The sequence below is a fragment of the Strix uralensis genome, chromosome 23 (assembly GCF_047716275.1).
Source record: "Strix uralensis isolate ZFMK-TIS-50842 chromosome 23, bStrUra1, whole genome shotgun sequence".
Taxonomy (NCBI): domain Eukaryota; kingdom Metazoa; phylum Chordata; class Aves; order Strigiformes; family Strigidae; genus Strix; species Strix uralensis.
This window is the reverse complement of record NC_133994.1, coordinates 9647117-9719205: the sequence shown is the minus strand read 5'-3', so window position 1 is coordinate 9719205 and position 72089 is coordinate 9647117. Positions and strand designations below refer to the sequence as shown.

At 43.8% G+C, this 72089-nt stretch overlaps 1 protein-coding gene and 1 long non-coding RNA gene across 4 annotated transcripts; one reads left to right on the top strand and one right to left on the bottom strand.

Moving 5' to 3' along the window:
* Positions 1-46168: 46168 nt before the first annotated feature.
* Positions 46169-53336, top strand: LOC141953775 (uncharacterized). The gene is made up of 3 exons (XR_012632004.1): positions 46169-46406; positions 49873-50198; positions 53211-53336. It is a non-coding gene; the product is annotated as an uncharacterized LOC141953775 (long non-coding RNA).
* On the bottom strand, positions 53147-70640 carry LACTBL1 (lactamase beta like 1). 3 transcript variants are annotated; one of them, XM_074892591.1, is made up of 8 exons: positions 70630-70640; positions 69621-69708; positions 65874-66018; positions 64309-64418; positions 61397-61554; positions 59519-59766; positions 56534-56639; positions 53147-54750 (listed from the first exon to the last, which is right to left on the bottom strand). In XM_074892591.1, exons 2-8 carry the CDS (start codon positions 69639-69641, stop codon positions 53772-53774), a joined length of 1767 nt encoding a protein of 588 aa, XP_074748692.1. In that variant the 5' UTR covers positions 69642-69708; positions 70630-70640; the 3' UTR covers positions 53147-53771. The 3 variants fall into 3 exon arrangements, with proteins under 3 accessions (XP_074748692.1, XP_074748693.1, XP_074748694.1); XM_074892592.1 differs by lacking the exons at positions 69621-69708; positions 70630-70640 and adding an exon at positions 68885-69034; XM_074892593.1 differs by lacking the exons at positions 64309-64418; positions 65874-66018; positions 69621-69708; positions 70630-70640 and adding an exon at positions 63255-64155.
* Positions 70641-72089: the final 1449 nt, after the last annotated feature.

Genomic DNA, 72089 nt, shown 5'->3' with positions numbered 1-72089 from the left:
TTTGTTCTGTCCGCAAGGAGGTCTGAGTGCAAGCAGCCAGAGTGGGACTGTGGTTCGGAGGGCTCATGTGCCAGCAACTGGAGATGTGTAGGTATGCTAGTGTGTGATTGTTAGCGAGTATCCAGCCAGACCAGCTGACAAGCAAGTTAAAAGGCTTGGGAGCCAGAAGTCTGTCTGTATCTCCAGGCGAGACACCTGGAAGACTGGCTACCAGAGACACCAGGGGTGTTCAGGCCAACTGCTGGAGAGATCATGAAGTCTCAGGGGGGTCAATGGAGAGATCATGAGGTCTGCGGGGGTCAATGGAGAGATCATGAGGTCTGGGGGGGTCAATGGAGAGATCATGAGGTCTCGGGGGGTCAATGGAGAGATCATGAGGTCTGGGGGTGTCAATGGAGAGATCATGAGGTCTGGGGGGGTCAATGGAGAGATCATGAGGTCTCAGGGGGTCAATGGAGAGATCATGAGGTCTGGGGGTGTCAATGGAGAGATCATGAGGTCTGGGGGGGTCAATGGAGAGATCATGAGGTCTCGGGGGGGTCAATGGAGAGATCTGTCTACATGTGCACGTGTGCCCATGCACAGGAGACAACAAGGGAGAGCAAGGATCCAGGAGCAGCTACTGAACTGATGTGCAGCTACTGTGAATACAGGCTCAGTCTTGCTACTGGCAACATCAGAGAGACAACATCAGAAAAGGGTCATAGCAGTTAAATTAGATAGGGACTGGAACATCTCCAAGGAGGCACCCAGCATGTGTTATTTGTGAGTACAGGATATCAGGAGATAGCTGGGTTTGAAAAGAGACTGGACAAATTAATGCTTAAACATAGTCATGACAGTGTTTGTTTATTAAGCACCAGCATGCTTGGGTTTAAATAAAATCCAGAACATAGGAGCCCCGTCTCAAAGAATTTATGGCAGGAATAATGTTTGTTCAGTGTAAAATAGGGGCAATTGCAGATCCTGTTTTCTAAGGCTGGCTGATCAAAAGTCAATAAGTCAAAACTGGCAAACGACCAGGTACAACAAAACACTCATTTGTGGTGAAGCTTTATGGGAGGATGTGGGCAAAGCCTGCTACATCCAGTCAGGTGGTGTTCAAGTTATTGGGGCCTTTCTACAGCCATTTGCTTTCTCAGTCTTTCATATTCTCCTCAATAAAAATAACAAATCCATTCTGTTAACACTCTGGCAATCAGGGCTGAGGAATATTAACATTTATTGCCTGATAAAGCTCTGCACATAACTCTGACATCATCTTTGAAACATGCACCAGCCCTGTGGTCTGGGTGTACCAGAAGATGCCTCCAGAAAGGTCTGCTGCTGTGTGCTAAGCCACAGCAGTCAGCAATCCATCCCTCCTCATGGTGCTCCTCTGTGTTTACAATTCTAGAAGGGGCTATTCCTCCACCTAGATCACACCATTTCAGTGTCTCTCCAGGACACAAGTCAGAGGCTGATCAGAAAAGCACAGCAACCCTCCAACTAGCAAGGTACCACACATGAGCCTTGAGATAAGCAAGTCCATGGGCTGCATGACAGATTTGTCTGGGGCGAAGGAAAGCATAAGGTGTAAGCGAGGTTAAAGATCAGCAGAACCAGATAACCAGAGACATAGATCCACTGGTCTGACTCTGGAGATCACCTGTAGCAGTGTGCAGCTGTACCACTGACCTTAATTAGTTGGTCTAGTGCATTAAGAATTAAAGGGGAGAAATAGAGAAATTAAAGTACCAGCAGGATTCAAGCTGCCTCCCTGGAGCTGAAGAAGATATGCCCATGTGAAACCAGAATAGTTCACATGACTATTGATCCACACAGATTTATAGTGACCTACAGATCTATTGATCTGCGCACAGCTACAGATTTACATTTTCCTTCCAAAGCAGAAGTGATCCTTTCTGAGTCATTCCTGGCAGATGCACGTCTAACTAACTCTTAAGGGCCCTCCTCAGAAAAGTCCAAAGCTTCAATATATCTGTCATTCAAATCTTTTCTCTTTGAATCAACCCTTTGCTGCAGTTTAAACCCACTATTCCAGTTCTGTTCATGGAAATGGAGAGCAGACCAACCTTGTTCTCTTTTGTCAACTGCTTACAAATGCAAGGGCTATTTTCATCTTCACCCCATCTTATCTGTTTTCTGCTTATTTTTTCTATTCTCGCTTACTGGTCTGTCCCTCCAAGGACACTTGTGATCCTCTCTAGAGTCATGCTAGTTGTCCCACATTTTGTCTGAAGAGCAGTTCTCTAAAGGCGTTAACCCACACACTCTGCGGGTCGTGGTTCTTCACATCCCAGGCTGTGCTTGCTGTTTGCACTACGTAGTGACCTGGCTGGCTCCTGTCCAGCTGGTGTCCCACTGAGTACATCAGTCTTAGTTGTCTACGTGCTGTGAATGTGAGCAATCAGAGAAAATCTGAAGATGCGAAACAACAGTCCACACATTTCAATGAAGCTAAAGCACACTGTAAGCTAAGGGAGCAATAGGCAGTGTGTGCAGGGTTGAAGAGTGCACATATCCTTTAGGAGGAGCTGCTATTTTGGCATGTTTTGAAAAGAGCTGGAAAGATGAAGCAATGACTATGAGAACGGCAGTAATCTCGTTTTGCCAATTTGCTTCCCATCCTGTCTTTATTTCTCTCATTAACCACACGAGGGCAACCTTATCCTGCTATTTGTAGGAAATGGGCTCTTAAATTCTCTGACAAAGGTTAAAGAGAATCTCAACAGCTATTTCCTAGCAGACACAGCAAAGGAAAACATTCCTCTTGGACTGGAAATGTATTAAAGGACAGAAGTTGGAAAGAAAATACTAACAAAGGCTGTTTATTACCCTTTTCCTTGCATTAAAAATTTATTGGTAGGACAATGGCTTGCCCTGACTTTAGCAGCGAGCAATAAGAAGCCCATGTCAGGCCTCATAACTAAGGCAAGTTAGGGTAATGTAATAAACATAACAGGACAAAAATCTTAAGATGGCTGATGAGAGTGGGAAGGCTGAAATCACAGGCCTAAAAGTTGGTTTAACTTTTCTACTTCTGTACCTCAGATGTTGATAGTTTAGCATGAAACCTTGAGACCAGATACCTTTGAGTGTAACAGATGCTTCCAAGAGATTTTACTCCATGTATCATACGCTAACTTAATGTATCGTATGCTAACAGGCTTCCATTTTTACCTTTTTTATTTGACCGTCCTGTCTCACATACATTTCGGTCCCAAATCACATGATTGAAGTTCAGTAAGAGTATACCTGTTTCTGTCAGTATTATCATGATGATCAATTCCCATAAGCATCTGTGAAGGAGTTTCTTTTTTAATTTATTTCTCCATTCCTTTTCTCATCATGTATTAGCACTTGTCAGTGCTTCACCAGTGCTGTAATTCCCCAGATACTGGAACTCATAGAACCACAAAATGATGTAGAGAAGACCACAGAAGGTCCCTGTGTACTCTAGTCTCCTGATCAAAGCAGGCCCAGTTAGAGCAGGTTGTCCAGCTGAGTACTGATTATCTCCAAGGGTGGAAATCCTGCCACCTCTCCATGTCTCTGTCCCAGTATTTGACCATGCTCACAGCATAAAATATTTTCCTTAAATCGAGTTGAAATTTCCATCTTCCAGATTGTGCCTGTTATCCCAGCCTTGGGTGCTGTGCACCCTGAGGAGTTTGTCTCTGTGTTCTCCACAGTGATCCAGAGGGTGGAGCTGCTTCTCCAGGCTGAACAAACCCGGTTCCCTCAGCCTCTCCCCATCATGTGCTCTAACTCGCAGTCACCTTGGCGGTCCTCAGCTGGGCTTGCTCCAGTTGGTTAATGCCTTCCTTATATTGAGAAGACTCCAGCTGGACTTGGTATTCAGGTATCATCTCACAAGTGCCAAACAGAGGAAGAGGATCCTTTTCCTCACCCTGCCAGCAGTTCTGCTGCCAATACAGCTCCCTTTCTTCGCTGTAAGGGCACACTGCTGGCTTGACTTCAGCTTGCTGTCAGCCAGGACCCCAAGCTCCTTTCTGCAAAACTACTTCCTAGCTAGTCAGCTGCCTGCCTGACTTGCCATTTAGCATTATTCTGTACCAGATGCAGTGCTTTGCATTTGCCTTTATTGAACTTCATGAGGTTCCTGTCAACCCATTTTTCCAGTCTGTTTCAATCCCACCAAATAGTAGCTCTTAACTCCAGTGTATTGACAGCTCCCCCTGCCCACTTTGGTATAGCCTACAAATTTACTGTGAGTGCACTCTGTCCCATCATCCAGAATATTATAAGAGGCATTGAATGGTATTGGCCTCAATATTGGCCCCTGAGGGACACCACTGGTGACTGGCTGTCAGTTGGATTTTGTATCACTCATCAACATCTTTTAAGTTTGACAGACCATGAATTTCCAACCTACCTTATAGTCCTTCCATGAAGTTCATATATCATTAATTTAGCTATAAGGGTATTATGGGAGACCATGTCAAAGGCCTTGCTAAACTTAAGGTATGCAATGTTCACTGCTCTCCCCTTGTCCATAGAACCAGTCATCTCACCATAGAAGGCAACTGGGTCATTCAGGCATGATCTGCCCTTAATAAGTCCCTGCTGGCTCTTCCTAGTCACCTTCTTTTCCTTCATACGGCTAGAAATAGCTTCCATGGGGATTTGTTCCATGACCTTCCCAGGGACAGAGGTGAAGCTGACTGTCTTGTAGATCCCCAAACTCCCCTTTTCTTTTCCTCTGGAAGATGAGTGAGATGTTTGGGGATTTTTTCCCAGACATCAGGAATCTCCTTCTTCACCATGATCTCCCAGGGATGATAGAAAACAGTCTTGCAATAATTTTATCCGGTTCTCTCTGCGCCTTTGGGTGCATCCCTTCCCACCCCATCGACCAGTGTGCATCCAACAGGCAGAAGAGGTCCCTAACTGTATCTTCCTCTGCTGTAGGAAATGCTGTACTCCCACAGATTCTGCCAGCAGTGCTTCAGGGCAGACTTTCACAGGGAAAATGGAGGGAGGCATGAAAACATTGAGTACCTCAGTATTTTCTATGTCCTTTGACACTATGAAATAAAAATATTTCATATGCAGACACATTTTCTTTACAGAAGCCAATGAATGATGAAGCACAATGATTTCTTACCCAGAAGAAGGTATCAGCGGAGCCTAAATCTGCTGAGACCTGAGTACAAAGGAGCCCAAGTTCAGATCTGGTATGTATCAAGAAACCATACAGTTCAGCTGTTGTACTCGTTTCATTCCAGCAAGTCCTTCATGGGAGGCAGACCTCTTTACAAAAGAAGGTAGAATAAAAGGGGTAAACAATCCTAATGTGCCACAGAGATTTAACAAGTGAAAACTTCCAGTAAATGCAGCCTGTAATAGCCCATTGCCAGCAAGCAAATGTAGTCGGTGGCTTCTTTCATCCTATAAGCCTCACCAAGGTCCAACTGAACAAATCTTTTCAGGTGTAAGGACAGAGGTGAGCAATATATGCTTCTCACCATGAATGCTGAATGCAGAGAAGCAGCAGAATTCATCTTCTGCAAAAGGATTTATTTAACATGTTTCAGTCAAAAGTAAATACTACCTGTGTGAATAAAGTAAGGTTGGTGGCACTGGGGATTGACAGTCAGGACTCAGTCCCAGCTACTGCCGGGAAAGAAGCTCAGAGAGGCAGACTGGTGATTTTAAAGTAGGTAACCTGGATACTGTTAGCAGTGCATCTAAAGCAGAAGCTCAGCACAGGCTCCTGAGACCATCAAAGTGCAAGGGAAACACTCAGCTCAGAAGCTTATGTTGCAGTTACAACAACTGCCAGCAGTCCTTGAGCATCTGGTTCAATACATTCATATCTTTAACTGTTGTTAAGTGATCTCTGTGCAATGATATAAATTGAGAGGCTCTAACTAATATTACGACAAAAAATATTGTTACCCCACTCCATTGCTAGAGCAGCAGAAAGGCTCTGCTCATACATGAAGAGGAGGTAGGCTCAGGATATTCTTTCTGTAGGACACAACTTGTATGAGAGAGCCCACAGAGAAAAAAGGATCTGAATTGTCAGAGAATGTAGTCTCAAGAATATTAAAGAAATATTCTGCCAGGTCCCTGGTCCCAGAGACAAAATCAGTTCAGTGAGGAATGACCCACCCCACCTCTGATCTGGAGTCCCTTCAACATTGTGGAAAACACACTGAACCCTAATTTTGATAGGATAAGGAACAGAAACACCACTAGAGGAGGAAGAAATCTTCAACTGGGCAGTGGTTAGAGCTAAAAAGGATTTCACCAGTACTCCTTAGACTCCTGAGCAGAAAGTAACTGGGCCTACTACATGTCTTACTTTTCTTTATCCTTCCCTTATCTGAGCTCCTCTGCATCGCAATGCTGCTCTGAATTCAATCAGATAGTCCAGGGGACTGCTTCCCAAGTATTCTTTATGTCTTCAGAAGTGGCAGACATGAATATAACTCTGCATTTGGAGATTAAATCTTGAACTATGTGGCTAGTAATACATTTTAAATGTCTCAGGAGGAGAAAACAGAGGAAGAAGTGATCTCAAAAGAAGCAGGAGATGAAAACATTGATACCAGTCAAGTCCCCAGTGCTGAGATCTCATTTTTGAGTGGTACTTTGGGCAGGCACAAACTCACTTTGCCACAACCTAGGCCAGCTGGAAACTGTGAATAGAGAAGATCAAACTAATCTATTCTGCCTCCCAGAAAAGTGAATTAGCTCAGACTCTGTGTCTTGCTCAGCATGTTCATGAGATTTTTAATCTGCTTTATGCACGGGCACAGTTTGCTCCCATCTGTTGTAGAGGCAGGCACAGCAAGTGGGCATCTGAGGGCAAACTGGCATGTAGAGATACCAGGAGGAAGGAGCACCTGCCATCTTGTGTGCCACAGGGATGTCTGGAGGAGGAAGACTTTGTGCTCTCATTGTAGTTTTTTGGTTTTTACTGCTGCCTTATTATTTCCTTCAATATGAATTTAAAAAAGATTTAATCCAAAATCCTTTGGGAAAGGTCAGTTTTACAGTATCAGCTTCCCTGAGAGTAACTAACTTGCAGCCACACAGGGCTGGAACATGTACCTCTGTTGATGTAAAATTCAGAACCACCTGCAAGCTCCCCAGTGCTTCAAAGAGCAAAGGTGGTAACTGCTTGGGCGGGTACTGGGAGGATGGTGAACTGGGCTTCTCAGGCACATCTTGTAACATACAACAGACTGAGAAGAAAGAAATTAAACAGCCCATCACCTGTTGATTCACCAAATATCCGTTCTACTAGACACTTGTAATGTGCAATAATGCAATGCAGAAAATAGACTGGGAATTAAGTAAGTAAATAAGCTAGGGTCTTCTCCCTGGGGAAGGAGATTGCCCACTAAAAGCTGCAAAGTTGAAGTAGATATATATGAAGTTTTTGCATACAGTTATTTGGAACCTGCTGGGCTCCTGTGTTTTCCCTTTTTCTTTAAGGCTGCATAGAAATAAAAGTAGTAACATGAAATGCTGCCTATGGATACACATCTCCAAACACAAACAGAAAACACAATCCTCGATCTAAAGCCAGAATATGAGGCATGATACATCGTGCAAGTAGAGCTTTGGTTAATGCTTCCTCTGGAGTTTCTCATGTAGGGCTTTCCCACGCACAGTCTATCCAGTGCCTAGCAAGGCATAGGCTCTTCATAAGACTTGTCTTATGCAGACAAGGAAATTTTCAATGTCTCCTTAGCACAGACATTTCTGTTGTCTGAAAGGGTGAATTTACTCTGAAACTTCCCCACAGACTTGATTCACATATAAATTCTATCTTTTCTGCTTCCCTTTGATTTTGAGATAATTTATAGGAGCTCATTAGTGAGACCTTTTCCTGGTGAAATGAACCAGAATAGTCAAAATGTTAGTCGGAGAAAGGCAGATGAAGAGATTGCTTCTGTTGGTCTGACCTTCCACCTGGCCTGCCACATAACACAAAGATGAAGAAGCAGCATTTCCCAGTCACTCCCCTCTCCAGCAAAAACTTATGCCCTAAGCGAGGTGCTGCAAAAGACATGCTTAATTCTGATTTAAACTAGCAGCATTCCTTGATCCATGATCAGTTGTTCCAGTGTGAAATATTGTAAGAATACAAAAATATCTCTCAGTGTCCTAAGTACAGTGAGTTTTCTTCCTTTGTTCACATTCTTTATAGAATAAATATGTTTAGATTAATTTTTGGCCATTCACCAAACATTTACCTTTTTTTTTCCTGCTGCTTCGAAGAAATCTCACCTATTAGAAACACCTCCTAGTGAAGACTATTGACATCGTAATATTCTCATGAGTAAATGACAGATTCTTAAGGTAAGGTGATCAAACTTCAACTAATTCTTAGAACTCTTTCCCCACAACCCACCTTTCTTTTTGTTTTGATAGATGAACACCGTCAATAAGCCTAATAAATGGGATAAAACAGAACTGGACAACTATAGAGAGAGGAACCTTGATGCTCCAGAGATACAACATGTCAGCTGATACAGGGATGACTGATGAAGAAAGAAGATATTTCCACCTTTGACTTCAGAATTAATCTGTTGCAACATATGACACTGTGCTCTAGCTAGAAGATAAGCTTTAGAGCAACCTTGCTGACTTTTAAATGAAAAATAATGAAATTATGAGAGCAAGGTTGTGCAGTCCTGGGACATATTAACACAGTGGTGGTGAATTGGTGGACTTTGAATTTTTCCAAGATGGGCTGAGGCAAAGCCATGACTTCCCTGATCTAATGTTGGTGATTGTCCTGCTCCAAGCATCAGGTTGGACCAGAGACTCCAGAGGTCCCTTTCTATTTGCAGCACTGGAATTCTGCAAAATTATTAAAGAAATTACTCATCATCCTGGAGCAGAGAAGACCAAGGGGGAAAGAGGGAGGAAAAGTAATGAGCAGTATGGAGAAGGTTGATAGGATTTAATGCCTCAGTGTCACTTCTAATACAGGAACTAGGGAGCACCACATAAACTCCGGGGTTGGATGGTCAGAACACACACAAAAGGATTTGTCTCTTCCTGCAAGGGATAATTAAGCTGTGGACCTCCTTGACACATGCAGTAACAGATGGTAAACATTTACAGGAGGTTAAAAAGAGAATGAGAAAGCTCATGGAAGATCAGTCCATGGAGGGCCACTGAGCAAAATGCACAATCTATTGTCAGAATTATCACAGGAACAACACTGTACATTTGCCCTATTCTTTCACTTTTCTTTATGCATCAGATGGCTTTCCAAATGTCTTGACCAAAACCATCCCCACTTCCACAATAGTTTTCAACATCCTGGTTGCTACCTTCTTTCTCCAGATGGGTTACATTTTAGTGGCACTCTTTGGAAGAATCCCATAGGAAAGACTGTGTTTTTGAAGCTGAAGATGTTATTTTAATGTATTGATGTTTGATCACCCCCCTCCACTGTGGAAGAGTTGTTTTGTGTTTCTGAGAGGCAGTGCAGAATCACCACCAGTGAAGAAGCTGCCAGTGAATGAAGTGCAGACCTGTTCCCATGACACTCACACAACCATATTTCTATCAGCTGAGACATCTGCTGCTATCATTATCTTCTTATTGCATGGGAACTGATAACATAGAAAGAAAGCTAGGGGAATAACAAAGCAGATCATAAAACAAGCTCACTCTCCAAAGTCCGTGGTCCAAGGACAGGAGTTTCTGGCCATGAGTGCAGTTCTTGTTCAGGTGAAGTTACAAGAACATACTTTGGAACATACATATATATGATTACACTGAAAGCAAAACAAAAGCTTTAGATCCATAAGTGATGCAGGCACAAAAAAAAAAAAAACCCCAAAACCAACCCAGGCACTAAGCTGGTAACTAAAAGTCACCATCTAATGACCTAGAACATGGGAATTTCCCCCAAGTTAAGTTTTGCAGAGAATAAACCAAAACTGTGAGAGCCAAGGAAGGCTCTTCTAAGAAACATATCTTTTAAAACCTATTTTGAAAATATTTTTCCTCAACTGGAAAAGAAAGGCTAGAGAATAAAACACCCACCTGTAAATATCTTATAGCTTTCCTTATGCAACTGAGGAGTCTGATTTCTTCAGGACACACAATTAAATTAATGTTTTATTTCTGTATCAGTCTGGCAGGCTGGAGATGTATTTTTCTCCTGGTCACATGATCCCATATCCAGCTCTCATAATATACTTGTACCTTAATTCCTGTTTAGATTCTGTGGCATTTCAGTGGGCACTAAAGAGATAGGAAACAGAGGCTTAATTCAATTAAATAAATAGAATGGACCCCACTGACTGTTAAAGTTGTATCCATGCTTCTATCCATCAGTCCTGAATTCAAACTCTCCAGTTTTCTGGAAGATGAAGACATGAAGTCAGCAGTTGCTTTTTACACCTTGGAAAACTGAACTGCAATGAAGGAAAAAAGCCAAAAAACTTCAGAGATGAGTACATTTCATTCTACCTGGTCTCTGAGAACAATAAACAAAAGATTGATTAGTGCTGATTATCATACTTGTGCTTGTGGTGTTGAGAACTGTTATGGAGATACGTACGTTATTTTATTTAGTCATGCTGTATATATGTTTGATAACATCTGGCATCAGATGGCAAGAGGATTACCCCAGTGCAATGAATGTCACAGCAGAAGCACCTCAGAAGATCTCTTGCTCCATCATGTGACACCTGTGTGTGTTCAGCTGCTAAAATTACCTGTCTCTGATAACTGCTCAAGGAGAGCTACTCTTTCTAATCTGCTGTTCCAACCATGCTAATGAACATGGCTGGGAGTAAACAATAATAGACCATCCTTCCCCAAAGTGAAATTAAATATTTTTCCAACTTACTGGCAGCCGAGAAACTCGTTTAGTTGTAATTGTGCTTATGGCTGATCTCACAGTAAAAGCATGTGCAACTGTCTAGGTGCACTGCTGAAAATCACCTTTGAGCATGGAAATCATAATCCACAGAATGACTGGCCTAACGTGAACACAGATCTGGTCTAGGAGACATTCCTTCAGAATAATTGGCACAAGGTAAGGAGAAAGCAGAAAATCACCCTCTAAATAGCTTGAACACATAGCCAAAACCATTCAGAATATCCATCTGGGAAAGTAAACTTAAAATCAATTGCACGAACTGTGCAAGAAAAGAAGTGTAGCATATGATAAAGAATCTGGTCCAGAATGTGTGGTTTCAGATATGGGAACATACAAACAGATCACCATCATACAAGGAGAGGATGTGCTTGGTAACATACCTTGGGCTGGATCCTGCTTGTCCAGATCAGGATCCTGGTGCCTTCCCACTTCAGGTATTTGAGATTCCTCCTTAAGGAAACCAAGGCATAAGGAACGATGATGTACTCTCTGGGTCTTATCTCCACGTAGGACTGGGAGGAGAGTAGGATCAGAAAGCTCTTATGGATTTACCAGCACAGATGCAAGCCATGTAAGCTGCAGCCAATGTAAGCTGAAATGGTCGGTTTTCAGATTGTTCAGTCTGGATTGAGGTTTAGCTTCAATTAGGAAGTCAGAACAAAACATAGCAATAAATTATCCAGGATTACAAAGGAAAACAGAGTGGAAGATTTGATGTGTAAAAGCATCAGTAAAAAATATCTGCTTGTCCCAAAGAGACAGAAGGAATCCCCATTTCTCAGGTTCTGCCTAGCAGAAATTCAGTTTATGAAATATGAAATTAAATTAAATCCTAAATGCGAGTAACATTCTTAAGTGAATTAGAGTGGAAGGCGGCATAAATTATGAGAAGAAAAGCTCTTTTCCTTCAGGCTAGGTTTCCAGATCTATTGGTATAACACCAGCTGAACAGAATTTTGTGTCTAGAAAAGGTTTTTGTGAGACAAGCTAGCCCAAGGCATTACACTACATTGTTTTTTCTTGCTCATTTCCTGCAATTTGCTAACAAAGGTAGCTCTTGCTAAAACCAGCTTGAACCAGGACATGACTCTTGTTAGCTCAAACAAGTCAGTGAAGAAGACTCAGAAGCAAAGGTATGTGCTGGGCATGTGGCCTCAAAGTGCTCTGTCCATGTTAGAGGTTACTTGTGTCCAAGAAATATCTTTTGCCTTGGCATGTCTAAATGTCTTAGGAAAAGCTTCTGTTTCAATTGAAGAGGTTACTGAGTCAGTACAAGCCCAAGGATGTTGCATAAAGACATGGAAATGGAAACAGAAGCTGGCACAGGTGCTGGGAAACATGAGTGATCTTGTTATAAGGTGGTTTTAGCACCACCATAATTTACCCTTGTGAAAGCAAGGGGTGTTGTAAGAAACATTCTTCAAATTGGACCACTCCGTTAGGTGTTTGTTTAATGCATTGTCTTTGTCTCATTTGTTTTGAAAGAAAGCTGCCTTGATATAAAGAGATCCTTTGGGATGGTTAGCTGTATACCGAAGTTAGCGATAGTTCACAATCTATCTGGATACAGCTCCTGGTATGTCAGGCTGCCTTTTCTGCAAACAGATGACATGTTATAGCAGGGCTGCCAACTGTATAATGTCAGGGGCCATATGGACTGCACCAGCTTTACTAGGATTTACTTATTTTCTTTTGTAGCTGAGCAAGCTAGAATTGCTAATTTTCAACCAAGAGTCCTAAAAGAGCTGGCTGAGATCTTTCAGCTTGTGACTTTTTTGCTGAGCTTGCGGGGGGAACAGAGTATGGTTGCTACAGCTGACTTCCAATCATGGTACCATGTTCTCTTCACCATTATATACAAACCCTTCATGTGTCACTCTATGATCATATGAGTGTGGTAGGTACAGAAGAAAATTATTAATTTCACTCTTTTGGTCCTACCTGAGAAGAGGGTTCCCATTCCACCCATCCACTCTTTTCATGGGGACACAAGTGTTATTGGTGAGATGGACAATGCTGTCCCCTTTGCAGCATGTTCACTTACATAGTCCAGAACTTTCAGTTCTTGAGGCAGAACTCGACTTTATTCACATGATAAAATACTACTAAACAGCTATCATCATCTCATTGTTTTTTTGATTTCTGTGACATCACTATCATTCCCAGTAGCCTCTTCTCAAAAAAAAAAAAAAAAAAAAAAGAAAGAAAAAATAGATCTGAGTACATTTTCAGAAATACTGAGAACTCTGAATCTGTTCTCACCTTTGGGGACCTTAACAAATGGTTTGTCATAAAATGTAGTGGGTTGAATATGCATAACCTGGTAATAGTCTGTTTATGAACCCATCACACTGGCTTGAAGCAATTCTTAATTTGGGGTGAGATGCCACTCCACATTGTCAGGCTATACTTATGTGGAGCAGATGTGCTGCACATAGATGTGTTAATTTGCTGAGAGTGTAACATTTTGTTAAATAAAATTGAAATGTAATTTTAGCCCAAGGTCATTATTGCGATTCCTTATTTTGTGCTTATTATAAGAAGCCCATCAACTGTACCTCAGTGGTCCTAAACACTGCCTTGGGATTGTCTAATCTATTCTGCATCTTAAATTTCTTTGACCCATTCCACATCTTAAATTTCTAATATTTTCTTCTTCTGCTTCATAAGATGAAGCTTTTTGTCAGGGTCCATAGTATGGACATGCATACCTTTGTAACTGATTTTAATATTCTGACTAAATACTGTTGTTTTGCTGGCTTGTGAGGCTAATGGGTACATCTGTGAATCTTTGTTGACACGTAACTCAAAGGATTTCTATAATCTTTCAGTGTATGCAGTGTAAATGTATCCTGATATTTGGACCTGTTAGACTAAGACCTAGGAATCATGAAGAATTGTGGCAGAACTGGTATATTGACCTACTTTGTCACATACTGTTTCATTGCAAGAGTCTGGAACACAGCATTTCCTGCACACACACAAAAAAGTCAGTAAGAATGATGTTTAATTAGACAAAAACTTTAAAAATAAACATGAAGGTGAAAATCAGACCTCATTAGATTTGAAATAAACTCTTGCATGAATAAGAGAATCTCATAATGTCTGCGTAACCGGAGATGTTGACCTTTGTGTATATTTTCACAAATTCTGTCAGGAAGACTTTTTGCAGATGAGTGGGTTTAAAAGGCAAAACCATAGAAGAAAAATCCGCCTGGAGATTTAAGCATAAAAATACCACATATTGCTCAAAAAAATTGCTAAACTGCACATTGAAGAAAGCTTGCAGGCTCAGCTGGAAACATGCTCCCTGAGCATGGCTTATGTGCTGTTCTTCTGCATCTATTACAGCTCCCTGCCCTTTTTGATATAGGGATCATAAGAACAGCTCTTCTGGGCTATATCGGATGACCAGCAGGAGCAGCAGGCTGGTCTGCTTTCTCATTTCTCTCTGGGTGCAGCCCTGTGGGACACCAGAGGATACGCCTTGCTGCTGAACTTGCATCCCCTTGCCAATGGCTGGAAGGAGGAGGCTATCAACAGCACCATCTAATTAAACCACATGGGATGGGGCTTGGTAGCAAACCTGATGAAGGCAGCAAGATGGGGTCCTTGGAGGATGGACTACAGGAGACTGCAAGGAGCAAAGGAAAAGGGTATTCACATAGGAGGATATTCTCTCCCTCTCAGGCCAGCCTTCCTTGCCTTTCTCTGTGTGCAGCCACCCTGAAACCTCTCTGCTGAGCACCTGCATAGATATCTGTAACCAGACTGGGTACTTGGCTAAGGTACAAACGGAGCAAACTTAAACCTGAGCATCTCCCTCCTCCTCTGGGATGAGCGGTCTCCTCCACATGTGCTGCTGGACCTGTAGCTGCTTCCTGACAGAGTCCAACAGGTAGACCCAGCTGCAGTCATGCAAAAAACTCTGGAAAGAAATGCCACTACTTAAAAATATGAGTCCACTAGCCCTGCTGCTGAGTGGTGGATCTGGGTCTGCCCAGACACCTCTGACATCTTCAGTGGCTGAGTGGCCGCCTTCTCTTCTGAGGGGTAGGAGGTCACAGAAATGGTGGCAGCTCACCTACTGCACTACCAGGTCCCTGTGGTGGGATTACTGTTAACCTCATGGTCTGAGTGGTTGCAGCAGGAAGCATCTGCCTTCATTGGTGTTACACATCCTCATGGGCACCTAGTTCTGCACAGAGATTTTAACTCACCTTATGGGGATGGATCAGGATAGAGGTATCAGGCTTTAGCAGACGCGTTCAGGTAGATTTCGCAGCTCACGCGTATACAAAGCCACCTCTTTCACTTGTATCTGGCTGGGAAATGACATATGAAGCCAGTGTTATTGAACCTGTGTTTAATGCTTTAACATCATGTGGGTCTAACATAGGCTGACCTCTTCCACAAGCTGCTGCCTCATATTCACAGCGTTTTCTGTTATATTTCAGTGCTTGGGATCAGCCTCGTGGCAGTTTAAGAAAAGCTTGGCAGAGGATGTTAGCCTTCTAATTGCCCTATAGAGTTCTGCTTTCCTTGGAAAAAGGAAAGGCACACCTTCCCCTCAGCCTCAACAGTGGTGAGACCTTTACTGCAGCCCACTAGGACATTATCTTATATTCTTGCTCTCAGAGGATTTTAGCTACCAGCACTGATACTGTCATTGTCTTCTTTCAGCTTTTGCACTGGCACCTCCCTTCACCTTCCTGGGCAAGGGTGCTCTCTCCAGACATGTTCTGGATGCTCCTTGCAGCCTCTTCAGTGGAACAATCCACTCTTCAGCGGGATTCCTGGTGTGCTGGGCAGTCAAGAAACAGGCCCCCCATGCTACAGACAGTCATTGTCATCTAGTTAATTTACTGATGATGGAAAAAGAGTGGTCAGCAGAGGGTGACATCCTTAGGGATGAAGGACGTCAGGAAAGAGCAAGCCCATGGCTGTAATAAGCAAAGGGGAACTGTGACACTGGCGGTGGAGGAGCCACGGTTGGAGAGATGTCTCCCAAGACAGGCAATGCTGGTGGGAATCTGGCAAACAAAAGCAGATGGCTGGGCTGGGACTGCCGAGGCAGGCCTCTGAGGACAGTCCGTGTGCCCTCCCTGGGCCTGGAGAAGGGCCCAGCAACAAGGCAGGGGGGTCCCTGCCTCAGCCTGGCAGTTTTTCCTTCTCTGGGCTGTCTTCGTGGGTGGGGAAACACATTCAAATTCTATTGTTTCCGTCCTAACACCAACCATGTTAACAACAAAAGTGTGCTTATTATTTAATAAACAATTAAAACATCTGCTTATCTGGGCCCAGGTTAAAGATTTTCCATCACAATACAAAAGAATGACAACCATGCCCTGAAATGTTATTCTATCCCATATTTAACATTACCACAGTCTTGCAGACATGCCAGAACGGGGTGCTGTGACCTCGTTCAAAGCATTTGCTCCAGCTGCAGACCTGCCTTGAGTTTTGGATTAATTATTTCCCTTTCTCCCCCTAATTAGACTAGATTTTCTAGTTCTGTTCAATGTGACTGTAGCATAAATGGTTCTTCACACCTGACCCTCTCAGTGTCTGTTCAGCCCCCTCCCCCTGCCGTCTCAGCTGGCCCAGAATTCATTCTGAGAGCCTCTGGCATTTGATAATATTTAGCCATAGATCATATAGAAGGTGTTTTATGATTAATGGCATTTGGAAGAAACATCATATACCCTGAGAAGTTTTACACCCTGTCTATTCATGTGCCAGCAAGTGAAGATTTGCAGCGTGAGGTAATGTCTCTTATTAAACCAACTGATACAACTGGAAAAAAGAGAAATGCTTCCGAGCATTCAATGTCTTCTTCAAGTCTTAACCAGAAACTGCAAGTTTCTAGCTAAGTTCTGGCTTAGAATAGCTGTGCTGAGCTTCACTTAATTTTTTTATTCAGTTTGAAATAAAAACATGGTTGGTGAAAATGTGAAGTGTGATGACTATTGTGGGATAAAAGATATTGCTAGAGCAAGGAGCAAATAGTCAGTGGAAATCCAGAATCAGTCTCTGAATCAGCTCCATGATGACCCATGGACTGATTGCCCATCAGCAGCTCTAGACCATATTTCCTTTCACTTTCACCTCAAGGGAATTTTCCATGCTCTAAAATTGCAGTGCAAGCCAGTCTCACAAGGTAAGACAGTCAGGAGACTTGCTTTAAAAATAATGTGTTCTTAATTTGAACTAAAAGTAGATGCTCCTGATGAAGCCAGCTTTTTCCTCCAAAATCTCTGAAGTGCCCAAGAATTCTGATGAATTGGTTTTCCCCAGAAGCTGAACAAAAGTGCTGAGTCTTCATGCTCTCCTTCAACCACAGGTCCAGATAGAGACAGCTCTTACAAAACAGCAGATTTTTTTAGGGCAAGATCCTTTTAAACTGCAGGTCGACCTAGAAAGAAGAGGCTGGCAGTGAAGGAACCTTGGTGTGGATCATCAAGTTATAAACCAAGCTTCATTTGCCACCAGCAAGGGCTGGACTCAAATTCTAGGAACTCAGAATGCTGAGTTGGTGTGTGACCTGCACATCTGAATGAGGGAGATTAAACTACACATTTGAGTCTTCAGTGAACTTGTTTTCCCAAAGTCAGATTTAGACTCTGTCACTGATCCTGCTGGAAAGAAGGCCCTGTGCAAGATCTGGCTGACATCATGTGATGACAGGCTCACCACAGGCTCTCGCTGACCCCTCTGGCTACCAGCTCCTGTGTTTTGCTACATCAAGACTTCACATTAAAACACATTATTAAAACACACTATTTTAACAAGCATGTCTCCACACATAATATGAGAAAATGAATGGAAACTAAACACGTTTTAGGCCTTCCCTAATCTCTCTGAGGCACAACTCCCTTCCACCTGATGCACCTTCTCTCCAGAGGGAGGTGGAGGCAGCTCCTCTCCTGGGCTTCAGCTAAGACAGGAGTTGAAGAATAATTCTGTACTTTTCAGAGGAGTGAGCCCCAAGGACACTGCAAACTGGCGAGGAATAGAAATGTGAAGATGTCTTCTCTTGGCCTATTGATATCTCTTCTGCAGTTCTCAGCTGGTGGATGCAGGCCCATGTTGATGTGTTGATGCAGGCCCATGCTGCTTGCCCATAATTGCAGGTCACACGATGGTGTCAGGACTCAGGACTGAGACGAGTGGGTTTATACTGCAGGAGTGTATGGTCAGTGTGCATCGCACAGAGCTTCAGTGAGCTGGCTCTATGAGCAGACAGAAACTGAAGGTACGCTGAGTTGGCCATCACTCAAGAGGTTTTGGCTCCCATTTCCCCGTAGAAAGAGGGCAAGAAAAGGAAGATAAGGGGGAAGTTAAGGCACACTTCTTTCTCTGGTAAGTCTGTTCCCTGGCTTTAAAAGTCTGCATGTATGAGTTGGCTGTCATGGTCTTCCCTCTTGTGACCTGCCCCAATCTTTCACAGCAGGTTGTTCTCCAAGGAAGGAGTCAGCTAGAGATCCCAGCACCTGAGAGGTGGGCAGCCAAAGCATTCTCAGTCTTTACGTAATGGGGCTTGGACATTTATTCCAGGCCCCTTGAAAGGTATGGGAAGCCCTGAGACCAAGCTTCAGAGCTGCTGTATACTGGGAACTGAGACTTTCTGATGTTAAGCAATGAGCAAAGCCTCAGCTCTTCCAGACCCCCACCTCTGCCAAACAGCCTGTGTGACCTGAGATTCTCAGCTGGAGGGCCTAGCAAGTTGGAGCTCCTCCAAAGCCTGTGTTTCCCAGCAAAAATAACATTTAAGTTACTCCAGACTGATATGCACGTACAGATGGACAGTGTACCAACTAGTCAAATTAATAAGGCAAATACAATTCGCAATTGTTAAAAATTAACAGCATAAGTCCTGTGCTTGGGATGTCCTGTGCAGGTCTCTGTCTGTGTCCCTACTATCTCAGGAATATTTGCACCTCTGTTTGCTTATGAGACTGTCTAAAGTTTGTTGACTGGGTGGGATGGAGTTTTCTTCTGGGAGATTTCTTTGCCATGGTAACCCCTGAGAACTCACCAATTCACAGCTTGGGATACCTCAGATCATAGCTTTTCAGCTTAAACAAGGCCAACTTCTATCAGCCTTTCTGTTTCCCACACACATTCACTCTTATATGCACTTTATAGACTTCTATGAAATATATCTGGCCTGTATTGGACTATTGACACCTTTGAACAACTCAGCTCAAATCACACAATTTGAATGCAACAGTGAGAAGTTTGCTGGAATCTCTCCCAGCATGTCTGGATCTCACTTAAAGAAGTGGAGGTGGTGATGAAGGCTCAGCTGGTTCCCAGACGGTACTAGAAATGTGTATCCCAAAAATCTGTCTGTTCCTCAGTGTGCAAACACTGCCCTGCTGTGATCACCAAACTGCACATCTGTGCCAGCCCCAGGACCTCCCCCATCTCCCTGTAGACTGGTGCTGACTACAGCCTAGGATCTTATTAGGGGCTCATGTGGCATGGTGAGGGCACATGGCAATAATAAAGGACTGTTCTTTGAAGTGAGACAGTGTTGTTTCATCTGTTCAGCAAATTTGAAGGTTGCTTCCCTTGAACTTTGCAGCCTGGATCTCTGTGTGCATCAGAGAGCAGGGAAACTCACTTAGTTGCTTGCAATGAATATGCTGAGACATCCCAGAAACTCAGCTTTTCCTTTGGCTCTTGCTTCCATTTACAATGAAGATGTCTCTCTTGGCCCAACCTGGTCGCTCACAGAGTGATCCTGTTCAAAAGGCAAGGCAAGGGGCTGGAAATTCAGAAATCAAGCCTTACTTGACATGTATCATTGAAAGCTGAACTGAGTGGAGGGAACTCATTACTAATATGTATTAATATTAGACACAGGGAAGGAGCTTTGAGGACAGAGAAAGCATTCAAATTTTTAACCTATGGACTGTAGAATTAGGATCTGTCTCTCATGCATGTACTCTCCATACTGCAGCTGACCAGCAGCATGTCCACAGCGGTTCAGCAGTTATGCTGCCCATCCTCTCATACTACTCTGGGTGGAAGATTGAGCAGATCGGGTGTTGCATGCAAGATGAACTGCTGGCAGGCATACAAATCAATGGCCTCAAGTTGCGCCAGGGAAGGTTTAGACTAAATATTAGGAAGTATTTCTTTGCAGAAGGGGTTGTTGGGCATTGGAATGGGCTGCCCAGGGCAGGGGGGGAGTCCCCATCCCTGGAGGGGTTGAAGAGTTGGGTTGACCCAGCGCTGAGGGGTTGAAGAGTCGGGTTGACCCAGCGCTGAGGGATCTGGTGGAGTTGGGAACAGTCAGTGCTGGGTTAATGGTTGGACTAGATGATCTTCAAGATCCTTTCCAACCCAGATGATTCAGTGATTCTATGAAATCAGCAGTGTAGCTTGGTACAACTGCTTTTTGTATCCAAATGCAAAGCTGGAAGGATGACAGTCACCTTCTGCTGATCCTGGTCCATTGATTTCTCCTGATTTAAGCCAGCCTGCCTTGAAAACAGGGAAGGGTCAATCAAATGAACAGCAAGCCAAGTCCTGGGAATGAGAAGCATCTCTGGGGAATACCCTGGCTTAGCAGGATCTGCCTTTAGCTTGTTGGATCAGGCATTTTTGTATCACCTTTCCTTGCCTGAAGCAGCGGGTGGGAACGAGGGGAGGCATCTGTCTTGAACAACTCTCCCCTCAGAAAAGTCTTTTCAAGGTACCACAGAGCTAACGCAGGTCCAGGAAAAGAGGTGTAAATTCATGATCTTTGCATATTTAGTTTGCAAACTGATGGATCAGCCAGAAAGGCAGAGACAAGAAAATATTTCAGCAGAGGTTCCCACATAGGGACAGGAGGCTTCATCTCTGCTTATTCTGAGCTAGACAGGAATTTAATATGCTTTTCTTAGGGAAGTTCTATTTTGTAACTGGTGTAATAGAAAAGTTCTAGAACATTATCCAGATCTTATCCTTTGTTCCTAGGTGGGCTAAGATTTAGATAAACAGAAAGCATTTATGTTTTTGTACCATTACAAAGACATACACACGTAGACCATGAGCTACATCACAGGTGTAAATGTCCTTTTCAGCAACAAATTTATCAAAGTGCCTGTCAATTTTGCTTGAGCAAGAGCTAGAGGAACGGCCTAGGAACAAGCACTCATACTTACGGTCTCTTTAATAGCTTTTCAAACCTTCTGCATTAGAGCAGGCTAGGAAATGCCAGGCTGACAACTGGGAAGTGAGAATCCAAATAACTGGTGATATTTCAGTCCAGATAGATTTAAATGGTTTGTAAGAAACTCACTGCTTTTCTTAAAAATATTCTAGTAGTCCTTATGTCTGGTAATGGGCATGCTGACATCGCAGGGTTGAGGTTAAAGAGGAAAATACACCACTTTCAATATTTTCAATATATTTTACTTACTTGTCTTGTTGAATCGGTGCCTCTTTCGGACTGGGCTTCATGCACAGATGAGCATTACTTTTGGTTGAAAAGCCTGTCTGTAATCATAGATAAACTATTAACAGTCAAACAATTTTTTTGAGCCCAAGAAGCACAAATAAATTATTTAAGTGTTATAACCCCTTTGAATAAAGACTGAGAAGAACTTTGCCTGTTTCTTTGTTGTTGTTTGTTTGCTTTGATTTTTAAGAAAAGGGCAGAAATGAACATTCAAATTCCCTTCCGTAACTTTGGGTTTACTAATACACCCTCCTGTAAAAATCCGTCTTGAGGGTGTTTGCACCTCTCTCCCAGGAGATGGCAGAAGAGTCCTGATGATGGTAAATAACTGATCACAAACTGTCATTTTGCTGGGTGACTGATGTTTAAGCGGTGGGAAAAATCAGGGAACTGTTGAGGTACGATACAAATTATCAAAACCTTACAGGTTTACAACCAAAGCTTTTCATACTGTCTCTAAATTTATGCCCTCATGCTTTGCATATAGTTATGTGCTATGGCTTGATTTCATGTCACACATCCCTCTGGCTGAAGCAAAGTGAGAAGTCAGTTATAATGCATCAGCTGGGAGCAAAGGGGGTTGTAAAGGGCTGGGCTGTCTGTCAGACCCTGTTTTGGGTCAAGAGTGATAGGATGACAGTGACAGTTTTTAGCTTAGATCTCAGACTGCAGGACTGAATTCCTCAAAATGAAGTCACAATAATCACATTTTACAAATCTGTGGGTGGGAGATGGCAGAAACTGGGACTGAGGGAGCCACAGTGCCACACACTTCAAAGCTCCTGCACCTGACTGCGTGTGACGTGAGACTGTGTATATCAGGAGCAGGGCTTTCAGGTAGCAGCACTGGCACAAAGTGCGTTGGACTGGCTGAGAGCAAGTGGAAGCAGCTCAGGACTGACACCTGCTAAAATGTCACAGCGTGATGTTGAGGTATCTTGCAGACATCAGGCTGCCTGGTCATCCGCCAAGCAATAGTGGCAGGCATCATGTAAGATGCACCCAGCCCATGGAGGTGTAGGGGGACCAGACGTGGCACAACCAACAAACCAAAGGGTGTTTTAGATGGCCAACATAAAGGGCATGGACCTCACCCTCGTGGTTTCATAGCTGGAGTGCTTTTCTGTTGCACAACAGATCTGGTTCAAATCCCTCTCTAACCTGAGCCAGATGTCTCACCTCCTGGTAATGTGCCATCATCAGGAAATCCAAAAACCTTGTTCTTCAGCAAGTTGCTCTTGACCTACCAGACTGAACAGTCTCTCTTTAGCTCCACGAATATTTAACTACTTCATAGGAAGCTGAATCTTTAACAGGCAGGAGAGGAAAATCCTCCTTGTGAGACATCTTAGATCTGCTGTTCAAGGTTTTTCATGCAGAGGAGCAAGACCATTTCTGACCAGATTAATTGTCTCCTGCCCTTACTATCAATCAGCTTTTGAAACCTACAGTTTCAAAAGTAAGCTAAGACTGATATTACAGATCTTACAGATCTACCTAACAGAAATAAGGAAACTAAATACTAAGGGCATGTTTTATACAAGTGCAGAGTTCATAAAGCAACAATTGCCTTAACTCTGCCCTCAAATGACACCATGATGGAGGAAGAATAAAACCAACCTTCTGTATGTTTTTAAAAACCACTTTATCTGAAACTATAAAACCTGCAGTCATAGAAGTAGTTGTTCTGTGGTTTCTTTGTACAAAACAGTTAAGGTTTAACTAGGTTATTTAGTCATGCTCCATTACTTTTTTAAAGTGTTATTTTTGTTTTGTTTTTGTCTGTGAGGTCTTTGCACTTACTGCTGCACACCTTGCTCAGTTTGTAGTCTAAATTTGATTAATTCAAGAGTTTTCCAGAACATCAGAGGCAACAGGCACATACAGAAGGATACAAAAATCTCCTTTTCTTTCAAGGTATAAAAATAGCTGCCCTTTCATTTTAACAAAACCCTTCTATCTCAGTTTTCATAGATAAGTATAACACTATTGCAAATAAAGATCATGTGTGAAAAAATCTCACTTACTGGATCAAGAATCTAAACTATTTAACTGTTTCTAGTATTACTGTTGAAACTGAATTAATACTTAAAAAGGACATTAATCTGTCTATGACCCCCATTAGTGCTTGGGATTGCCTCCACCCAGTTGCAGGACCTTGTACTTGGCCTTGTTGAACTTCATGAGGTTTGCATGGGCCCATCTCTCAAGCCTGTCAAGGTCCCTCTGGATGGCACATCCCTTCCCTCTAGACTATCAACCACACCGCTCAGCTTGGTGTTGTTGGCAAACTTACTGAGGGTGCACTCAATACCACTGTCCATGTCACCAGCAAAGATGTTAAACAGCGCTTGTCCCAATACCAACCCCTGAGGAACGCCACTCATCACTGCTCTCCACTTGGACATTGAGCCATTGACCACAACTCTTTGAGTGTGACCATCCAGCCAATTTCTTATCCACTGAGTGGTCCATCTGTCAAATCCCTGTCTCTCCAATTTAGAGGCAAGCATATTGTGTGGGACAGTGCCAGATGCTTTGCACAAATCCAGGTAGGTGACATCAGTTGCTCTTCACCAATGTTGTAACCCTGTCATAGAAGGCCACCAAACTTGTCAGGCATGATTTGCCCTTAGAGAAGCCATGCTAGCTGTCACCAATCACCTCCTTATCTTCCACATGCCCTAACATAGTTTCCAGGAGGATCCACTCCATGATCTTGCCAGGCTCAGAGGTGAGACTGACTGGACTGTCAGTCTCTGGGTCTTTCCTTTTTTCCCTTTTTGAACATGGGGTTATGTTTCCCCTTTTCCAGTCAGCGGGAACTTCACTGGACTGCCACAACTTCTCAAATATGAAGCTTGGAGGAGGTGATCCTCAAATATTAACCAGCTTTCTTGGGCCCCTCTTACCTCCAGGGCTGTATCCCATGGTACTCTGCCAAGCAGATCCCTGAAGAGGCCGAAGTCTGCTCTCCTGAAGTCCAGGGTAGCGAGTTTGTTGTGCGCCCTCCTTGCTGCCCTGGGGGTATTGAACTCCACACTGTTTCATGGTCACTGCAGCCAAGGCTACCCTTGAGCTTCATATTCCCCACCAGCCCCTCCTTATTAGTGAGAACAGGGTCCAGCATAGTACCTCTCCTTGTTGTCTTATCTATCACTTGGAGAAGGAAGTTATCATCAATGTATTCCAGGAACCTCCTGAATTGCTTATGCCATGCAGTGTTGTCCCTCCAACACATATCAGGGTGGTTGAAGTCTCCCATGAGGACTGGGGCTTGTGAACATGAGGCTGATCCTATCTGTCTATAGAGGGCCTCATCCACTCAGTCTTCCTGGTCAGGTGGCCTGTAGCAGACCCCCACTATAATGTGACCTGTCCCTGCCCTCCCTTTAATCCTGACCCATAAGCTCTTGGTTGCTCCTCATCCATCCCCAGGCAGGGCTCCATGCACTCCAGCTGGTCATTGACAGAGCGCAACCCTCCCTCCACATCTGCCCTGCCTGTCCTTCCTAAAGTGCCTGTACCCTTCCATTCCAACATTCCAGTCATAGAGGCCACCCCACCATCTCTTCATGATGCCAATAAGATCGTAGCCCTGCAGATGTGTACACATCTCTAACTCCTCTTGTTTATTCCCCATGCTATGGGGGTTGGAATAGAGGCATTTAAGTTGGGCCTCCAATGAAGCTGAGTGACTGGCTGGAGTGGCTGGAATTCCTTTGTGCTGCTCTTCAGGTGCTCTCCTGCTGGCCTTTGATCCCTCTCCAGGCTCTGGGCACCTATTGCACTGGCATCAAACTGGTAGGAGTAGCATGGGTTGAGGTTCCCCTCCCCCAGCAACTTTACCTTAAAGCCCTATTCAGCAGCTTGGGAAGCCTATGACCAAAGATGCTCTTCCCCTTCTCTGAAAAGTGGACCCCATCAGTCCCCAGTAGACCAGGTTTCTCAAAGGGAGTCCCATTGTCTAAGTAGATGAACCCCTGGCTGTGGCACCATTGCTGTAACCATTTGTTGATTTGCCAGATTCAACTGGCCCTTTCAAACCCCCTCCCTTTGACTGGGACGACTGATGAAAAAACTGCTTGTTCTCCAAAGTCCCTTACTACCACTCCTAGGGCTCTGTAACCCTTCCTGATACTCCTCAGACTGCTCCTGGATGTATCAGTGGTGTCCATGTGAAACAACAGCAGCAGATAATAGTCAGTGGACTGTCAGGTGCTGACACCCCTGACATAAGCTTCCGGTGAGCAGCACACCTCTCTAGAGAGTGTATCAGGTCGGCAGCTGGGTACCTCCGTTCCTCACAGAAGAGCGTCACCTACTACTACCACCCGTCGCCTTTTCTTGGTTGCGCTGGTTGTTATACAGGAAGCAGACTGGGCTGCCTTGCTCAGCTCCAGCGTCTCTCCTGATGTGATGCATCTGCAGAGCAGTGAAGCAGTTCTGCAAGGGCAGCTCAGGCTTTGGGGTACGTTGCTTCCTCTTGCAGGTCCTTGCCGTTGCAAGCTTCCATTCTTCTGTATTATTGCCCCCCTCCCCCCTTCTGTGTGACAGTGGGGGAGTTTTTGGCTGTTTGGCTGTGGGTCCGCTGCAGACTGCTCTTGGAACCAGCTATCTAACTCCTTCTCAGCCTCCCTGATGCTATGCAGCCTTCTCACCACCTCCTGAAGCTCAGCTACCTGCTGCAGAAGGTCCCCCACCCGGGCACACCTTTTGCCCACAGGTCTGCCGCCCATCCCTGCCCCAGGAGAAAAGTTTGGGCACTTCCTGCAGTCTGAGGTCTGCACTGCAGCCTCTCCCTTCAGCAGCCCCATCTGGGTGGATGCGTCGGCCACTGCTGGGGTAGATGGTGCAGACCCTTCAGCCAGAGTTGCATCCTCTGCTCTCAGACGAGTGCCTGCCATCCTGCCCTGAGAGCCAGGTCGGATGAGTGCCCTTGGCCTGTGCAGATGATCACAGAACAGTGCCCCATTGCTGCGTTATGTGGACTTCACACCTCTCCACTCAGTCAGTGGAATGTCCCTCCTTCGAAAAGGTGCCCTCCCTGCACGCCCTCCTGCACCAACTGCCCTGCCCTGGCTGCTGCCCCACGCCCTGTTCCCCCCCTCTGTTGGCATCGCTACTGCTGGCTGGTGCTCCCTGGTGGGACTGGGGTGTGGCCAACGTGACTCCCGGCACCACCCATGCCCTGTCCGCCGCTCACTCTCATGAGAGCTGTGGGCTGCTGGTGGGTCCCCGTACTCCCCTGGGGTTCCCCCAGCCCAGGAAACCCCCCTGTTTGCTGCAATCCCCTGCTCTGCTGTGAAACGTGCCCACACCAGAGCTGGTCACCTCAGCGAGCGTTGATGGCGGTTACACTGCGTCTAAATCCGTATTTTCAAAGTGCAATTTGCATGATGCAGGTGCAATTGAATCTGGGTTTTGCTTAGAAATATTTCTGCTACAACCTGACCAGCAGTCACAAGCACCAAGTTCAAAACTTAGCAACAAGTGGATTGATCTGTGCTGAGAAGGACCTTAATTTTAAAGAAATTTAAAATAATCTGGTGTTTACCTGCCTCAGCCTCCTCACTGAGAAACAATAAACCAAAGCTCTCAATGAAGAGCATCTTTTGAGCGGGGGACAAGGACAACAGAAAGAAAACCTGCTTCATATATAAAAAATAGCAGTTCTCTGTTAAAAGTAACACTGCTTGGCCATTTTCTCTGGCGTTTTGATGAGGTGGCCCCTGGTGTCTCATACTGCTGTCCACCTTGGGCAGTCAATCCTTGCTGGCAGCTGGGAACCATGGGACCAAGGGCTCTGGTCCGGATCCTCTGGGGCAGAAATCACTCAACATCACTTGGCCACATCACTCCAGGCTGGCTCACGCAGCTTGCTGCATGGGTCTGTTCTCCTCAGCAATGCAGGCAGCAAGCAAAACTCCCCGTGACTCCAATGGAAAACCACCTTCTGTCCTTGCTTGCTTTGTCTGTTGCCTAAGGCTAGAGGGACCCTTCACCATAGGTCCGTGTCCGTGCAAGCAGAGGCCCATGCTTTACACATCCTCTCCACTTCAGAATAACTTCTGTGTTGTTGCAGTCTTCCTGTATATACATACAGACCCTTTTAAAACATGTTTTGATTAATTTCTGCCTTTTTTTTTTTTCCCGGCTGTTCTCCCAGTCAGGGTAGACCTGCTCTGAAAACAGGTCAGAGGGGAGCAGAAAGAGGTGGTCAGACACCAAAACAGAGACGTATTTTCTGCTGTAATCTCAGCTCTGCTATAGGGATGGAGCAGGGCAGGGCTGTGCACAGACATTTCTGTCTCTTGCTGCCACTGGTCATTTGAGTTTTCTGCTTAGGAAGATAAATTTCTAGATTTTATTTGAACTGGAGAATTTTTTATCTGATTTTAGCTTGGAGTAAGAGGTCAAAGTTGTGAGCAGTGGGGGAATGTGCCACGGGATGCTCTGAGGCTCCATGTAATTCATCCTGGAGCAGAAGAGTTGCCTCCTTTCAGGAAGAGATAAAAGTTTACACATTAGCAATTGAAGGTGTCAGAACTAAGATGATGATGTTGTATAAGGGGAATATGTAGAACAAAGGTCAGAAAAAAGGTTGAAGAGCACTAAACAATTAGCAACCTGGAATGTCATTTGCTTTCCCTCTTTCTTCTGCAGAAATTGGTCTCTGCTGGAAGTGAGGTTAATGGCCTTCTCCCCACAGCAGGGATCTTGGATACAACCTGCCTTTCACCAGTTCACGGATCACAGTAATACAGGAAACCGCATTTGTAAAAGAAGCTCTTTTATCTCACTATGTTAAAAATTGTCTCATTTTGCCATAATACATAATCCTTAATTACAATGTCACTATTTCTTCAAGGAATGACTAAGGCATCTGAAGTATTACCTAAGATCTTTGTCCTAGTTCACTTGGAATTAGTTTTTCTGAAAAACCCATAGAGTGAAAATTGTTCCCTTTGTCTGTGTGTATACGTAAGCATGTACACCAGTTTATCGTGGTGGTCCCTGTGCGGATAGAAACTGTTCTTCCAGTTTTCAAAAGCCTGGGAACTGTATGTCTATTGTCACCAGTACCATGAAAGTTACTTTCAAAAATTTCGCACTTGACTTGGCTGAGACTTTGGGATTCAAAATATAAATATACCTTCAGGGTGTACCATGTGCTCCACTGAATGTTTTTGTTTATTCATTGGTTATTCATTATCCATTGATTATTGAAATAATTAATTATTATTTTTATTAGGTAACTCTCAGATAAAAGAAATATTGACACAAGGTAAGAAGCAAGATTGCTAGCCTGTTCTTGTAATACACACACAAGATGTGCAAATGTAGGCAGTGGATAGATCAGCAAGGAGACTTTGACGTGCAAACTCTTATGCTGTCCAGGACACCATAATGCAAAATGAGATCCTAGCCAGTGTGGCAACTGAAAATGGGGTAAGATAAAATCCTTTCAGCTCCTCGGTAAATAGCAGTGAGGAGAATAATGCTCCCAATCGGCTTTCCTCCTGTGGTATTGCACTAGTTGCTCCAGGCTCTCTTCATGGGTGGACAAGTGAAAGCAGAATTATTTGTTTTACTACCTGCCGCACAGATGTTGAAAATTACTTTTTTAAAGAGAAAAATTAATCTATTTTTAATTTTCAGTGGACTTAAAATTAAATAATGTTGAAAGCATCGTAAAGACTTAAAATTAAATTATGTTGAAAATAACTATTTTTGTTGTTATTCTGTCTTTGGGGATTTATTTTTTTTAACTCCACTGTGGGTTTTTCGTCATTTCACATCAAAATCTTGCAAAATACAAACACTGCCTTTTTTCCCCTTAAGGAATTATGTGACTGCTTTTCAGTAGACCTTTGCCAAAAGTATCCTGTCACCTGCTGGAAGTAAAACAAATGAACAGAAACCTTTTTGCAGTTGCTGGTCACTTCTCATCAATGAAGTGGATGTAAACAAAACATTTCAAAGCATGTCCTGCAAGAACAATGAAATAATGATCCACCAAACTCAAATGGCAGTAAAATCTTCCCATGATCTAGCTAATGAGATATACATTCCTCATGGAGCCAAGTTATCTTCATCAGTCACATGCTATCAACAAAGACGTTGCCCTCCACATTTCCAACCTAAATGTGCTACATCCAGGCTCTCTGGTGCAAAGCTGACAAATCTCAGCTGCTGACCTCTCCCTGACTTGTTCAGAGCCAGGCCCATAGCCCAGGTAAAACAGACATAAACCTGCTGCCCTGCTCCAGACCTCCCAGCTTTGGGAGCCGCCAGCCAGCTACATGTGGAGCAGGAAGACGTGAAGCGGGTGAGATGCTGAGACTCTGCATCACTGCCTGTTAGGGACCTCTGACCCAGGGACCCTGACTAGACCCTGTTCTTTTTCTGCAGCCCAGAGCTGCAGCAGAAGGTTCCCTTTTCAGCAGCAGATCCCCCTTTGGGGAGTCTTGTGCTAGCAAGCAACAACAAAACTCTGATCACTGGCATAGCTTGTGGCACGGATCAGACCAACTTGGCTTCTGCTGTAGGTGGTAGGCAGTGAGCTGAGCAATTCTGGGTCAGGCATTACTCTCTGATTCCTCACATTTTTATAAAGGTGATTGTAAATGAGGTATTGGATTCAATCAGTTAATCATCTTCCAGAAAACAGAACCTGGTACTTCACACTTCACCCCACATGTGAACATCTGCAGATCACTTTACATGATGGGAGCAGCAAGTCTGCAAAATAAATATGCAGAAAAGCAAACAGCACTGTCTGCCCCTTTTTGCACAGATGACATCTTCACTACAAAAGTGGAGATGACTTCTGTTGTTTGGTTTTATCTTTTTTTTTTTCCCCTCAGCTAGGTGATGAACATTACTAATTCTATTACTTACAAAGATTTATGCTGAAACAGCTGGTCAATGCTCACTGCTGACTGCAACTTTTGGAAGACCTTTCATGTTTTCCCCTTGGCAAGATTATACAGACTGGGCACTGACAAAGCCAGCACCTACCACTTGTCACACCTGCTTTAGATCAACAAGGTTGTGCTTTTGTTTTTCAACTTAACTTACCAACTGAAATTTCACCTGTGCTTCTATCTGCTGAGATAAATGAATATCATTACATTTTCCCAACAGTTCCCTGAGATGACCTCCTGAAAGAAGAAAACATTGTGTAAAAAAAAAAAAACCAAACCAAAACAAAAAAACCCCACAAGAAATACTGGAAATTTAATTGTTTTCATTCTTTTTATTTTAGTTAAGGTAGAAAATCAAAGGGAAAATGGGAAGAGCAACCCAGGGAGTCTACTCAGACTTGTGGTGAGGCTTGCAGAAAATTGTTCTACATGACAGCATTATTATTTAAATCTCTGTGTTTAAACAGTGGAGCTATTAAACCAGATACAGAGTAGAAGGAGGCAGGGGAATGTGCATTTTTTGTGAAGAAGGGTGACATGAGATGGAGATGGGAAAAGAAAGGCAGCCATCATGGGCTTCATGCTTCAAGCACCTGCTCCCACAGTGCTTCTCCCAGGGCCTTGAGCCCTTCTGAAAGGGGACTTTTAAATAATTAAAATCTGAAATTTGTTCACCAGGAAACTAGCAAAGAATGAGTAGGCTCTTACTCTCCTCTTAGGCATTCTGGCTGGGGTGCATTTTATTTGTATAGCAGACTGCAATACTTGTCAGTTAATACCCTGGGTATAGGTGGAATTTTCCAGTAAAAGATTGCATTAAACCTATATTAAAGTAGAGTTTAGACTGAAACAACAGACCATTTGGGGAGGGTTAAAAACACCACAGAGATGTTGTTGTTGCATGTGTGATAAATTCCAAGTGAATACTATGCATCAAAATAATCCACCCATAGTTAGGGAAGAAAAGATGTTAAAGCACTTTAGATTGCCCTAAATCTTGCCAAAAGTGATGAGAAGTATTTTTGCAGCTCTGCTGTCAACTCATGCTATCTTTAAAAACAACCCCACATGTTCTGCAATATTTTGTGCCTAAGAAAGTAACTCAGCTGTGAAAAAAGCCTTATCTGGTTGTGTAGATTGCATACTTCCCACTTATCCATATTTGAATGTCTTTCAAGTGTAACCTTAGCTGAATAATTTGAGTTTATTGGGCTTGTTTTGAGAAAATTATCTCATCATGGAGTAATTACAACATCCTTGTAAGACTCATTGGAGAAAGACAAACTCAGAGAGGAGTTATGAATGGTTCACTGTCAAACTAGAGTGTTGTATCAAGTGTGATTCTGCAGGAGTCTGTGTGAGCCAGCACTATTCAATATTTCCATTTAACACCTTGTACTGAACAGATTTTGCTTACATTTGCAGATAAAACCAAACTGCAAAGGATGACTTGTACAGGAAGACATTTCAGAGTAAGAGTGGTCTTTCCTGGCAGCCTGGAGGTGCAGCCCTTTTTTTTTTAATGAATACTGTTGAACACAGGCAGGTACATGCCATGTAACTTCAGCAGGAGTACTTGGCTACGTGTAACCACATAGGAACTACTGGCCATGGAGCAGTTTTGCAAAAATCTGGGTATTATTATGGATTACAAATTTGATGTGAGACATGAAATTGAAAAAAAAAAAAACCAACAACAAGGCAAAGAGCATAACCAAGGGCTGCAGAGGAAATAGCATTTCCTTGGCCAGAGAGAGGAAGGAGGACAGTTCAGTGAATGACAGGTGAAGGGACAGGCCAGACTGGGCTGCTGTCTCGTGAGCACTTACTGGAGGCACATATCCAAGCAAGGCCAGATGTCCCTGGCTGCATAGGACAGCCTCAGCCCACAGAGCTGGTGGTGATGTACTAACTCTGTGCAAGGCCTTTCCAGATGTTAAGACCACCTTCTGGTGTAAGGAATCTTTCCTGGGAGGTGGTGGAAAAGAATGGGGGGACACCACTTGGTGCAAGGCATTTTCATGGCCTTCTCAAACAGAGGTGGACACCTTCCAGGCCAGAGGAGGTTTGGCTGTTATGAATCGCAGAAGCAGGTGGCTACTTCTGAGTGTCAGATTAGACATCGGGATGCCAGTGACTGGTGAGATTTAAAGTCTTTCCTTGACATTTCCCACTCGCGACACCAGCAGTTCAGGATGTCATTTTGAAACACCTCTATCTCTTCATGTATTGGACAGGTGATGTGTCCTGACTCAGTCTCACATGGCAGGATTGCCACCTGTATCTTGGCTTTGGTCATTCACACAATTCCATAGCTAAGAAATCCCAGCTGGGGGCTCTTCCAGGGTCTCACAGTTGCTGAACGTCATCACAAGATGGATGTGTGCATGTTGTCAGCCCAGCCGCACTTCTGGTGGATGCACACTGAAGACTGCTATTGCACTGAGGGTTCTTACTTACAAATTCTCTTTAGTATACCTTTTAATGTGGGTTGGTGCTTGTGAAACATGAATTTGGACTTGCATAGGCTTTGCCAAATATTGCCCAGCATTGCCAGCAGGACTAGGAGACAATGACGGAGGCAATTATCTGAGAGTGGAAAGCATCCTGTCTGAGCTGCCCATGGCCCTGGCTACCCTGCCAGACACTGCTCTTACTAACATCAAGAGATGGGCCGTCCAGTTTGTGAGTTCTTTGTAGGCATAGGGGATGCATGAAATAAGGGAGCTGGGAGTAAAATGCTTGCTCCGTACATTCTTGTTGTCAAAGCATGGGACAGGTCTTGCAGGACAAGGTGTTCCTACAACATATACAAAGTGTGTTGATCCCTGCAGGCCCTGAGTATGACAATATGAATATGAAATCCTCTGCAGCACTTGTCCTGGACTGACAGCAAAGACAAGATGATGGAGTATGGTGCTCTTAGAAACAAGCAGAGGCAAGGTGAAATATTCCTAGTTTATATTTTACCTGATGGAAACGTTCAATGAGAAAGAAAACCATTGGTCTTATTTTTCATTGAAGAAAATGTCTGTAGAAGAGGAGTGAATTGGCTGAGATTCAACACATGTGAGCTGCAAAGCAATTGCACACAGATGTGGTGTACAAAGGATTGAGTAGTGTATAACCTTTTCTGTTTTACTTGGTGATAGGGAACAGTTTGGGAAACAGGAGTGTTAGAAGACCCTACTTTCAGGTTTGTTTTCAAGAACAAGCAAGGATTGGATGGGATCCTGTGACTGAATTCGGATTCACAGGGTATAAAACTGGTACAGCTCAGGAGACTTCATGGGACTTGCTTGAATATTCAGTGAATGTACCCAAATAGCTTAGAACAAAACCAAGAATCAGGATGAATCCTCAGACCCTCATTCATAACAGAGGAAAGTGCCTTGTACTCTGGGGACCATGTTTTGACTTTGCTCACAAAACTGTAACTAGTGTTGACACAGCAGCAGATGATCTTTCCCACAAACCTGTAGTGACAGGACCAAGCTTTCTGGATTCCCATCTCTGTGACCTTTGCTATACCCTGTGGAGCCACCACTCACCGGAGGAACACAGTGCTTGCAAGACTGCAGCTTTTACTGGGGTTGTCTGTGCAGAATCCCAGACATGCAGCACTACAGGGATTAACAGGGACAGCACTCCAAATCCAGCTCTCTGCATAGTGATCTGTGTCACCTTCTGTCACCCTGCTTGGAAGCTGCTGCCACTCTTGTAATTCCCAGAGAAATCTGGACCCACAAATGTTCTGATGTAAATATAATCCTCAGAGAGAGAGGCTTGTAATATTATCCCCCTCCCACATGTTCTAATCCTGTTGAAATTCCTTGACATTGTACGTAATGCTTCCCATAGCTCCCAGCCTGTCTGACCCTCTAAAGTGGAATAGCACTCTCTCAGTGTGGAATTTTAACATTTATTTTGTTTTTTCCCAAAAGATGGAGCTGCAAGACACAGTCACCATGGTCTGTTCCAGGTGCAGATTTTATAAAGTTCTTGCTCAATGAAGGTTAGGCTGAAATTTTAATTTAATCCTTTTTGGGGTGACACAAGACACATCTTCCCAGAGCAGTGGATCCCACCATTCAGGAGAAGTATTAATCCCTTTTCAAGGTCAGGAGGAATGTGGGGGACAGGTATCATGTGGATTCTTGCCTATCTACCGTGAGATGCCACAGAAGATCAGAAAAGTGATCTTTCCTTGGGTGAATGAGGTCATCCGTAGACCCCTGTGGCTTTCATATCCTCAGAAGCATCAGTTCAGAGCAGAGTTGGGTCAGGGTGGGTCACTGCTCACACTGAAGAATGCATCAGATATATCAGCATCTCTGATATCTCCAAATCTTCTCAAAACTTCAGTGAATACAACCTCACAAACCCATGTGCCAAACCTCAGCAACTGTGCCTGACAGAAAAGAAACCTGGCTAAACCCATTTTTCAGGCAGGGAGAAATGAGAAATGTTGTGTTGAAAAGCTGGTGGGTAAAACATTAAGATAATATAGGGTACTACTACAAAAACAAGTTACAGTAGGCAAGAGAAGATAAGTACATGCCCATGTATATATTTTAGCCACTGGTATGAAAAGCAGTTAACCCACAGGACTCCTCTAAACCACAGCAGGCCACAAATAGCTCCCTGAGTTGACAGGCACACTTACCAGTCTTTTCTTGCACCATAAAAAGCTTTCAAGGCTGATCAGTTGTGATCAGTTTTACTGTCTACTCAGGTTGCCTGGGAAAAGGGAAATGTCTCTGCAAATCCCCAATCTCCCTGTGTCTGACACGAACACTTCTCCATAGATCCCTTGAGACATGCATCTTTGCTTCATCTGAAATGAGCCTTTCTCAATGCCCTTCAGCCAGATTAACAGTTAATAGTGTATGTTTTACACCCTTTTCCTCCTCCCTTGTCCTTGAAGTTTATGGCCTGAGTTTATGGAGTTGGGAGTTTCTTTGATGCAGGCTCATGTTCTGGCAAAGATTTCCAGACCTTATCATTCCCTCTATGTTTCGCTCAATAGTCAAGTGTCCTTGACAGAGGTGAAGTGCTGCTGACTTGGGAACCTCTGAAGATGTTGGTCATGCAGGGATTTCTCCCTCTTTCCACAAGGAACTTTTTCCTGGGGCAAAAACATGAGCCTGAATGGGAACTCAAATGCTCTAACTTCCTTTAAAGCAGCAGTTTTTCTTTTTTTTTCAGACAATTTTTACTATCCTGTTGGGTTGAAAAGCTCTTAAAACCCATTAAGCAGGGCTTTCTATGTTGTTTTGGTTCCTAGCATAGATAGGGAGAGCCCCACATCCTGCTGATTCCCTGTCCAGGAGACCAGGTGAGGGAAGACCACAGTGGAACAAATTCCTGCTCACCTACAATGGATACAGGAGTGTGGGCCACCGCAGAGGGCCCATGTCCCATGGTATGTGTAGCGCAGTCTGCCACAGGCAGCACTATGTTCCACTTGTCAGTTTGTGCATAAAGACAGGAGGAACTAAGCCTGGAGATAACACTGCTTTCCTTGTCTACCTGCAGCCTAAGTGGTAGTTCCCGTAGTGAGTTTGCAATGATTTCTGAAATAATGATGTTGAGACCAGGAGTGAAATCACAAATGGAAAATTCTGGGAATTCCAGCTACAACAAGTGTTGTATTATCTCTGCAGTGAGGGGTGTAAGCAACAACAAAGAGATGCTTATATTATATTCATCCAAAAAAATCCCAAACCCCAAACCCCTTAATAGGAAATTTCTTTGTCTTCCAGAAACTATATTTACTTCTATTTACACGAATTTACAGTTTTTATATGCATTTACATTTTAGCTGCATACAAAATATTTTTTAAAGTATATTTACTACAATTTCTCACAGTGTAGGAAAAAATCAGGTTTGTTCTCAGCTTCCAAATAAAAAATAAGGACTGTTGATTCATCAGGAAATGCTTCCCAGTCATTCAAATAAAATAAGCATTAGCAAAATACAGCCTAAACAAAAAAAAGAAAAGTATATCTTTAAGCAATGTAATTGAAATCTCTTCCTATTTTAGTAGATGTGGCTTCATTGCCTCATGATCAACTCTTTTCTAATGTTGCTAAAAAATCAGCACAGATGGCACATGAATTTCTACTGTACTATATAAATAGGAAAGACGTTACTATAAAACCTTCCATATTTGATTTTTTTTTTGCAAAACTCAAAAATTGAGCCTTGCCAGACATATAATCAAAGGACTCCTCACAATAAAGCTAGCTCCTGTAACCTGTTTGGGGTTCCATGGGGAGCACACACTGCTCTTCCTCTCTCCTCCTCTTCCTCACTTCTATCCCACAGGACCTCCAACCTGACCATGACTACTGTGGACAGCTATCCACCTGTGGTGGGGGAGCTCAGGAGACGTTTTGTGGGAAAGCTCACTACTGACAGCCACTCTAACTCCCCAGATTTATGATCACTGTAAAAATATAAAGGGACCTTTTGCCATCTGAATCGTCTCTCTGAGGATATCTATGCCTAGTCCAATGCCACTTCTACTTCACAGAATCACAGAATCATCTCGGTTGGAAAGGACCTTGAAGATCATCTAGTCTAACCGTTAACCTCACACTGACTGTTCCCAACTACACCAGATCCCTCAGTGCTATGTCAACCCAACTCTTAAACACCTCCAGGGATGGGGACTCCACCACCTCCCTGAGCAGCCCATTCCAACGCCCAGCAACCCGTTCTGTAAAGAAATACTTCCTAATATCCAGTCTAAACCTTCCCTGGCGCAACTTGAGGCCATTACCTCTTGTCTTATTGCTTGTTACTTGGTTAAAGAGACTCATCCCCCCTCTCTGCACCCTCCTTTCAGGGAGTTGGAGAGGGCCATGAGGTCTCCCCTCAGCCTCCTCTTCTCCAGACTAAACCCCCCCAGTTCCCTCAGCCGCTCCCCATCAGACCTGTGCTCCAGACCCTGCACCAGCTCCGTTGCCCTTCTCTGGACACACTCGAGTCATTCAATGGCCTTTTTGGAGTGAGGGGCCCAAAACTGAACCCACTCATCGAGGTGCAGCCTCACCAGTGCCGAGTACAGGGGTAAGATCCCTTCCCTGTCCCTGCTGGCCACGCTATTGCTGATACAAGCCAGGATGCCATTGGCCTTCTTGGCCACCTGGGCACACTGCTGGCTCATGTTCAGCCGGCTGTCAGTCAACACCCCCAGGTCCCTCTCTGACTGGCAGCTCTCCAGCCACTCCTCCCCAAGCCTGTAGCGCTGCTGGGGGCTGTTGTGGCCCAAGGGCAGCACCTGGCATTTGGCCTTATTGAAACTCCCCCAGTTGGCCTCAGCCCATCGCTCCAGCATACTTCCAGCTCCCATACTTCGTGCCATTTTGCTGAGTTATATGGTTATATGTGCAATACCTCTAGAGCTGATGGAAAAAGTAAGACTGTTAAGGTTTGTCAGGTAAAAACAAACAAACAAAAAAATGCAAACTGGTTTGTGAATACTTTCCTAAGTGTTAAGCTGAGTTATAAATCTTTAGAAAGACATGTCAAAACTGTAAAAAAAATTCTGTATGAAATATAACTGACAGATGAAGATGTTGTACCTACTACTATGATCATGGATGCAGTTTCCAAAGCAAAATGTCCTAAAGTGGGATGATTAACCCGCACACTGCTGTATTTATGGTGACTGCACAGCCACTTTTCCAGAAACCAGAACTGTAGAAATTACTTTGCCAGTATTTCAGGTACAGAGAGTGGTAAAAAATCTGTTCTGTTACTCAGGAATCCTGTATTTTGCCTGCTAATTTTTCAATTAAAAGATTTTAGGGAAATTCCTGCCTTTGCCAGAAATGTCAAAATTTATCCTATATTCACAATGAATAATTAAAAAATAAATTAGTCAAGAGCTAGTAAAATTATCTCAATCAAAATAAATTGTTTATTATTCAACACTTTTGTATAAAATGCATCTAATAAAACTGACAATTCTACCATAAGCCCAATGCAGTCCACTCCAGTTAATGCCTGACTGGCATTTCATAACATATGAATTACAAAGAGAAAAGAAGGGGAAGCAGGTACCTGACAAAGCATAAACTTATCTATTAGGGGAGAAACTGTTTTCCTGGCAGTGTCAGGAGAAAGCTCGTCCTTCTGCTGCAGCTCTGCGCTCCAGCCTGCACTGATGACCTTGATTCCCAGCGCAAAGACATGATCATAGTGAGATCTCTTTTAAAACTGACTGAAATATGGAGCTAGATCTTCAGCCAAGAACAACTGGAAGGCCTCCAACCACTCACCCCAGATGTGTCTGGCATTTTTTTTAAGATGCTGAACCTGACTTGCAGAAGGGAAGACACATGGGCAGTGTTTGTTCTGATTCTGGGAAGGTTTGTGAGATTATGTCCTAAGCATTGCCGAAATGCTGTGTACCAAAGTGGGTATCGGTCACTAATTTTTCATATTGGTGTAACATGAGTAGCATTGGACAGATGTACTCTATGACTCTCCTTTCCACATAAAGAAATACTTATGTAGTGTGAATAAATACTCCAAAGCCATAAAACAGATTAGTGGAAGAGCTGAGCAGATCACACTCCTTATCTACCTGTACCACATCTATGCTTGTCATGAAAGTTCAAGTTCAAATGTTTTAGAAACGCTCCTAATGTTTCTTTCAATTCTAAGTTGGGCTGATCCAACCTGGCCACTGGGATGGCAGAAATTTCTGTGGATGATGAACCTCCCACTGACAGCAAGGGAGTATTCCCTACACTAGACCAGGGTGGCTGAAGCTTTGTCAGTCTTGGATAGAAGATCTCAAAGAATGGGAATACCTCAGCGCTCTGGTGACCTGTCCAAGGGTTGCAGAAATATTTGGGGAGAGAGTTTTTCCTAAAAGCCACCCTGAACCTCCCAAGGTAAACTTTGCGGCTATTGCCCCTTGTACTTTGTGGTACCTTGTGGTACCACTTAGTTTTCCTGTCCTCTTTGTAATTGTCCTCCAAGTAGCTGTAGTTGCTTCAGGCCTCTCTTCATCCGACTTACGCAGCTCAGATCCCACCACCTCTCCGTATAGTTCCTGTAATCCAGCTATGATCATCATGATCACCCTCTGTTGAACTCTCCAGTTTTGCAGCATCTCAGGATCTTCCTGGGCAGTTGGGAAGAACCTAGGGAAGATACACGGTAGAGCAATGAATTAGAGAGGTTCTTGTAAACTGCTGTGAAATTATGGCCCTGTTCACCTGGGAGTCTTGACCGAAGTGCCCTTCAACTCTGAGCAGGAGGCTGACTCCATGGCCTACCTTGTAGCCTCGAGCTCTCCTCATGCAAGAACCCAGCTGCTCTGCACTGGACATAATTAATGCTTAAGGCCTTACTTACAGGAATGGATTTTCTGTTTCTCTGAAATAAAATATATAGGAGGTCTATGGTCCCTTTCAGAAACCATCTGATATTGTTCAATCAAGGCAGAACAACAGTGCTTCTGTTAAGCTGGCTGGACATTTTTATAGACTCATAGAATCACAGAATCATTTATATTGGAAAAGCCTTTTAAAATCATCAAGTCCAACCATTAACTCAACACTGCCAAGCCCACCACTAAACCATGTCCCTAAGCACCACATCTACATGTCTTTTAAATATCTGCAGGGATGGTGACACAACCACTTCCCTGGGCAGCCTGTTCCAAGGCCTGACAACCCTTTTGGTGAAGAAATTTTTCCCAATATCCAACCTAAACCTTCCCTGATGCAACTTGAGTCCTTTTCCTCTTGTCTTACTGCTTATTACTTGAGAGAAGAGACCAACACGCACCTCGCTACAACCTCCTTTCAGGTAGTTGTAGGGAGCAATAAGGTCTCCCTTGAGCCTCCTTTTCTCCAGGCTAAACAACCCCAGTTCCTTCAGCTGCTTCTTGTAAGATTTGTTCTCTAGACCCTTCACCAGCTTTGTGGCCCTTCTTTGGATGTGCTACTCAATGTCTTTCTTGTAGTGAGGGGCCCAAAACTGAACACAGTATTCAAGGTGTGGCCCCACCAGTGCCAAGTACAGGGGGACAATCATTTCCCTAGTCCTGCTGGCCACATTATTTCTTTTACAAGTGAGGAGGCTACTGGCCTTCTTGGCCACCTGGGCACACTGCCAGCTCATATTCAACTGGCTTTTCACCAATACCTCCAGGTTCTTTTCCACCAGGCAGTTTTCCAGCCACTCTTCCCCAAGCCTGTAGCATTGCCTGAGGTTGTTGTGATCCAAGTGCAGGATCCAGCACTGAGCCTTGTTGAATGTCATTCAATTGGCCTTGGCCCATTGACCCAGCCTGTCCAGATCCCTCTGTAGAGCCTTCCTACCCACAAACAGATCACTACTCCTGCCCACTTGGTGTCATCTGCAAATGAGGGTGCACTCGATCCCCTTGTCCAGATCACTGATAAAGATATTAAACAGAACTGGCCCTAGCACTGAGCCCTGGGGAACACCACTTCGTGACCGGCCACCAACTGGATTTAACTCCATTCACCACCACTCTTTGGGCCCGGCCATCCAGCCAGTTTTTTACCCAACGAAGAGTACACTCATCCAAGCTATAAGCAGCCAGTTTCTCCAAGAGAATGCTGTCGGAAGCAGCGTCAAAGGCCTTACTAAAGTCCAGGTAGACAACATCCACAGCCTTTCCCTCACCCACTAAGTGGGTTACCCTGTCAACAGAAGAAGATCAGGTTAGTCAAGCAGGATCTGCCATTCATAAATCCATGCTGACTGGGCCTGATCACCTGGTTGTCCTGTACGTGTCATGTGGTAGTACTCACGATGATCTGCTCCATAACCTTCCCTGGCACCAAAGTCAGGCTGACAGGCCTGTAGTTCCCCAACCTCCTTCTGGCCCTTCTTGTAGATGGATGTCACATTTTCTAACCTCCAGTCAAATAGGACCTCCCTGATTAGCCAGGACTGCTGATAAATGATTGAAAGTGGCTTGGTGAGCACTTTCACTAGCTTTCTCAGTAGCCTTGGGTGGATCCCATCCAGCCCCATAGGCCTGTGTGTGTCTAAGTGGTGTAGGAGGTTGCTAATAAATTCCCCTTGGATTATGGGGGCTTCATTCTGCTCCCCAACCCTGTCTTCCAACTCAGGGGACTGGGGACCTGGAGAACTGGTCTTATTATTAAAGACTGAGGCAAAGAAGGCATTAAATACCTCAGCCTTTTCCTCAGTCTTTGTCACTGTGTTTTCCCCTGCATCCAATAAAGGATGGAGATTTTCCTTTAACACTCCTTTTGTTGCTAATATATTTATAGAAACATTTTTATTGTCTTTTATGTCAGTAACCAGATTAAGTTCTAGTTGGATTTTGGCCCTTCTAATTTTCTCCCTGCATAACCTCATGACATCCTTGTAATCCTCCTGAATTGCCTGCCCCTTCTTCGAAAGGTAATAAACTCTCCTTTTTTTCCTGAGTTTCAGCCAAAGCAATCTGTTCAGCCAGGTTTGTCTTCTTCCCAACCAGCTTATCTTTTGGCACATGGGGACAGACTGCTCCTGCGCCTTTAAGATTTCCTTCATAAAGAACATCCAGCCTTCCTGGACTCCTTTGCCCTTCAGGACTGCTTCCTGAGGGACTCTGTCAACCAGGCCCCTAAATGGGCCAAAGTCTGCCCTCCAGATGTCCAAGATAGAAGTTCTGCTGAATCCCCCCTTAATTCTCCAAGAATTGAAAACTCTATCCTTTCACGTTTGCTATGCCCAAGATGGCCTCCAACCATCACATCACCCATAAGTCCTTTTCTGTTTGCAACCAACAGCTCCAGCTGGCCACCTTCCTTAGTTGGCTCCCTCACCAGCTGTGTCAGTAAGTTCCCTTCCACACACTCCAGGAGACTCCTAGACTGTTTCCTCTCTGCTGTATTGTATTTCCAGCAGACATCTGGTAAGTTGAAGTCCCTCACAAGAACAGGGGCTAGCAACTGTGAGACTTCTCCCAGCCACTTATAGAATATTTCATCTGCCTCTTCATTCTGGTTGGGTAGTCTATAAGAGACTCCCACCATGATATGTCTTGTTGGTCTTCCCCCTGATTCTTACCCATCTCAACCCTATCATCACTATCATTAAGCTCTAGACAATCAAAACACTCCCTAACATACAGGGCTATCCCACCACCACTCCTTCCTTCCCTATCCCTTCTGAAGGGTTTATAGACACCCATTGAAGCACTCCAGTTGTGTGAGTCATGCCACCATGTTTCCATGATGGCAACTATATAATAGTTTTCCTGCTGCACAATGGCTTTCAGCTCCTCTTGTTTGTTGCCCATGCTGTGTGCATTGGTGCAGATGCACTTCAGCTGGGCTATTGATCCTGCCACCTTTCTGGGGGAAGAAGCCCTGATTGCTACATGACCATGGTTTCTAACACATCGATAACGCACAGCACTTCTGGACATCTTGATGTTTTACAGAGGTCATACTGGTTCCACTAATCTTCCTTTGTTGACTGGAATGGGGCCTATTCTGGTGTACAATGTGTATTTTTTAAAGCTGATTTTTTTATTGTGCATCAGATTTTAATTTACTTAGTAGTTTCCTGGGATCCTGAGCTACTTTATTTGTCAGGAAAGGTCTTTGTAAAAATATAACTACTGGGTCCAATGGATTCCCTGATGTAACACTTCAGTGCTTATATGCAAAGATTGCAACACAATCAGTCAAGGCTAAACCAGAGCATTATGAGATTATGCAGGTTTCCTCACAGTGACTGAAATAAGAAGCAATTTCTTAGGGAGAAGCTGCAGACAGCTGTGGATAGCAGAAAAACAGGTCTTCAGTGTACATGAATCCTCCCTACATATCAGCCCTGCGTTGCTAGATGGTGCAAGATCACTCTGCCATTCTCTGGTGGGGCTGGGATAACTTCACATCCCAGTCTGCAACTGCTGTATGACAAAAGCAATGTTTTGTCTCTCTATATGATCTCAATATCTACACCAAATCTGGGCAGAGAAGTCCTTTTAACAAGCAGCTAATATTACCCCAGCAGGCTAGGAATTTGTATGGTTTCCTACCTTGAAATAACATATTGGAGAAGGGATACAGTCCTGGGCAATTTCTGAGGACAGGGTGGAAATGGGAAAGAGGCAGAGAAGAGATTAGTCTTCAGCTTCTTGTTGAGTTAATAGAGACTGTGGGACTGAGTGAAGATTTTGCACAGGGATTGTGTTATATGATTGTGCTGTTGAGGCACTTAAAAGATTGCTATTGACTTCCAGAGGTCACCAAAATGTTTCTGAATGCACTGAAGGACCGACATAAGCAATGGCATCTAAAACAAGTATTCCCTGCAAGCTTGCCCCAAATCTAACCACTTCATTTTATTTTTTTCTTTAACAAAAGCTCCTTCAACAGAGCACTAGCAATACCAAAAAAGAGAACTGTCATGGCCATGAGCACTTTGCACACACCAGGTCTTCCTTGAAAGGGTCTTCAGGATCTTTACCATGGTCATAGTCAGATCTGTACACTCACCACGTCAGACTGTTTCCCTAAAGTCTGTTTTCACCATCATCCCTTTCTCCCCTATTTTTCCTTTGCTTCTTGTACAAATATTTATCTATCCTTTTTCTTTCTAATCCCTTCTCCCCCTCCTTTTCCTCTGTTGGTGGAAAACTCAATGATACATTTTTAATTAGATGAAAAAAAAGTGCTGCAAGTATATTCATTTTAAACATCACTTTGACTGTTTTGACTGTGGGTTCCAGGGGGCATCCTTGCAGGTGGTACATAGTGTAAAACCACACTTCAGCACGTAGTGACTCTAGTCACACAGAAGAAATTGTCTGATGTGTCTTGCCCTTGTGTGGGGGGTAATTGGTAATTGTACCCATGACTATCTTGAGCATTTGTTTTCTACGCCAGAGAGCACTGGCTGGTTTCAAGGACATGTGGGGTGGACTGGCTTCCTTCCATACTGCTCATGTTCCACACTTTTGAAGCAACAGATTAAATCCCAGCTGCACATCAGCAGGAGCACACTGTGGTGCCCTAGCTACCCCAGAAGCCTGTGAATCTCCACCACAGGTGTTCTTTCGTATTCATTCTCTTCCCAGTTCATCAGTGTCATGTGTACTTTGTGAACATGATCATGCTCTGCTTAGCCTTGAACTCACATCACAGATAAGCACCTGATCCCTGCCAGCAGCATCACAGCTTCCACTGCAGAGGATCCCCCAAACATTTTGCAGGGACTTCACTCTTTGTCTCAGAAGTGAAGGTATCTGGACAATAGGATGTTACCTGTGCTCCTTCCCTTCAAGCACATACAAGAATAGGCCAAGGACAATAATCCTGTTGCTGAAACCACTGCCTCCTGGAAGAGTTAAATCACACCCCATATATAGATCAACAAATGTTGGCTGTAAAATTCTAAGAAGCCTGTCATCCTGGAAGCCATCCAGGAGACTGTGCACACATTTCTTTGTGGGCACCTCCCATTTTTGGATGCATTGCCATGGCAAAAAGTGACCATTATCCTAATGAAGTCCAGCCCCTCCTGACTCATACAGATCAGTCAGGAAACCACTCAGCATAGATACAGGACATTCTGTGGCATCAGATGACCCTGGGATGGGGCTAGACTGTGGGCTGACATCTTCCAGATTGGACAAGAGAGGGAAGCTGAAGGTTCCTTTTATTCCCTTATCCCTTTATTTTCCCATGTTTGTTCCTCTGCAAATGCTATTGATTCCTCCTTTTCCCCACCTCCCCAAAATATGCCATAGTAAGTCTTGTGCAATCCTAAAACGCTCTTCCCCTGTGTCCTATAAGGTGTCCCACATCCCCAGCCAGTAGCATCCCTCGGTCTGTAAGGTGATCCTGGAGAGAGTGTGCCATTTTTTGTCCCAGTTTGTCCCAGCTTTCCTGCATGCACCAGGGATCACACACACACATGGACAATGTTAATTTATGCAATAAAAGTCTTTTCTGCATGCTCACAAGGAAGGAACAGAAAGATGCAACGGCAGGTGGGGGAACCAGAATAACATCCCTGAGGGAGTTTATCTCTTACAAGAAGCACAATGTCAGCAGACTTTTAGAGATGATGAGACTGAACCCAACACAACTGCAGTCAAACATGGTGACCTAGGAAAATCTGCATTGCATGCTATCACAGTGAAGAGTTTACCAGCTATTACAGGAAGAGGCATGGCAGTTTAGGGGCTCACAACACAAGTTGTGAGAAACAGCCCATTTTTCATTCTGGAATTGGCCTACTATTGTCAGCAGGAGATTGTTTCACCCACAGTTTGGGTGAGTGCAGAGCACAATGTGTTTCAATTGCCTGTTTGGGAGCACATTGCTCCTATCTTTCAGATTTTCTGTTTAAGCAACTGCTTTTTTAACATCTTCATCAGTATATTCAATAATTAGCTAAATGCGATAGGAAATTGTGACTGGACATTTTTATTCCAGGCAGCATCTCAAAATCCCTTTACATTCGGCTCCCTCTTGTGCTCATTTCATCCTCCTGCTGACTTCTCTCTTCCCATGTTTTTCCACAACCTTTTGTTAGCAGGATGCTATTGCATCAGGCCATCTAATCCACAATGTTCAGGTGGAACTGAAAATAAATGAAATGTGCTTGCCCATCTCCAGCAGAAATATCACTCCTTAGAGGAATAAATTGTGAGCTAAATGAAAGCAGACAGAGCAGCTTCCAGGAAGAGTTGGCATCAAATCATGAGTCTGATAACTGGGTTCTGAAAAAGGAACAGCTCTCAGGGGAGGCCTGGCATCTGCCTGAGAGCAATTATTACCAGACCACAAGTGGGTAGGATGGAGGCATTCCCTTCTCTATTTCCCTCCTGCTTTCCTGCTGTGGCACTGTGCAATGCAGAACCTGTGATAAAGACGACAGCATGGGAATGAAGGACAAATGCAGAAATTGGGAGAGACAGACCACTCCAAGGAGGACTGCCAAGCTGAGAATTGAAGCAAAGGGGAAGATGCATGATATGTCTGTGAGAGGCTGTATGGCACACGTCAGTCCAGACTTGCAAGCTGTGTCCAATTTCCTTCCAAGCACCTAGTAAAAGTGGTTTGGCAGGAGCAACAGGCAGAAGAACTGTCCTGATATGTAAGTCTTTCTCTCTCTCATATTGATCTTTGTGTTTTGATTTGGGATGAATGACCAGAGCTCTCAGTGGCCAAATGCTCTGAAGATAGGTGACTTTGGGTGTGTAGTGGGCTTCCAGTGGGATGAGAAAACAGGAGCTTGCAGTCTGTCAGGATGCAGGTCTGTGAGTTTCCCAAGTGGCCATGGTAAATGACTCTTAATTACAGGTTAAGCACACCATTTCAGTGTTGGCTGGTGACTGCATCATATACTTGAACTATTGTTGCTGCATTCTTGCAATTCCTGCTTATGTCTGACAAAGGGCCTTGAATCCTCCTGTCCAGTTAGGAAAGTGATTTTTTTTTTTTTTTTTTTCTGTTGTGAGATGTCCATGAGTGTATTTAGGCATGAAAGATCCGTTTATTCTTTTTTTTTTTTTAAATAATTTTTCAACATGGCTGATGTTAGGCACTGTAGTATTACTGTACTTCAGCCTGGTAATGTCAGCACTCTCTGTGCAATAATTCTACTTTTACCATTAAAATTATGTCTGTTTGCTAGCCAGGAGGGATGGACTGGGTGCGCCAGAGTCCAACAAGTTGAGAAAAAAGTGCTTTCCAGGACAATGTGATCTTGTGGGGTATGCTCCACTTTAGGCTCTGAGAAGAAAGGGGTGGAACGTGAAAACTGTGTGTACTGGAGTACCCAGAAGACACACAAGCTTGAGAAGTGAATGCTGGGGCTAAAAGAGACATAGCTGCAAAAGAGAATGGGAGAAAAGTCATCCCTATGTGCAGAGATGGCAGCTGTGAAGAGAAGTTAAAGCAACCACACTGAGTCTGAAAAGGAGTGAGAAATCTGACAGAAAGTTGAGGGCAATGATCAGACAAATAGCTGGAAAGTTGAGTAATCTGTTTATTCCCAGCTGGGACACGTTAGGTGGTCATTGGGTAAAAAACTGAATGGCCTGAGCTAGGGACTTTCTAGTCTCTTTCTGTACTGATAAATCCTCAGCGATCTATCTGCCTGGCTACCAGGGCTCCGGCGTTGACCAGGACAGGCAAAAATGTCACTGTTTGTGAACAGGGAACTGATCTGAGAGAAGTACATTCAGGCTCCTGAGTCTCATTGCTGTAATGAGAAAAAGACACCTTGTTTCAAAGAAAAACTCTGCCATTGGCACCTCAGTGCAGAAATGAACTTACAGAGAGATGCTGCATGCCTGCGGTCCTTTCTCCAGCACAACTATCTGCCCAAGGATTTTGTGCCTTTACAAGCATTTTCTCTGTGTTTTGCAGCACTCCACATATGCTCTGTATCCTGAGGCTGGGCTAATAATTTCTGGCATGTAAACACCATCTGGTAATTGAACAAAATGGTAGCTGGCTTTTAATAACGATATCCTAATTCTGAGATTTTAATCAAGGGCTACCTCAACCACCATATTCAACCCATACCCATTTTTTATGTCCTTTGTCCTCAAAACTGTTACCTATGCTAGCTTCCACTTTTGAAACAATGGGTATCATCATTACAACTACCTAAACAAGTACTGTGCTTGGGCAGACACACATTCCTCTGTCTGTCAGTGATTACCAGGAGAAAGCAAACTGCACACTTCAAATACTGAAAACTTTGTCTCATGCTGGACAAGCAAAAAACATAAAATAGGCTGCCCACTATGGGGCTTGACAGCCCCCCCTGGGTCTCAGAATATCACTTGTGTGATATTGTGGGAATGTATACCTGGGAATCCTGCCTACTGCAAAAGTTATGAATACAGTGCCCCGATTTATGAAAATAGGCATCAGTTATAGCCTGTTAAGAGAATAATATGGAAATGCCTGGTTCATATTAGCTAGAAGCATTGACTGTCAGGCTCACAGTGCTCCGAAACACTTTCCCTCAGGTCCCTGAGGACACCCAAAACAGGACAAATCCTACTGAGCCTGAATCTAGGCAGATCTTCACTGCTGTCAGAAGACTAGGGCTCAGCTCTTGCTGTACTGCCTCATTCAGACTGTGGTGACAGATGGAAAAGTGCCTTTCTTGGTTTCCTCACTCATTTTCCCCTTTTACTTCAAACCTGAAGACCCTGAGACCTATTTTCCTTTATCCCTATTTTGAGACCTGATGTTACCATCAGGCTAGCAGATCTCTTTCTTTCTAGGGAATGTGGAATCCTTTGTCTTGCTCCCTCCCCCTCCAGGCTTTCCAGTCCCTGCTGGGTGATAGTGTTTTGTGGCCAATTTGTTACACTTCTCAGTCATTATATTCCACAATACAAAAACCAAGCCAAATGCCTGATTAAATAGCATCAGATGGTTTGAGCTGCACTTCAGCAAGTCCCACAGGAGCAATCCCTCACCTAACAGCATGCAGCTTTTTGTCCAGGGTCCCTGGCAGTCCAGAGGGATGCTGTTAACAGTGTTTCTCAGCCAGTCCTCTCTGCTTCTTGAGCTCTGTTTTTGTTTAACACTTTGTCTTGCTCTCATTTCCTGATTCCTCTTGTCTGCATGTGTCATGGTAGTGGTGTTCATGACAATCTGGATGGTATTTCGGGCAGAGAGGCTGCTGTGGAGCTCTGGTGTCCCCTGGGCAGATCTGGTGCACATCGTCTTCCAGGGTGTCCACATCTTGCTAAGGATCTACTTCAGTTCTGACATCAGTCCTATCATCTACAGCCTCTTCTCCTCTCATTTCCATAGCTACTACCAAGATCTGGTCTGCTGCTGAGATGGGTGTGAAGTCGCCCCCGCCCCTGGGACTCACTGCAAGGCCAGGACAAGATGCTTTTCACTTGTACATGGTGTTCATGTTATGACACTGAACTTCAGATACTAGCTATGTCTCTTATCGATATTGGAAACTGCACAAAGAGTGTGTCCTCCACAGTCACAAGACCAGGAGGCCAGAAGTAAGACAGGCCTGAAACTAAGAGCTATTTCATGCAAACACAGGATTTTACCTGGTGAACTAAAGCCGAGACTGTCTTTGTTGGTGATATACTAGCTATGTCTGCAAGGATGAGCCGCACAGAGAGCCATTGAGAGCTCATGCTCAGCTGGGCTGCACAAATGCCTATTAAATGTAAATGGAGATTGTCTTAATTCTCTGTAGACAGAACTGGAGATTTTCTGGCATCTATTTTCTTTGCGACTGCTTATCTGCAGCTCTGTAAACCAAGTCATGAGACGTCAGACTCTTCATAAAGGCAGAAGTGGATGGACAAGAAATGATTAAGCTTGCAAACAGGCTTCTAGCCTTTGCATTTTGAAGCATACACAACCTTCTCTGGAGTGAGAATCGCACCTAATAGCAATATATACTGAAGCTTCCCTGCTAACTGTGAAGTACTTAAACATTTGTTGGTATTCATTTTATGGGTGAAAAGGAGACAGTGACTGGCTTTGACTCAGCAGCTCTCTTAACCTCTCTCTTAAAGGGTGGACACTGACCACTGACTTTTTTTTTTTTTTTTTAACAGCTCCTACAAGCTCCTGGGGAACTGAAAAGTCAAAAAGGCTTGTGCTTCACATCATGGGGGCTTAATACATCCCTTTGTGAGAAGAACATCAATACATTTCTGAGGAGGAAAACAGGGAGCTTAAAGTTAGTGTTTAATAAATTTTCAGACTCTGACACCAAGACTCAGTCCTTGCTAGCCTGACTTCATCCTTGTTTTATGAGTTCTGCTCTGGTGGTGGTTGAAGGCAGATAGACACATCATCTTACTCCCATCATTGGAACAGAAAAGCTCTTCAAAGCTGCTGTCCAGTAAAGAACCGGGCCACATTGCTCTGGCTGAGAAGTGTAAGTATGAAGGAATGAAGCATGTAGGGATAAACTGATGTTTTCAAAATGTAGGTTGAAGCTTTAAGCTTGATATCATCCTCACTTGAGCTAATATTCCTGAAGGTGGGGTTCTTCTAAAAGGGAAGAAATTATCTATCTCAACTAATGTTATGCTATCATGGGACCACAACAAACATCACCACGTTCTGCTTTGGGCCTGCTAATCAATGAACTTCAGGTCTTCAGGGCAACGTTGATGCAACAAGTTGAGAACTTTCCCTTACCTGGCAGGCAGATTATGAAAGTGTTTCACTTCTAACTGAAGAGTTACTTGTCATAGCAAGGGTTGGATCCATCTCAACCAGCTGGAGGCTGGGGATTCATAGAGTGTGATTCATCAGTTTATTCTAAATACGTGCTTTAAGATGAGATGAATCTATTCTACTGATTAGAGTCATTAAATGTCACTGAGTAGAAAGGAGTTTAAAGGGGCTAGCTCAGAGGAAGCTGTTTATATTTTACCAGGTTAATCTCATTCTTAGTGGCCCAGAGCATTTTAACTTGTGGACTAAATACAGTTCTCAGAGACACTATTACAATATTATGTGGTTTCACCAGTGCTCCTTAGAGCAGAATTTAGTCTTCTGAACCAATGAGTAAGTTTTGTTCTAGTCTCCTTTTGACACTGAGAATGCTAATGAAGCATATTCTGTTTGTTTGTTTCCCTGATGAGTAATTATAAATACATTTTTAAGCACACTGTTTCTATAGGCTGCTGCAGACACATCCAGTCACCTTTTAAAACACACTCCTGTGAAAAGTGAGCAGCTGGGTACATTTTTATGTGTTTGTTGTACCTATTGTTGGAGCCAGTCTCTGATGTGGATGAAATAACATTGGGATATTTTTTAATTCAGCAACAAACATACACAGAAGCTTAAAAATTTACTTAGAATGGTAACTTAGATTCTGTATTAAAATGGAAAGTTTATTAATACCTGTTAAAGCTGGTATAAAGCACCTGCTAACATGAGTCAGGTCACAGAAGCTGGTTCTGCTCTTCTTAGGATACTGTTAGTCATGAAGTGACAGAAAGAAATTGGACATTTATGTTTGTAGAATTTACTCAGCATTGTGACTCTGGCTGCTCTCCATGGGTGACTATGGTCCTCCAAAACTCCACCTTATCCTGCCTGCCACACGCAGCCTCTCCCAAATCCTCTGTACAGGCATCCCAAGGTCTCCTTTCTCTTGTCCATGCCAGGTAAGGACACTCTCCTGCCCCCATGAAGGGGCAGTGTAGGAAGCTCTTGTTCACCTTCCCAGCATGACAAGGTTTTATGAGATGAGCTTTACTGCAGGTGTGGGTTCACACTATGAATAGCAAAGAGCTGTACTTTGCTGTTATGGGAATGAACAAGAGCACCAAAAAGTGTCAGTGTACAGGTTTGAGGGTCACTCACTAGAAAAGAAAAGACTGTTAGTGTCATTACTGATTGAAAAGTACAGATGGAGACAGTCCAGTGTGATGTTTCATCCTGACATGGAATGTAAATCCTAATTTTTCTTGTAAGCTTTTAAAGGGTAAATGGGTAAACAGTCACTTCTTTTGTTCCAAAGCAAGAACAGCCCCAAATGGGCACTTAGCCCTCACTCAAAAAGACTAGGGTTAGACTGCACTCAAAAAGACTAGGGTTAGACTGCTCAAATATCTTGCTATCAGACATCACATCTTGAGAGCTCAAAGCCTGGAAAGCACTGTTGTGTCAGGCATGTCATGACAGACTATAGGCACCTCTACAGGAAATCAGCCATAGTGCAACATATCTGCCTGCACACATACCTCTGGGCATGATTACACATGACAGCAACAAGAATTTGCATAGACTTTATTGCTACAGCCCAGATTAAATGCTGGAACATATGAGGTTCTACAAGGTATGAAATGTAATCACCTACAAAGTCCAGAGGAAACCAATACAGCAGCAACCATGACTGTCTGTAAGGCAAGGGCTACGTTATTTCATATGTTTATCATGGAACTGAAATTGTCTGAAAAAAAAACAGGGAACTGAGTTTGCAAATCATAGATTTCTAGGACTTCAGTGATGGTGTCTACTCAAAACTGAAGTTGAAGAACTGCACACAGAGTGAGAGGTAACAAGAGAGAAGGGAGGCAGGGAGATTTATTTTCTCATCCTGAGACATGCCCACTTCCAAGACTGTGTGGGCAAAGAGCAGAAGGCTACTCTGCAAGGGGATCCAACCTCATACCAGATAGAGTATGGGAGAACATGCATTTTGAAGAGTCTCTGACTGTGCTAGTATGCCTACCCTTTTGCACTTATTCAGGATTTCCATGCTGTACAGCCATTGCCATACTCCGCAGCTAGGATATTCATTTTAAGGTAAGAGTCATCTTGCTCTGTCCCTCTGCTTGCTTTTTTTTCAGGCTCCAGTTAAGGCTGCAACCACAATACTCTCCTAAACTTGAAGGGGTATTGCAGGAGCCAAGAGATCTCAGTCGGTGGTACTTGCCCTGTCTTGCTCTTGTGCCTGACACTTTTTTCATCACAGTGATATGGTGTTGGCCATTACTGACGTATCGTCAGTCCTGCCTGCCTTGGCACTGAATGGGCACAAGAAGGGAGAAGAACACACACCTGTGGCTTTGCAGATTACTTGCAGGTGCACCTCTCCTGAATGTGGTGTCCCCCAGGCTAATGCACTTTCCCTTAGCATCCTCTCTCATACCTGCATAAACGCAATGGGTATGTATCCATACGGACACCCTGCCCAGAACACACATAAAGATTCCCATACATTCCTGTACTTAAATGCCTATATATTGAGACAGCCACAAACCTGAGTTCAGCTAGAATATACCAGCATATGTTCATATGGCCCTGCTCACAGGAGTAAGCTTCAGCTTCTATACTTAAGTGCTACAACATCCTTTGTGTGACCACTGCTTTTGCAGGAGTCCATGGAGCCAAGATATAACCACCTTGCTGTCTGCTCTTTTCACAGTTTCCCTGTTGTGATTCAGGAAAGAAATGGACCCTCACTTCCCAGGTATCACAAGCAGGGTCTGGTATCAGGCTTGTGCCATTCTAGCACATAATGCTTTTAGCAAATCCAGGTGAGGAATCTTGTTCATGATAGATGGGGTCCTGAAGAGCCCTGGAAAAACCCTTGGACTGAAGAAGAGATATTTTCTGAGAGACACAGGAAATTCTTAGCCCTTTGATGATACCAGTCAATCACCACAGTGGTCATCAAACAGACAATGAAAGTGTGGAGACTTAAGTGCTTGGATTTTTTTATGGCATCAAACACCATCCATCCAGCACATTTCCACCTCTTATTTCTGCAGGCATCCCCAGTTGCTAGCTGGCATATAGTGCACTGCCAAGGACTGCATTAAAGTCATGTTAGAAGGGGGACGTGTCATATTTGTTGGGCAAAAGAGTCATTTGCCACCATCTTTCCCTTTTAAATGGCATCCATAAACCACACAGACAGGAGAGTCTGATAAGATACAGATTTGGAGCCACCTCCCAGAAGTGGTCAGAAAAGTAGAGGGGACATTTAGCTATAGAATACAGGTTTACGAAGTACACGCACCACATTGTATGTGTTCAGCCCTGGTGCATCAAAGCCAGGAGACAAACCGTTGCCGTCGAATGGATAAAAGTTAAAGAGCTGCCCATTTTGGGTCTCCAGTGAGATGGAGGCAGAGCCCAGGTGCAGAACACATGGGAACTCCTTGTCAAAAACAACTTGGAAAATGCGATCTTCCAGGTGGTGGAGCTTGATCGTCCGGTACTTTTCAGGGATCAGCTCTTCCACATGAGGCCCAAACTGCTGCATGACCAGCACCCCACCAGGTCCAACTTTAATCTCATAGAAAGTCAGGTTTGAATAGGTATAATAGCCAACATAAGGGCCTGGACTTGGAGGAGGAATCAAGCTTTTCTCTGCCTCTCTGAATGCTGTCTCCATGGCAGGAATAAGATACTCATATGTCTGAGTCACAATATCTCCACCCTGAGGCCTGGGCCCAGCCATCAGCACAACGAAGCTCAGGCGGAGCTTGGGGATAAGAGAGAAGGTAGCCGAATAACCGTCGAGGTCTCCATCCTTCCTAATGACATCATATCCCAGTTGTTCATTAATCTCCCAGGGTGTGCCAGTCTTGTTAGCAAAGTATTCAGTGGAGCACTTAAACAGAGGGGTCAGCATCGTCTTCACTGTGTCAGGCTCTAGGAGACGACGGTGATAGGTGCCTAAGAAGACCATTGCCAGCTTGGCAAGGTCAGCAGCTGTGGAGTACATCTGGCCAGAAGGCCTGTACCATCCAAGGTCATAGAGAGGGGCCAGCTGCCGGCTGCTGTAGAAACCCACAGCCATCTGGGAGCGGATCGGTGGCGTGATGTCGAAACCAGTGTCTTCCATACCCAAGCGATCAAGGATGTTCTCTGAGATCCAGCGCTGGTATTGCCCCTCAGCTGCATGGTTGGCTAGCACATGTGCCATCAGTGAGAAGGCCAAATTGCTGTAGTGACATCTGAAAAGGAAGAGGAATATAGCTGGATCAGCCTTACCTCAGTGACACAGTGTGGGTACGACTATGCAAAAACAGTGGCTAGATCTCCCTTCTCTGTGGAAAAATTCTCATTTTATCCAATGATGTGTTAAAGAGAGAAGAGTTGAAGGAGAGACAGAGAAAAACTGTATGCTGTTGCCTTGATTTGTTGTTAAGTCAAGAAAGATAAATTTCTTACGGGAACATCAACAGAGCTATTGAACTGCTATGTATGGAAAGAGAGCTGGAGATGGAAAGCTAAAAAAAACTTTATGCAAACCCCTATATATTTGCACATCCTGATTTATTGTTTATAATTGTTCACCAAAGAATATATCCATTCTTTTTAAGAGCAGAGTTGAGAGTTACAGGTGCTTACTTTAAAGGTCTCAAAATCCCAGGTAAGCCTCTTTGGAGATTTAACATAGTTTAATCACTTAAGCAACCAAGTTACCTTAAGATGGTAAAAGCACTTAAAAATCACTTAGAAGTCTACAAAGCAGCGTCCAGCAATGTTGAATCATTAAGAATACCTGAGTGCTTCAGTCTAATATCCATAAAGTGACTTAAGTCTTTATAATTGAATGAAGTTTAATGACATGAAGACGTGAACAGGCAACTTTTTTTCAAACACATTTTCAAAATTCATTATGTTTTCAACCTTGTTTGTATTGCTGTTTTGTGGTTTTTTTTTTTTAATTGTGTGAAGCCACACATCTCACTAGGCCTATATATATGATAAATTTGGTACCACTTCAACCATTTCCAGACCCTCTAACTGATGATTCTGTGATTCTGTGAATAAAAGCATGATGACCATATATATTTCTACCCCAAGAATAAATACATTCTGGATCTAAATTTTGTATCTGAAGTGGAGCTGAATTTCAACATCCCCAGAAAAATATGTTAACATTTCTATATCAATGCATGAGTATCTCCTTCAGGAAGAACGATCTGTTAGCTGTGAAGTATATGCAGGAACATGGAAACAGAGTTAAAACTATCAACATGTCAAATAATAAGGGGTTGAGAGACTATGAGTGTATGTCCTTATACCAAAGAAGATGATGGTATTAAAGTCTTAAAATTCTTTAAGGAATATCTATTGTAACCTCCTACATGACATGGGACAGAACTAATACAAGGTTGCCATGACTGAGCCATTGAGTTTTCTAAGCTTGTAGACTGCAAGCCATGGTGAATCCTCAGCAACTCTAGGCAAATTATTTCAGAATGTAATTCTATTCCCTACAAATTTTGCAGACTTAGAAAGTTTTTCCCAGTTAGTCTGAATCCTTTCCCTCACATGCTGTCCGCTGGATCCTGTTCATATCTTGGAGTATTTGCAACTTTTAACAGGCTACACAAATTGTAACAAACATTAATAGAACTTATAGATAATTTAGAGACATGCAAATCGCTACAGACATAGCATGATTTTAAGTGAAATCCATGACGATTTAAACTGATAAAATTAATATGCCTTTCCATTTTTGAAAATCCGCATCTTTCACAATTTAAGGCTCATTGGACCTAACTATATGAGTTTAATTTGCCTCATCCAGGCTTCTCACTCACTCTATACACATTGGCACCTCCAACAGTCACTCTTTGCAGCCTAAGATGGGTGTATGGGTAGATGGCTGAAGCTCCCTTTAGGAATGTCTGTCTTTTATCCATTGGCCATGGAGACTGCAGCTGGGGCTAATATCGGTGGAGAACACAAACCCAGACCGAAAGCTCGTAAGTGAATATATCTGACCTGGTTCCTGGATCAGCAACCAAGACATCATCTTTCAGGAGAGCTAGAGCATCTTGCGTATTGCCCTTCCACAGCAGGCTGGTAGATCGCAGCCTCCTGGGCAGACCTGTGTCATGGAAAAGAGAAGTTAACAACTTGAGAGAAATCATGGTCCAGGAAACGTTGAGTCTGGTGGAGACTGAGCAAAAGGCGAGATTCAATGGCAAGATGGAAATAACAATGATGCTCACATGTGCTTTATGCACATAGCAAGTGTGCTGCAAGGACCTGTTCATACTGGACTGCAGGACACGGTATTCAACTCATGGACCACTGAATCGGGGTTGCTACATTTCAGAAAAAATACTTTGATGAATGATTAAAAATACACTGTATCCCCAAGTGTGTTTTGGAAGAGAAGGGCATATTGGTTGTTGGGGAAATCCCTGTCCATATTTCCACGTGACTGTATTGCCTTGACTACAAAGGTGTCTAACAGCCCCTTAGACAGGTTTTTGTTCTTTACGCCTTGCTACAGAGGGCTTGAACTTCTCTGAACCATTCCAGGCTTGGCCTGGAATATTTCTAGCTTTTTTTTTTTTTTCAACTTTAACAACATTTATTCAGGGTTTCTCAATGTAGAAAAATTGAAGTTCTTTTCACTTAATTCTATAACACTGAACATGGATCCCCTAAAAACTTTTGGCCAAGACTTTTTAAAATGCCACAGCTCTTTTGCACAGGATCTACAGCTCACCAAGTCCAGAACTTGGATTACATCTGGAATGAAATCCTCACTGCAGTTTACAACTGATTTTGATTTAGAGGTTAGTAGGAAATCAGGAAGGGTACATGACAGAAAAGTGACTTGCAAACATCTGCTCAGTGAACATGTGCTTAATCATGGCAAAGCGGATTGAGGCCCAATTCTTTCGTAGCAGCAGCATCTGTTTTTCTCAATTGGCCTGACCTTGGGATTTGAACTGAATCGAGAGCACTTTTTCTGTTTCTGGTCTGTGCTTATTTGTGCAGCTGAATGACCAGGTAAGAGATGCACCGAGCATCTTCCAGTAGACAATGGGCTCTTTCCTTTCCTACTTGCCACAGTGGCAGCAAATAAAATGTTGCACCCCTGGGAGAGTTCAACCAGTGCCATGACAGCAATGTCTCTCTTGGGGTTCATTAGAAATGGTAAACCAGAGAATGTGTGAGCATAACAGAAAGTCCACGGTCATTGATACACATCATGGGCTGCAAACTGATGTGACAAGCATGCTGTTAACAATTTACAATAGCATCTAATACTGTCATTCATATATATTTGAAAATCAGTCTTAACAAGCTGGAGCTTCCCTCTAGCAATGTACCCATCAAGTGTTGAGGAGAAAAATCTTTGGAGTTACTTTTGTAATATGCAATGTAGAGAAGCCCAGATAATAAGGATATATTATAGATCAGTTTCCACTGGAAGATTTAGATGAAAACCACTTTACAGTATGTCATGAAGTGACTTCGATCTTGATGCTAAGCAGAACCTATTCCTTTTTGGGTTTTGACAGACAGGAAATGTGACATGTGACCTCAATATTCATTTGATTTTCAGTTAGGATTTTGAAAATCTGCTTCTCCTTTTACTAAATTGTCAGGGTCCAAGCTAGTTGGTGTTCCCTGCTGGTGTGATCTGGGAAACTTGGGCCACATTCCAAAAAGAAAATACAAACATGGAAACACAGAAGGAGCTGAGCAGGGACACAAGTTCAGCACATGGATGGAAGCAATGGAATGGCTGCACATTACAAGCAATTATGATATGACTAGGTACACATTTGACGTATGCTTCCTACAGGTATTTCTAGGGCATACCTCACACCTCACCAGCTGACAGGGAACTGCAGCAGGTTTGGGAGCTGCAGCCGCAGCACACGCTGCTCCCGCAAGGAGCAGCCAGACCAGCTTCACCTGCTCCTGAGTCAAAGGGGAGCAGGCAGAGTAGGTGCCCCTGAGGACATCATCAGGCTGGCTAGAGCAAGACCTTGTCTGCAGGGAGAGGAGTTGGGCAGGGTTGTGCACAGATATTTCTTTCTGCCTCCTGCTGCCACTGGTCACTTTGGGTTGTTTGTTTGTTTCCACATTTCAGTTACATCATCCCTTTTTGGGGAACCCTTAGTTTGATACTGGCTTACTTCCAGTACAGCTAATGTTGTACCCTGTCCTGAGGTACTGCCATTTGGCTAAATGCTATTTTGATCTTAGGTCCTAATTTTAGGACATTTATTCCACTATGGAATAATGCAGGTGCTACAGAGTTTAATCAAAATGCCACATGAGATATCAGCACAGTCTCTTTGGCCATTACATTATGAAATCTCAGTCATGTATTAGCAGCTTTATTTCTGAGAAAGGTTAAAGTTCTCCTGAGTCCTGTGAGCTCCTTCTACCTTAATGTAAGAGTTACCCAATTATGAAGGTAGCAGAGAATTAATAGTCTTCTGCCATCAAGAACAAAGCTATTAATAGCTCGGGAATCCCAGATCAGGAACCACACTGACAGCTAAATTTAGCTCAGCAATCAAGGTCTATCTGTTCAAAGCAAAGAGGTTTGGTGCCACTTTGACCCTCAAGTCTATGTCTCAGAAAAATGAGAGCACTCTAAACTGGAGTACAAAAAACTGTTACGCAATTGGAGCCTGGTCATGCGACTGTGTTAAAAGAAATATATGTTCACCTTGCGTAGCAAAAACAATTCCTCAGCCCACCGTGCAGCTTGGCCTCCTTCCTAGCAAGTGATCTGGACAAGAGTTTCCTTTTAGCACTTCATGAAGTTGCTGACAGCTTGCTTACAAAGGTCCTGCCTGACCTCTGGGAAGTGCAAAGGTGCAGGGTCCATAGTGAGAAATGGCCTCAACAGCAACTTTTTTTCCTTGACATATGGTCTGTTCTCTCTGTGGTATTTTTCAAGTGGTGCAGCGGTGAGCAGAGGATAAGCAGGTAGCAGTGTTGTCTCACCTGAGAGCTGGCTGGCCATTCTGCGCAAGGTAACAGGTGATGGCTTAAGTGGCATTGAGCCTTTTTCCAAAGACACCATCCCATCTGCTGTGTATCTCTGTTCTGATTCCTTGATCCTCCCCAGAGGGTTCTTAATAATAAAGTTCTGGGCGTAACGTTCCAATGGGTCATCAAGAGATGTGACTTTTCCTTCCTCCCACATCTTATACAACATAATGGTGGGAAAGATCTTGGAGACACTGGCAATTCTGTTAAGGAACAAACATTTACAGAAATTAAGCATTAAGAAATCCATGAAACAAGACGAAAGATGATCAGTACATGAGATCACCCAACTGACCCACTGCCTGTAGCTTTACATGCTAATTCAGAAGGGAATGGCTCAAATGCAGGTAAGACTCTGCCCTTTATGGACTGCAACTTAACCTTCAGTACTATCTCCCCAGTAGTGAACCGGGCTACAGAACTTCTTCTGTTCACTTAGTATACATAAGGTAGCATATTGTGTAAATTATTGCTTAGTAAATACTGTAACAAGTTGCAAGTAGTTTATTGGAATTTTAAGGTTAAAATGCCATAGAGTTTTACATTTCATATTCAGTGTTGATATTTGGGTGGCTTCAGAACAGAGTCAAATTTACAAAAGTCTCCTGGAATAAGATTCCAGTTCTATTTTGTTGATTTTTCAGAAACAGGGTTGTGATTAAGAGGGACGACCAGGGGCATTCGTATTGTGCTGCTAGAGATGAAATACTTGGACTGGTGCAAGATGGCCTAGAGTGGAAGCATTTGCTAAGAATGTTTTCATTAATCAGAAAGGAAAGTCAGAGGTTTGAAGATGATCAGGTACCACCATATTTCCAACCATAAATGATGTTGACTTGGTGGGGGAGGGCAGGGGGAGTCTATGTGGAACAATTGGTTAGCATGTTTGGCTGTTAATCAAAAGTTTGCTAGTTCGAGCCCACCCAGAAATGGGTTCCCCTTTCCCTGCCAATGACAGGGACGTTGGAACTGAGATGGCCTTTAAGGTCCCTTTCAACCCAAACCATTCTATGATTCTGGAAGAAATAGCATGAGGTCATCTATGCAGGGATTTCACCATGATACAGAGAGGGTGAAAACAAGTAATCACAGCTGCTGAAACTTTCCAGAATTGTTTATTCTGAGGACAACATTTGATAGTCAGAGTGCAGCCCATATGTTTCATATATAGCACAGTTATAAATCACTGAAAATCTTTAAAGGAAGTAAACACTTCCTTTGGTTTTTTTTTTGTTTTTTTTTTTTTTTTTTTTTTTAACATACACTAAGGAATTGATTCTATCTTCATCTAAAAAATAATAAGCAATATGGTTCTGACTTCACTGGGAGAATGAATAAGCATACAGGTCTATTTTATGTGTTTAGTAGATATTCCCCCAAAAGCCATTTTTTACTAGACTTTTTTTTTTTTTTTTTTTTCCTCATCCTATGGCACTGTCTTCTTGCTGCTCACAAAATCTGTTCTAGCTCTCAGTTTTCAGATTTGTGCCCTAGGCCTCCTCAAAGCATAGAGACATTCCTATGTAAGGAGTAGTATGTTTTGAGGTTCTTCAGGATGGTCACTGCTACTCCAATTTAAATTATTGTCAGATCAAATTTATAAAAAAAAAATCCAAAGTAAACAACTCAGTAATCCACAAGCACATGATAATTTAGGGATTAGCTGAAGCATTGTTTCACAAAGTTTCAGTGTAACACAGAGGAGGTTTCTGCAGTGGACCTGAGCCAGTAGAGGATGGGGTTTGTGACAGTGGCTCTATTCCCAGATATCAGATCTCTGTATGTATATCTGCTTTTTTTCTAGCTCTCATGCCTGTGATATATCTGTCTCACCTGTAAATAGTGTACTCATTGGGCACCACTGAGGAGGGGTCTGAACCATTCTTCTTTCCAAAGTTGCCTGTCCAGAGCACAGTGTCGTTGTAGATAACAATGGCAGACATTGCAGGGAGACCAGAGCTATGAATCTTTTGGCGCAGCATCATATCTACCTGGAGAATGATCGGAAATGATGAATTTCCAAATTAAGAGTCTTATAATGTCTCATTAAGACAATTAAGAGTCTGTAACAGGCAGTAGAAGACCTAGACCATCAGCCGTCCTTAATTCCAAGCACTTGAGAGTGATTTTTTTCAAAAGTGTTTTAGCAAAAGAAAATATTTTAACTGTACTGTTCCTTTGAATTGCTTATGTTGAATTATCCAATACCTTTCTTTCCACTGTGTAGAAGAATATGATGCTCATCCATGTAATACCTATGTTGTTTATATGAATAAAACCAAAAACTAAAACCTAATAATTGTAATTGCTTCCTTTTAAAATTGTACTGCACACATCTGTTCTTTGCACTAGTATTTTAGGTTCAAAGATGCATGAAAAAAAGATTCAGACTTTTCAAATATCCCATGACACTTTTCATGTCATGAAACATGCAGATAGGACTCCTGTTTAAACTGCAATCTGAGAAACAGCACTGAGCAACTAGAGAGCTGTGATTGCTCTTTGCTCCCTGTTGTGCCAGGGTTACACAGATCTCATCAGCCAGCTGTGCTCCACCCACCTCCTGAAAGCAGAATGCATTGGTCGTGCTCTTTTATGACTTTTTCAAAGCTATGTCATCATCACGCATAAGTTATCTTTTGCACAGAAAGGTTAAGAGAAATGGCCTTCCAAGCCCAGTATCTGAGACAAGACCAAGCCAAGTCATGTCCTCAGGACCTCTTCACTGGATGGACTGGTGAGGTGCACTGACAGACAGCAGTGGAAACATCCAGCTTGTGCCAAGTCCTTCTGTAGTGGTTCTTTACCCTCCCTTCCCCACGTGCCAGTGGCCCATCTAGTATGGTCAGGTACATCAGCACCTCTAGAGAACAGACTGGTCTCATGCCAGCAAGCATGATTCTCCTTAGGGTTTTCTCAGAGAGAGTCTGGCATGTAGACCTGCCTGCACCTGCAGAAAGTTGACAGAAATACATGATGCTCTTCTAAACTTGAGTGTCATTGAATCCAATACTCAGCGTTTGGATTTGGCCACTGGCAAGATTCTTCTGAGGAAAACATAGGCCTTTCTGATAAGCAAAAGTATTTAACCTTAGAAGAGAAATGTTTCCTTAAGCCTCATGCATGAATGAATATCACTCTCCTGTTTCAAGATGCTAGGAAAAATTCTCCCCTGCATGCAATATAATTGCATCTGGTACTGTCCAGAGTCCCAGTTCCAGGGTCCCTGTCCTGACACAGGATGGTAGTTTGTCTCAGTGCAAGATCTTTAGGATGGGTTTGAGCAGAACCTAAGGGCATCTGAAGATACACTTTTGAGGTGCTGGTGACTAAGCTCCCTTCAAATACCTATGTCTTCCTGAGCATCTAGTGTTCAGGTTCTCTGTGCCTTATTCCATCTGCAAAATAGGAATAATTTTACCAGCCTACTTCAAAGAAGTGCTTGGATACTTAATTTCTGAGGAGCACAAAGAAAGGAGATTATATGACTCTCTGATGGACACTCAATGTTCTGCACACTCCCTCACCTCTCTGACTAATCCTAATCGAATAATAAAATACCTCTCTACAGTAACCCCAGAGACAGTGGCAGAGACTTCAGAAAAGTGAATGTGAAGTGATAGCAACCGAAATTCAGTGTAGATAAAGTGATGTGCATGCAGGAAAACAGCCCTAACTTCACAACACATACACATGGATGGGCAGTGAGCTGGGCTTTAGCACTCAGGAACAAGACCTTGGGGCTACGATAGATGCTCCTATGTAAACATCTGCTCGGTGCCCTGTGGCAGAAAGAAAGGTAAATCAGATATGAGGGATTATGAGAGAAGTAACAAAAATAAAACAGAAAACACCATTTTATCACTGTATAAATCCCTGATCCACTTGCACCTTGAATACTGTGTACAGTACTGATTTCCCACATCTTCACAAGAGTATGATAGAGCTGGAAGAGATTCAAAAAAGGGTAAAAAGAATGATCAGAGCTGTAGGACAGTTTCTATTATGACTAATTAAGATACTCATGAGAAAGAGACTAATGAGAGGGTATATTATATGATATATACTACAAAATCTACAAAATCAGGAGTGTCCTGTCAGAGCATGACTGTCCTTATGGTCCATGCAATCAAGGCAATGCTGCAGTATTTCCTCATTGCAAATAGAGCCTACCCAAATTTCAGACAGTGCTAAAATTTCAGAGACACTATATCATACAGAGGAAAACCAGATCTCTCTCTCATTCAGATTCAGGTCCCCTTCTTCTCCCCCTTCCCCTCCATTCCTTTCCTTGAAGTTACCTGCAAGTGGCTTTTTAATCTTTAAATGGTGCCATGGGGAAAGCCAGCAAAGCAATAAAATAAGGAATCGGCAGTCACTGATGAAGAGGAACTAGTTACATGAGTCACTTACTTTCCAGGACATGAGAGCTGCCCAACATTAGTCAAGATGCCAGGAGCCATCATTTTGTGCTGTTGTATGCTCACCAGACCTTCTGATGGACAGGTAATAATGTTTCTTCATCACAGCTTACCCTTTGGATAAGAGAACTGCTTACTGACCCATTCTGTATGTTCAGTGAAGGAGTTCTGTATACCCATTTCTAGATTCACGTGTTCTCTGCCTCCTCAATTCCCCACCTCGTCCCCTAGAGATGCTCAGGGCAAAATACATATTTTCCCCTTTACACCTTCAGAAAAGAAGCCATGAGCTCTGGGTCCCTCTGTTCCCTTCTCCTCACAGACCTTTTCCAACGCATCCTTCAGAATGGGGATTGGGTGGTCCAGCGGTACCGGTTCAGGATAGCGGGGGCACATCTGCACAGCTTCTGATCTCACGTCCATTACAGATGGGCCTGGAAAACATTTCAAAGATAACATATGTGACTTAAATAGACACTCTAACAAGCTTTAACCTCATTCAGCAGTCAGCACTACCTTTCTTGCTTGTGCTGTCCAAAGCTGAAGGACACTTCTGCATAGGAAAGAGACTATCTTGAATCATTTCTATCTCACATAAAACAGGACATGAAGAGGGCACTGTACTCCCTTATTTCTTATTCCAACACGGGATGGATGTGGGATGGACAGGAGCTGCAATAGGCTTCAGCTGACTCTGCAACCTGGAAGAGTAAGGAACTGAGACTACAGAAGACTCTGTAGGATACCTGACAGTGGGTTTAGACCCCATGAAAATGCCCTGCCCATGTCTAGGGGGAAGTCTGAGTTTGGGTTCAGGAGGACAGAGTTGTCCCATGCATATTGTAACCTCAGAAAATGGATGTAGAAGTGAATTGTGAGTGCCACCTGAAATCTAACACTGTAACAGCCGTTGATAGGCTTCATACGTAGTATATTAGCTGTCTTCGGAATTAGCTGTATCCTGCATATGCCAGAGACATATCTTAAATCTTATGGCAAGCAAATATCTTTAAACTCAGTGAGAGATGTGAACTCTCTTACTTGGAGGAACTATATTCCCAACTGATCCCAAGATGTTCATAAACACAGGTTCTCTGTTCTGTAAACTGTAAACAAAATGCTTATTTATCTTTTTGCTTACCAACTGAGCATGAAGCATTAGAAATACAGATGAGAAGAGAAATAACATTAAGGAAATTTTGAGATGAATGGGCATGGATACACGAGAGCCTACAGGCAACCTCTGATACTGTGTGATAAAAATGTAGGGACTGCAATCTTTTCAGACATTGGTCTATAAAGAACCTCTGGCACTTTCACCATGAATTTTATGTCACCTTTGGGCTACTTAAAACTCTGATCCACTTACACTGTATATACTTCATCCTTGCTCATACAGTGCCTTGAGTCTATCTGTTGACTTTTCTATAACCAACACAAGGGAACTCTAGTGTGAACTGGGGGCTTGAGCCAGCTTAAATTCAAAGATCTAATATTAGGGGAATAGGAAAGGAAGCAAACCCATAAGCTGAAGCACATGGTAAAGTGTAAAACAAAACCCATTCTAAACTGTGTGATTTTAAATTGAATGATTTTTACAACAGGATGCTAAAGAAAAAGATAGAGAATGTAAAATAAAATGTCTCCATGGTATGTCAATTAACCTAGGTTAGTGTCAGAAGTAACTTCTCTGGAGACCAGCAGAGTTACACTGTACATCATCAACCCAATGTTCATCTCCTCTGTGTCCTTGCACCAGCTAGGAGAAGGTAAATCTGTGTGCTCTTTGGGGAAATGCTCTTTGGGGGAAAATGTCCACATGGGGGAGAAAGGCATTTATTGGCCTCATAAATTTTTGTGGCAAACCAAGCTTAAAGATGAATACTCACTGGGCTCCACCTTGGGGAGGTTGTACTGCCACAGAAAGCAGCCTGTCATCGCAACAGACAAGAGGAAGAAGAAGATGACCAACACGTGAATCCACTTGACCTCCATGACAGTGAGCTTGAGGAGGCTTCGGCTGCTGGATGCCTGCTGTAAGCAGAAAAGATATGATCTCAGAGAGAGAAAAACTGCCTCTCATGCATATTGGCTAGGTGAAAGAGGCACACTACATTGGAGAATAAAACTACTGCAGGGACAGGGACTATTTCCAGTACTACTGTGGCACCAGAGCTGGGCATATGAGCCCACATTGAAATAACTGGAACCAGAGACAACTTTTTGTCTTCCAATGAGGTTTGCAAGACATTATTGACCTTTCTGGTTCTTCTAGAAGAATGTCATCCACTCCTTTTGCCTTTTCCCCTCCCTGCAGGTGAACCTCATCAGCCCAGGCTGGTAGGATTCTCTGTCACAGCTCTCATTTCCTCCCTTCTCAACCATTATGACTTATTCCTGGATATCTTTCCAACCCCTTTTTTCCAGAGTCCAGCATGGCAGCCACCAGCCACATCATCTGAGCAGATCCAGCTTTTATACATGAATGGTGGAATTTTTCACCATACACTGCCCTCACCTTCCTATTTTGTGCCTGTAATTCCCACTATATCATGTACCATCTGTAAGCTTGGCATTTCCAGATGCCATGTTTCTGAAAATATTTCGGCTAATATTTCAGGCTTGTGCAACTCTTACAACACTGGAGCCCATCCAGGCTGGTGATACCACCATATAAATGTTGAAGAAAAACAAGGAACAGATGACAGTGCCTAAGCATGAGCTGTGCTCTTTCACTGACTGTAACAGGTCAGTAGGGTGCTTTTGAAAGTTTGGCAATTAAAGTTATAAATATATGGCCTGCCATTTGCATCCAATATGGTCCACATTCTAAAGCCGTTTCAGGTTGTCTGGACTCACTTGTAGGATAGACAGACTAAAATGCTCCCTTTAGATTTCCACATGGCCCTTTTTTTCTTTTTTTTTTTGAGATACAGGATAGATCATGCAAAACTTCTGCAAGTCAACTGAGCCTTGTCACTCGCAGCTCGGGAATCTGCAGAGCCACTTCCAGACTTGCACATGGCTCTGTGGCTCTGTAAGGATCCAACTGCAGAATCTAGCCCCTGTTGAAACTCTAGGTTGTAATTCCACTTTCTGTATAATAATAGAAATATGTCACAATTATTTCTGAAGCCTTTTAGCCTGTTCAGGCATTCCCACAAAAATTTCTGAAGGCAACTTACTTTAGTTTCTTCCATAACATACTTAAAACTTCAAGGATGGCTTAAGGCCATACAGGTGCCTGCAGACCCACTCAGACCTGAGCCTTCCAGAACACGCATGCAGTCCATATTCCAGCCTAAGTGACATGTGTTCCTAAATAGGGGAATGCCATTTTGACATCAAAACCAGCTTGGTTTAGATATACCAACCTCACAGAGTGCCTTAGTAGGCAGCAGATCATATCCACACAAGGAAAAGCCTGTGTCTTGAGATCTCTTTAATTACCCACACGCTGGCAGGCTTCAGCTTATGCTGAAGGATGTTGTCTAGACCTGCAATGAGATGGTCTTTTCCTGCATCAAGGAATGGGATAGGGATCTCTTTGTCCTGGAGTAGTCATGCAGTGACTTTCTTGGGTTTAGTGCCATCATAATAAGGTGACTCCCCCAACAATCTGCAGTTCCTCTGACCATTTTTTTGCCTCTTCCCTTGCTTTACTGAGAAACCCTGATTCCTGGGTCCCAAAGAGCAGGGTAAAAGGAAAAGATTTTCTGGTATATGCCTCATCTTGTGAACTCCAGACTCACTAGACCACTAACTGAGGACCCAAAGGTACCAACATTGAACTCTTATCCTTTAGTCCAAACTCCCCTTTACCTCTTGTGGATGATGAGTGCCCTGAATGTCTGTCATCCTCTGACCAATAATCTAGTGGCAATGCAACGAAACCACGGCAATGCTATGGAACTAGAGACATGGATCTCTCTTTTATTGATGGGGCAACAAATGTTTAGATTGTGAGGAGTATTCATCACCTTGAGGATATGCTCTACCCTCTAAGTCACCTCTCAGGAAAAATCGTAGAATCATAGAATCACAGAATGGTTTGGGTTGGAAGGGACCTCAAAGGTCGTCTAGTTCCAACCCCGCTGCTATGGCAGGGACACCTCCCACTAGATCAGGTTGCTCAAGGCTCCATCCAACCTGGGTCTGAACACTTCCAGGGATGGAGCATCCACAACCTCCTTGGGCAACCTGTTCCAGTGCCTCACCACCCTCACAGTAAAAAAATTCTTCCTTATATTTAATCTAAACCTCCCCTCCCTCAGCTTCCACCCATTACCCCTCGTCCTATCATTACAGTCCCTTGTAAAAATTCCCTCCCCAGCTTTCTTGTAGGCTCCCTTCAAGTACTGGAAGGCCACTATGAGGTCTCCCTGGAGCCTTTTCTTTTCCAGGCTGAACAAGCCCCAAAATACCACTCTTTCCCTGTACCTGGGAGACAGACAAACAGATGAATAGATACCTACAGACAGACTCCTCACACCTCCTGCTCCAGGACCTGTCTGGCCTCACCTCCCTTTTAGCTGGTTTCTCCATCTCACATAAGTTGCTCAGTGTCCATCACTGCTAACAACACGAACACAGCAAGACGGGGGGAGGGAGGCTACCAAGCACTTAGATACATGTAAATGAATGCAAACACATGCAGGAAGGAGTGTACACAGCTTCCCATGGGTAGGTTAGCTGTACACTCTGTATTTTCCCCTTAGCTTTGAAAAATTAGGATGGGGGGGAAGAAATGGGGATTTCACATAGACCACCCAGGTACACTGTCCTGCCCCACTATGCTCATCTGCGCAGACTACCACAGACCCTGCGAGCTGCTCAGTCAGAGGCACATCTCAACACCGGTTAGGGAGAGCCAGAAGGAGCCCCAGTCCCCTGCACATACCATCGTCAGAAGCCGTCTCAGTCCCAGAAGCTGTTGTCAGGCATCCCAGCGTGTGCGTGCCATAACAGAACCACACCGTCTGATCTCAGCCCCAGTAAAGGGGGAGCAGAGCACCTTGCCACGTTCCTAAATGCAGCTGTATATCATGGGCAGGTGCTGCTCAGTCACTCCAGCTGAAGTGGTCATTTTTAGCTCCCCAGCAGTCCTGCTCTGGGTTTCCGTGTCCATTTGACCCATTCAGACCCTCCAGAAAGTGCTGCTGAGCTCCCCTGGGCAAGGAGATTAAGTGGCAGGGACAGAATGACATTTGTGCTCAGGAAAGTGCCTGAGAGATTGAATGTTAATTCTTCCTAATGCTTCTCTGCCATGTGTGTGAATCACAGCTGAAACCACGAGGGCTTCACCATCTATTTATAGCAACTTCATCTCCTCCTGACATCTGAACAGGAGGCGATTAACTCATGAGATGGACATCCCCTGCGTGCCTCCAGCCGGCCGTCCCTGGCCTGGGCTGTTCGCAGGAAGGGGAGGTGGGGGAACTTAAGCCAGGAGCTCAGGCACTCTCTGGGCTTAATCCTGAACAGCTTCCTGGAGTTCCCCGCAGTGATAGACAAGGGAGTCATTCCCAGCTAACAGGCTCACTAGACATAGATGGAGCTGGTATTTTCTTTCCTCTTAGCTGCTGGGGACTCTGAAGGATGGTGGAAGGTTATGATTTGCATGAGGTGAGCCTTACCTGCAACTGTAACTCATCCATGGCTGCTCAGAAGTCTCTTCTCATCCTCTGTGCTGCCTGTCTCCACAAACAAAAGACTCATAAAACCCTGTGATGAAGAGAAGCAAAAAGTTAGTGTGGGAAAAAAATGGAGTCAGAGCAAGGAGGAAAGCCCGGACAATCAGAGCTGCAGGGAGGGACTGGTTTTGGATAGGGAGATAACCCACAGTAACCTCATGAGGTAAGTCCTCAGTAAACACCTTCCCTCTCTCTGCCTCTGGTTTGGCAGCACCTTGTGTTCACTGCTGTAATGGTTTAGTCCCTGCCAGGGTCTGAGACTATGAGGCCGCTGCTCCTCCCCCACAAAGGGAGTGAAATACAAAGCCCCGAGGCTGAGATAAGGAGAGGTTTAATACAACAGTGCAACAGCAACACCACAAAGAACAATAACAATAACAGTAATAACAATGAACAGAGCAAAATCTCTACCAATACAGCAGTGAGAACAGAGCCAATCCCACAGTACACGCGGTAACCGACCATCTCGCTTCGGCGCCAGGATGTGACGTCCGCATGGTATCTGAATAACCCGTCCGCATGGTATCTGAATAACCTGCCTAGAGCTCCCCCCCACTGCTGGGGAAACTTAACCCTATCCTGGCTAAACCAGGACAACTGCAAGGGCTGGACCCAAGCTCTAGGACTTGCCAGGGCCCACGGCCATCCTCACCCCACCTCCCAAATACAAGGACCTGGAGCTTTGAGACCTTCAAGGCTGATACATTTCCATTGTGTCTGCTCTGCAGGATCCTTCCAGCCCTCTCCCTGGCTTCTCAACCTTGCTCCCTCTACACAGCCAACAACACCCTCTGTAGTCTTGGAAATCACAGACACAGCCAAGAAACTGTATGACAGGTGTGGAAGTGTCAAGATAATGGCACAGCTGCCACATTTCCCATAAATTCTCCCTCTTGCCTTTCCACCTGGCAGCAACAATTCAATAGGCAAACCCCCCCATAAGAGCTCTTACCAGACTTGCTGCTACCCTCCAGCTTCCAGTGCTGATGAATCTGGGGCTGTCCTGCAGCTGCAGATGTTAAGAGCATCTGAAGCACTAATCCCAACAGTCAGCCTCTCTGAGCACAGATTAATCGGCCATGCCTCACCCCTCCTCAAGCAATGCAGCATCTGTCCAGGGATGCAGCCTAAAGGGAGTATTGCTAGAGATTTCATGGCTCAAACAATACAGCAGAGTGGAAAACAGGGAGCTCGAGAAGTGGGTATCCTTAACACACTCTGAGCTGGAAATGTTAATAATGAACTGCCATTATCATGTAAAGTACATTATAGATGCTGTTCAAAGTGGAGGGCATGGTCATGCCCTCAGTTATGCACCAAAGCCAGGGGGATTATGCACCTCAGGGGTCTTGACATCCTATTGCTTTCTTCAGATGTTCACAGGTAAGGGTGTTATCTTCAACACCACTTCTTTATTTCAGTATCTCCAGTAGTGGCCCAGGCTCTGACGATGCTCAAAATACTCAAGTGAAACCTATGCAGCCATGTGCCTGTACCTCAGAGTTGTGCCCAAATTTTGCTGAATGGAGCTGCAGATGACCTCCTTACTAATTAGAGTAGATCAAGCTCCTCACAGTTTTGTTGCTCCTCATTTCTGGGAACTCTATTTCCTTCTGTCCCTGCTACCAACCTTCCCAGGCTCACAGTCTGTGCTGTGGTCTTCCCTCAAAGCCAAAGGGAAGAAGTGCATATGTAGGTAACTCATGGTCTTTACATATTACACATTGTCATCCCCTCCCTTCTTCATTTTCACTCCATTTTTGTAGAGTTCATTTAAAAAATTACAGTTTTTCAGTCTCTAACACAGTGTGATTTGCAGCAATTCATTCATTATCCCAAGGTATTTCTTGACCTTCTCTCTGAGAGATGCTGCCTCTGTGCTTTCCCCCATAAAAGAACCTGTGTACCCACAACCATGACGGAGTCTCAGTCTTTCCTGGCTCAGCAGTGTTTCATAAGTTTCACTCTTGTGTTTTTCAGTCCCTCCTTGCAACTGAATGACCCACTGGCTCAGAGAAGCACCCCATCTTAGAGAAATCTCAAAACATGGCAGAAGGGTGGTAAGAAGAGCTGATGCCCACTCTGTCCTGAATGGGTTTCCAGGGCAGTCTCTCCCTCCTGGCTGTTCTCTCAGAGCATCCCTCTGACCCAGAGAGCCACAACCAGGAAGGTAAAAAGCAGTTGTTTTCCCTCCTGCCCAATCAAACATATTCTGCACATAAGTGACGGCACACAAAAGATTTTGTTTCATAACACCAGTTACAGCAAAGCAATGCAGCCCCAGGCTGCAAAGGTCAGCCCATGAAATAGCTTTGACCTGGAAGCATCCAGGATTCCACTGGGATGGGGAATGATCAAAACAGACAGCTGTCCGAGGGCTTTTTAGGCTTCTCTCCCCCTCAGCTGCATATT

Excerpts from the sequence above, each read along its gene's own strand:
- LACTBL1 (XM_074892591.1), bottom strand. The coding sequence starts at position 69,641 with ATGGATGAGTTACAGTTGCAG. Across the intron at positions 61,555-64,308 it reads TGAAGGATGCGTTGGAAAAG|GTAGATATGATGCTGCGCCA; the intron begins GTCTGTGAGGAG and ends ATCATTCTCCAG. Across the intron at positions 59,767-61,396 it reads AATGAGTACACTATTTACAG|AATTGCCAGTGTCTCCAAGA; the intron begins GTGAGACAGATA and ends GTTCCTTAACAG.